Source organism: Myxine glutinosa, unplaced genomic scaffold (assembly GCF_964187855.1).
Source record: "Myxine glutinosa unplaced genomic scaffold, kmMyxGlut1.1 SCAFFOLD_479, whole genome shotgun sequence".
NCBI lineage: Eukaryota > Metazoa > Chordata > Myxini > Myxiniformes > Myxinidae > Myxine > Myxine glutinosa.
Genome location: NW_027616576.1, coordinates 637 through 71,079, shown reverse-complemented (window position 1 = coordinate 71,079; position 70,443 = coordinate 637). Strand labels below are relative to the sequence as shown.

The 70,443-nt window shown below is 46.0% G+C and overlaps 4 protein-coding genes and 1 long non-coding RNA gene across 7 annotated transcripts; 3 read left to right on the top strand and 2 right to left on the bottom strand.

The window, feature by feature from the left end:
• Positions 1 to 21,105: 21,105 nt before the first annotated feature.
• LOC144888997 (DNA repair and recombination protein RAD54-like) lies at positions 21,106 to 25,280 on the top strand. Its single transcript, XM_078768798.1, has 4 exons — positions 21,106 to 21,277; positions 21,881 to 21,959; positions 24,797 to 24,976; positions 25,071 to 25,280. Exons 1-4 carry the CDS (start codon positions 21,159 to 21,161, stop codon positions 25,278 to 25,280), a joined length of 588 nt encoding a protein of 195 aa, XP_078624924.1. The 5' UTR covers positions 21,106 to 21,158.
• Positions 25,281 to 26,586: 1,306 nt separating this feature from the next.
• LOC144888996 (uncharacterized) lies at positions 26,587 to 30,854 on the top strand. Its single transcript, XM_078768797.1, has 5 exons — positions 26,587 to 26,906; positions 27,204 to 27,579; positions 27,901 to 28,667; positions 28,887 to 29,175; positions 30,690 to 30,854. Exons 1-5 carry the CDS (start codon positions 26,587 to 26,589, stop codon positions 30,852 to 30,854), a joined length of 1,917 nt encoding a protein of 638 aa, XP_078624923.1.
• A 541-nt stretch (positions 30,855 to 31,395) lies between these two features.
• Positions 31,396 to 38,633, bottom strand: LOC144888991 (alpha-ketoglutarate-dependent dioxygenase alkB homolog 7, mitochondrial-like). 2 transcript variants are annotated; one of them, XM_078768794.1, is made up of 5 exons: positions 38,049 to 38,633; positions 34,608 to 34,781; positions 33,894 to 34,015; positions 31,868 to 31,970; positions 31,396 to 31,636 (listed from the first exon to the last, which is right to left on the bottom strand). In XM_078768794.1, exons 1-5 carry the CDS (start codon positions 38,289 to 38,291, stop codon positions 31,631 to 31,633), a joined length of 648 nt encoding a protein of 215 aa, XP_078624920.1. In that variant the 5' UTR covers positions 38,292 to 38,633; the 3' UTR covers positions 31,396 to 31,630. The 2 variants fall into 2 exon arrangements, with proteins under 2 accessions (XP_078624920.1, XP_078624919.1); XM_078768793.1 differs by lacking the exon at positions 31,868 to 31,970.
• A 6,057-nt stretch (positions 38,634 to 44,690) lies between these two features.
• On the top strand, positions 44,691 to 66,907 carry LOC137434393 (DNA repair and recombination protein RAD54-like). Of its 2 annotated transcripts, XM_068127341.2 has the most exons (6): positions 44,691 to 44,830; positions 60,184 to 60,307; positions 60,911 to 60,989; positions 63,821 to 64,000; positions 64,097 to 64,260; positions 65,859 to 66,907. In XM_068127341.2, the coding sequence occupies exons 2-6, from the start codon at positions 60,189 to 60,191 to the stop codon at positions 66,055 to 66,057; spliced, it is 741 nt and encodes a 246-aa protein (XP_067983442.2). In that variant the 5' UTR covers positions 44,691 to 44,830; positions 60,184 to 60,188; the 3' UTR covers positions 66,058 to 66,907. The 2 variants fall into 2 exon arrangements, with proteins under 2 accessions (XP_067983442.2, XP_067983444.2); XM_068127343.2 differs by lacking the exon at positions 44,691 to 44,830 and having other exon boundaries at positions 59,388 to 60,307.
• LOC144888993 (uncharacterized) lies at positions 66,691 to 68,551 on the bottom strand. Its single transcript, XR_013621519.1, has 2 exons — positions 68,105 to 68,551; positions 66,691 to 67,206 (listed from the first exon to the last, which is right to left on the bottom strand). It is a non-coding gene; the product is annotated as an uncharacterized LOC144888993 (long non-coding RNA).
• Between the last annotated feature and the right edge of the window lie 1,892 nt (positions 68,552 to 70,443).

Below are 70,443 nucleotides of genomic sequence, written 5' to 3'. Positions count from 1 at the left end.
ATCCAGAATTCTTGCAATATTTAAGAAATATAATTTTCTATAATTTATTGAATTGGTGTGGTTGTGTTTCTAATAATCATTGCTTCTGTCTGTTTCAGATTGTTGTGAGTGTTAATCTAATCTACTGCTCATCATCATGAAGAAAGTCTTCAAACTAGTTCAAGCTAGCAGTGATATCACCATGTCTGTGAATGAGGAGGATACACCGATGGACTGGAATAAGTGTCTCATCTGCCAGGAAAGCACCAGTGAGAAACTCACGTGCCCAGCAGACTTTGCAGAAAGGTTCCAAGGAGCTGGGTATACGTCTATTGTTCAAACTTTATCAGCATTCAACGAACTCGGTTGCTTGCCACCAAAGCTTAAGTTGACTCGAATGGACGATGGTAATGGACTGGAGAAAACATTTTCAAGTAGGAAAGCAAAATTTCATAAAACATGCAGACTTAAATTCAACCAAAATGAACTCAAACGTGCAGCTAAGCGGAAGATATGTGTAACGGACAAGAGTTCCTCTTCTGGTGAAAAGGAAAAATTCAAACGTCAAAAGGTCTCCAGGACTGGTGATGCTGTTAGCCATTGTTTCATCTGTGAGAAGCCCGCATGTGATGCCCTACCTCTCCATAGAGCCTCAACGTTTGGCCTTGACACTCGAGTGCGACAGTGTGCAATTAATCTACAAGATGAGCGTCTGTTGGCAAAGCTCAGTGAAGGAGACTTAATCGCTACAGAGGCTGAGTACCACAGCCAATGCTTAGTGTCATTGTATAACAGAGATCGAGATAGACCAACAACATCACATGACGAATGCAACACAAATATTGCTCATAACACTGCATTTACTGAACTTATTTCATACATGCAAACTACTCTTGAGGATGACAACATTGCCCCTGTTTTCAAAATATCTGTATTGAAAAAACTATATACTGATAGAGTTAACCAGCTGGGAGAGGGCTCCTCTGTAATTCACTCTACACGATTCAAAAATAAAGTTCTAAGCTACTTTCCTGAGTTAGAAGCGCACAATGAAGGTCGCGATGTGCTTCTTGTCGCCAATGCAAATATTGGTAAATCGCTAAGAAGTTCGTGCCAGCTCGACGGTGACAGTGAAGCAGTGTTCATCTCTCGTGCTGCAAACATTGTTCGTAGAGACATGTTAAGAATGAAATGCTTACCATTCAGTGGTTCATTCAAAGAGGATTGTCAAGAAAATTCTGTGCCTCACTCACTGCTGATGCTGGTCACAATGATCATGTATGGGACAGATATCCAAAACCAAGAAAACTACTTGTCACAGCCAGCTTTGTCTGTGACATATAACAGCTGTGTGCGTCGACGACAACAACCATCATTGGAAACAAGACATACTGAACAGCGTGAGACACCACTTCCACTATTTCTCGGATCATTGATCCACTCAAGGATAAGATCTCGAGATCTAGTTGATACACTTTATAGGCTTGGATTGTCAGTTTCATACGACCGTGTTCTAGGCATGTCTGCAGATCTAGGAAACTCTGCCATTAGCCACTTTGAAAGTATTGGAACAGTGTGCCCACCTGCACTCCAAATTGGAGTATTCACAACATCAGCAGTCGACAACATTGACCATGACCCGACAGCAACAAGTGCGCATGGATCTTTCCATGGAACGGGCATCTCCTTGTTTCAGCACCCTGACACTGAAAATTGTGGGACTGAGCAAATGCGCATACCTTTAACAAAATCTGGCAAGAAGGTCCGAAAACTACCAGAAAGCTACACACTGGTACCTGCTGTCTCTGCACTGAAGAACGGGCCGCCAGTTCCAGAAGTATGTGGCCTCATGCAATCAGACTGCAGTCTAATGACTGCAGCAGTGGCAGAAGAGCAAAGGTGGTGTGATCATATTAGCAACGTTGTTGATGATAGAAATGCAGATAAGGATATACATGTGTCATGGGGTGCATATCACGCTACAAGAATAGAATCATCAGAGACCACTGATAATGGCCCCACAGCAGTCAGTGCTCTTCTCCCTCTATTCCCTGATGACTCAAAGTCAATCGCAATGATAAGACATTCAATGGAGGATTGGAGGTGGTGAAAAAAGCTGTAGCCATACTCAATCCGGGACAAATTCCAGTCATAGCGTGTGATCAGCCATTGTTCAAACTTGCCAAAAACATTCAGTGGATGTGGCCAGAAACATATGGCGAAGGCTCATTTCTGGTAATGTTGGGTGGTCTGCACATCAAGATGACTCTGCTTAAGGCACTTGGTGATCTGTTAGGTGGCAGCGGTTGGACATCGGCAATAGTGCAAGCTGACATAGCTACACCAGGAACTGCAGACTCATTTTTGAAAGCGACTCATGTCAAGAGAACTGCTCGTGCACATCAAGTGACTGCATGCACACTGCACAAGCTTCTCCATGAATCTTATACCAACTACCAAGTATCCCAGGCAGACACTGATGCTGTATCATTTGAAGAGTGGTGCAAATGCAGAGCAGAAGCAAGTCCACAATTCTATTTCTGGCAGCTTGTGCTGGAAACGCAGTTGAATATACTGGTCTGGGACAGATCTATTCATGAAGGCAATTTCCTTTTGTATGTGGATGCCTTGACACAGCTGGAATGGCTCTTCTATGCTCTTGACCACTACAACTATGCAAGAGCTGTGTCCATTCACTTGCGGGACATGGTGGTGCTTAGCGACAAACAACCAGGTGTGTTTGCAGCTTTTTGCAAGGGAAAGTTCACCGTCAACAAGACATGCCGACCATTCTCAAGGATGTCTTTGGACGAAAGCCATGAACAGAACAATGCCTGTGTGAAAGGTGATGGGGGAGCAGTTGGTCTCACCGAAAATCCAGCAGCACTATTGAGGTGGATGGTGGCTGGACCAGAGATTTCCCGGGTGGTTGGTGAGTTTCAAAGTGAACTGGACAGGAAGGAAGCAGCATCACACCCACACCATCACGTGGACAAGCCAGGTAGGTCTTATAAGTATCTCCATGAAATTTGGCTAGTTTTTGTATTGCATTACTTGTTTTGTAAAACTAAATATTTTGACAGTTGTGTAATCCCCAATTACTATATATTTTCAGGAACACAAGTGGCATTCCTCAAGAATGTGAAGTCTCTGATTTTAACAATGAAAACTATGGGCAACCCCTTCTCTGACACCAGTGGAGATCTCTTGGTCCTCGACACGCGAGAGGTGGTCGATTCATCTGTTGTTGATTCTGTTCGCAAAATGAAACTACTTGGTGAAAATCAACACAACGAGTTCTTTAAGAGTCGGCTGGTGGAGCGCACAACTGCACTCAATGATAGAATAACAAAGAACAATTTGCCTTTGTTCAGATGGTGTCCTGAGAAAGAAAAGTCTCGCACCCAGGAGCAGCTGCTGTCCATGAAACGTGACCGCAATTTGTTTTCAACATTGTACATTGCCAGTCAAATACGTGGAGCTGACCTGGAAGATTTTTTCCAGCATGAAAATCAGTCATTTCCACCTTCAATATCAGACTATGGGAAAATGAGACTTGGCAAAAAGTCAGACTTGCTCCAGTGCCTGGAAGATCTGGTGCCACATAGTGATGATGCCGACCACACTACATCTGAAGTAGACATGGTCATCATTGATGGTGCAGCTATTGCCAACGTGATTACGCCTGGTACATCAGAGACATTCAATGGGTATTCTAAAGAGTTCATGAACTATGTACGGAGGCAATTCACAGGCTCTGTTTGCCGTGTTGATGTGGTATTTGATGTATACAGAGAAGATAGTCTGAAGGCCGCCACAAGAAAGAAGAGAGGGAAGGGCATACGGATAAGAGTGGAAGGAAACAAGAAGCTGCCTGGAAACTGGTTACAATTCCTACGGGAAGACGGTAACAAGACAGAACTTTTTAATCTCCTGAGTGAACGAGTGACAAATGAAACATTTCCTGGTATAGTGGTCATGACTCACGGAGAAGAGCTGCGTTGTTCAGAGACAATTGACTCAGACTGGTTGTCCCCTTCTACACAGGAGGAAGCAGACACAAGAATGCTGCTGCATGCAGCAGATGGGGCCAGGCAAGGTTGCAAGAACATCTTGCTTAGAACTGTTGACAAAGATGTAGTCGTACTAGCAGTCAGTCTTGCTCACAAGCTTGACAGTGCACAGCTCACTGTAGCATTTGGAATGGGAAAATCGTTCCGTTACCTAGACGCAACTCACATGGCACAGACGCTGGGAAATAAGTGCAATGCAATACTTGCTTTTCATGCACTGACTACATCTACTGACCATGCTATTCTTGACTAGAATCCTTCCCTCATACATGGTGTGACACCACATCCAGTTTCACCGGCATAGGAAAAAGAACAGCATGGTCATCATGGAATGCGTTTGTTGATGTCACGCCAGACTTGTGCAGACTTGCACAGACTCCAACAACAGCTAGCATAACCCAGCTTCTCCCAAACATCGAGAGGTACATTGTGCTTATGTACGACCGTGGAAGCTCTGATGATAATGTGAACATGGCATGGAAGACTCTGTTCACACAGAAAGGCAGGAGCATTGAAAACATACCTCCAACTCAAGATGTTCTCTATCAGCATCTACTTCGAGTTGGTTATCAGGCTGGCCATGTATGGGGTCAAGCCCTGCTAAAAGCACCTCACCTGCCCAGCCCAGCAGAGTTTGGATGGACGCGAAAGAACAATTTGGCCGAATGGGAAGTGATGTGGAGGAACCTGCCCCCTGCTGGTGCAGCATGCCGTGCTGTTATTAAGTGTGGCTGTATTAAAGGCTGCAGAGGAAGATGTAAATGTGCGGAAGAAAATCTACCCTGTACATTACTCTGCAAGTGCGGTGGTTGTGAGCGAGAAGGGTGACAAGAGAACGGTTGACATTGAAACATGAGTGTTCTTGGACGTTATTGTTCTATCTCATGCACACCAAAAAACTTTTGTACTACTACAGTGTAATTTTCTGAAGTGTTTTCCTAAATGAAAGGAAGATAACACTTTGTACAAATAAACTAGTTTATCGAAACCAGTTTGTGTTACTTTATTCCTGGAATTTTGCATTTTTCCCCTCCAAATGCCCTTAAAGTGACACATAGAGGTCCCCAAAACAATCAAAAATGAATATTTATGTTATCATATATAATCCTTGGTGATACTTTAGTGTCCAGATGATATTAAAATAACAATTTGATATTTTCTGATGTAATATACATTTATTCTAGCTAAATAATGATTCTGACTCTAATTCGCCACGGGTGACACGGGACAGATCCAGAATGCCTCCAATCTTTAAAATGTTCCCCATAATGTCTAGTATTAGTGTACCAAGTTTCATGCTTTAATCATAAAATGCACGATTATTCACCTATCCGCTGGACTATACTCTACTATCCTGAACTTTAACTCTTAACAGAATACTTGCACACTATGTTTTGGTCACTTGGTCCTAAATGCTCCCCTATCTACGCCTCCTCCACCATCTTAGGATCATTACTTAAAAGGAGGCCTGACCTCGTGGGCCTATCTACAAACTGGGTTACAAAGCAATCCTGGAATATATATCGGAAATCCTCATCTGCGCTGCCCTTTCCCTCTTCCTGGACCCAATCTATCCCAGGAAAGTTTAAATCCCCCATAATCAATACCTTACCACATGCCCTTCTGAATTATGCATGTACTCGTTCCTCCTCTTCCCTCATACCAGGAACCCTATAAAAGGATCCTACTTACAATCCTACAATCTTATTGTTTTTACAATCTCTAATCTCTCCCCAAACAGAATCCCTACATTAATTCTCTCCTATGGCACCTCTTTTTCTCATGCAATGCTCTCATGCAATGTATTTTATCCACATTGCTTCACCTCCTCCTATTTTCTCCTTCCTATCACACCGATACATCTTGTATCCCCTAATCCTGTCCTCCAGTTACTCTCCTCATTAAACCTCGTCTCACTTACCGGAACTAAATCATACTACTCGCTATCTACTTTAGCCTCAAGCTCTTCCACTTTATTATTTAAACTCCTGACATTGGTATGGAATATGTTTAATTTTCCTTTCCTAAAACTATATTTTCTTGTGTGGCTTTATCAATCACAATTACATCAGTTCCTTCCTTTGTAGCTTCCTCACCCTCCATTGACCTAAAACAACGAAACTGAATTCCTTCCTCAATTCCGAATGCAAACCTTGCTGCCCCCTTTCTATCAGCATATGTCCATCATTCTGTAAGCACCTGTTTTGCCACCCCCCAAATGATTCCCCACTACCTCTTAAATGAAAAACCTTCCTCCCGACACCATTCTTCCAGCCATTGGTTCACATCTATCGCTCTGCTCATAATTTATATTCCATTTTGTAATCTTGGGAGAATACCAGAAAACATTACCTCACAACCCTTTGTAATATCCTGCATCTATTTTTCAAAACCTCTGAGTAAACTTTCCCTACATGATTTTCTCCAAGGTGTACCACAACCAACTTCTTCCTGCCGACTTGATGTCATGATTTCATGATGTCTTGATGTCACGACTTCAGCCTTCTTTCAATGTCCCTAATAGGGCTGCAGATTGAGCATGAAAATGAGGGTGAAGTGGCAACTAGCTTCCTACCAGCTAATTTTTATATTTTTTTAAAATAAAGTATGGGCCCTGACTAGTTCACACACCAAAAATACCCAGAATCCCCTGGGGGGAACATGTTCAAGTGACGTCATCAAGATGGCCTCCATTTTTATTAAGTTTTTGTATTTTATTTTTACATTGAGGGTCCCTGTGTCTTGATCTGTAATAAAATGATACTAGCATCTGATTTAAATATTCTATTTAATAATATTAATATTTAACAATACTTAAAAATAATATTATTAATTATATTTAATAATATTGTTGCGGTTTTGAGAACCCACACTTGTAAATATAACATCATTAAAGGTTAAAAGGTAGCACCCCATAGATAGGCCACAAGCAACACGTAGGCCACCTTAGGACGTCAGTTATTTCTTAGTATGTGTTAGATAAGGCCCTGTCCAGTAGTTGCATCTGCGTTGTGTCAAACAAATAAGAGTAGGTCCCCATCCGTTCAGTTTGGCAGCCTCCCCTCCAAGCGACGCCATTAGGCGCTAGCCATCGCCCTCGCCCTTTAGGGCCAGCGGCGTTTGCAACCTCGCTGGGCTTCTGCTCAAACCAGCCCAGAAACCCACGAGGTAAGGCCCGAAAAGAGGGCGGAGCGGCAGGATGGAGGTGTGGCCACGTCAACCAGCCATCAAGGCGGAGCCGGTAAGCCAACACCAGCCAACCAGGGCTGAGGTGAGGTCGCCTGACAGGGCGTGGTTTTGGGCTCCGAGAGCATTCGCTGGCTTGGTTATAAAAGCATGCATGCAAAGCCCTCGAAAGGACTTGTTGGAGAGGACTCGTTGGAAGGTAGGCTTATGATCAGGACTTACGGAGCAGCGCTCATTGCGAAAGGACTGAAGCCAAAGATTGGTATTGAAAGGGAATTGCGCTTTACGAGAGAGAGAGACGCGCTGTGGTAACCAGCTTTACAACGGGCGAGCGTGCGGCACGCATTGCCGAGAACTGCAGCGTGCCGAAAGACATTGGGGAAGGGGCGCTTGAGGCGAGTAAGACCGGTAGCGCGTGTCAAAGCGCCGGTCCACATATTACGAAGTCGCGCTAGGCCAGCTTACCCTTCCCTCGTCACTATAATTGTCCGTCCGCGCCTGCACTACGTGGAGAGCTGCCTGCTGGGTTTCGTCTGCTGGTACAGGTCGAGGACCGGAGCCGGACTGGAGCCTGAACACCATCGCCGGACCTTCCACCCTACCTTCTACATCCCCGCGTGAGTCTGCGTCTCAGACTGAATCTGAGAGCAATCGAGCCCGTGTCCAGGGAATATAATAAGACTGTCGAAGGCTGCCCTGTGTACTTTTCCTTCCTCTTTCTTTCTTGTACATTCTTTCGTTTCCTCTTCTTATTTGTACATAATTAATAAACCAATCTGTTCTTCCTATTTTCCTGGTTTCCTCTCAATTCGATCGTCCTAGTCTTTTCTCCATTGGGTAAACATGGCACGATTCGGAACTGCTATAATCCGGTCTAGTCACTGGTTAACAGCTCGGATCGCGGATTGCTATCCGCTCGGCATATCCCATCAATATCTATGGTTCGAGCAGGAGTTATTTCCTTGCTTCCTGGGCGGCGTTAATAAGTAGGTAAAAAGAAGTCGGCTTACAACCCTAGTTAACGTCGTCCGGAAGGAACGTGATAACCCCCAGGATCGCGTCGGCCAGATAAGAGACAAGGGGATTAAACCCCTCTTCCTAAGGGGAGAGCCGATGTAGGAGATCCGCAACAATATTTAAAATAATATTTAAATAATATTTAAATTAAACGCAGCTGATGCATTAAGATCAATTTCTTGGGTATTAGGGTATTCAGTTGTTGGTTGTAATTGTTGGGGTGCCTTTTTGAATAGCGCATGCGCATACATTTTAATATGCATATTGCAACGGATATCCTCATGATTCTACACGTCGCAGCTGGTGACCACACTGTGGTCATTTTTCTCTTGTTTTTCTATGTCTCTGCGAATAATACTAACTGCACGGTGAAGTATTTGGGAATCATTTTTGTAATCAGAACCATTGTTGTAACTTGTAAGCACATTCTCACGAACTTCTGCTGGCTTCATATTCACTGCTGTAAGTTTTATTCCTTTCTTTTTATTCTGTGGTTCTCCACAAATTAAACAGTGTTCATCCCAGGAAAAGGCTGATGCTTTTTCTCTTGACAGTAAAACTTCTATATAAACGGTTAGGTACAACGTCAGCACCTGTACACAATGCCAAACTTTACAATTTTTGCATCTCGGCATTTTCCCGTCTGTTATTTCAGGCGGTGTATGACTGACCATGCCGCGATGTAAAAAAAATATATCTCGGCAATTTCCCGTATGTGGCGACACGTGAACGAAGCTATGCTCCTCTCTCCACATTATTGTGACGACGTATAAATTAAATATTTCATCGTGACGATTGTCATTAAATGGACGAATTTTTAATATATCTCGGCATTTTCCCGTCTGTTATTTCGGGCGGTGTATGACTGACCATGCCGCGATTTAAACAAAATATATATATCTCGGCATTTTCCCGTCTGTTATTTCGGGCGGTGTATGACTGACCATGCCGCGATTAAAAAAAAAAAAATCTCAATGGACTTGAAGTTACAGGCCTTTGAGAATTCATTTCGTTCTATAAAGGGCAACTTTCATCGGATTTTCTTCCCGTTTTTTTTCAACCGAGTCTAAAACTATGTTAGCGACTGTGAAAAATGAAATGATATATCGAATTTGATTTGAAATAAAACTGTGTGAGAGAGGAAGACACCACGGGCCTACAAAACAGGCCTCAAAGCTATGCGAGTTAATAAAATGGTGGATATTTGTTTATATGAAGCCTCTCCCAAAATGGGTGGAGCTATGGTTCCCAGAATGGGTGGAGCTTTGAGGTTTTTTCTTCTCTGCAAGAACAAGAAGAAGAACAACAAGAAGAACAACAACAACAGCAGAGGGCACTCTATTAGCAGCGTCTGCGACGCGGCTAAAAAGAAGAGATGTGACGACTTTGGACGTACCGTATCAGGAAGAGAAAATATCCCTTCGATCTGAATCCCCTGCGTTGTGTAGGAGAATTCTCCATGGTGTTGGATGTCCTTTTCGTGGCTGCCGTTTTGTTCGTGCAAGACATTTTTTCTGCAAGAAATTGATTGTAGTGGAGAGGTGACACCCTGGAAAAGCCGACCCGAGAACATGGTATGTGCATGAGACAAGAGAAAATTCAACAGTAACCTGTGTCCCCACCCATTGGTGAAAAGGGCTTATCAACCAAGTACCAAACCTTATAGGCCTTCCAATATGCGTCTGTTTCGGAAGAGAATGCAGCAAAGGTACCTCACACTTGTTTTTCACATTGCGTGAATTTCTTAAATTGATGTCAGGAATAACCAAAATTCGCTATTTCACTCTTCTTCCTCACTTTTTAGTGTTTTATCTTCTTCATTCAATTTCTACATTCGCCATGTGCTCAATCATGGTGTTTTTACATTCTTATTTTTACATCGCACATCTGCACAAAGTTGTGATTGAAGAGGACTTTTCTTTTTCAGGGAAGCAAAGCTTTATGAGTCTCCCCGTTCACGAAGGATTGGTGCGAATGATTCTTCCGATTGTCAAGATGGTGGTATGAAGGTGTCTTATCGTTCACAAGACGTTGTTGTGGAGGAGTATTCCGGTTCACAAGACGTTGTTGTGGAGGAGTCTTCTGGTTCACAAGACGTTGTTGTGGAGGAGTCTTCCGGGTCACAAGACGTTGTTGTGGAGGAGTCTTCCGGTTCACAAGATGTTGTTGTGGAGGAGTCTTCCGGTTCACAAGACGTTGTTGTGGAGGAGTCTTCCGGTTCACAAGACGTTGTTGTGGAGGAGTCTTCTGGTTCACAAGACGTTGTTGTGGAGGAGTCTTCTGGTTCACAAGACGTTGTTGTGGAGGAGAATTCTCCATGGTGTTGGATGTGCTTTTCGTGGCTGCCGTTTTGTTCGTGCAAGACATTTTTTCTGCAAGAAATTGATTGTAGTGGAGAGGTGACACCCTGGAAAAGCCGACCAGAGAATATGGTATGTGCATGAGACAAGAGAAAATTCAACAGTAACCTGTGTCCCTACCCATTGGTGAAAAGGGCTTATCAACCAAGTACCAAACCTTATAGGCCTTCCAATATGCGTCTGTTTCGGAAGAGAATGCAACAAAGGTACCTCACACTTGTTTTTCACATTGCGTGAATTTCTTAAATTGATGTCAGGAATAACCAAAATTCGCTATTTCACTCTTCTTCCTAACTTTTTAGTGTTTTATCTTCTTCATTCAATTTCTACATTCGCCATGTGCTCAATCATGGTGTTTTTACATTCTTATTTTTACATTTTACATCGCACATCTGCACAAAGTTGTGATTGAAGAGGACTTTTCTTTTTCAGGGAAGCAAAGCTTTTTGAGTCTCCCCGTTCACGATGGATTGGTGTGAATGATTCTTCCGATTGTCAAGATGGTGGTATGAAGGTGTCTTATCGTTCACAAGACGTTGTGGAGGAGTCTTCCGGTTCACAAGACGTTGTTGTGGAGGAGTCTTCCGGTTCACAAGACGTTGTTGTGGAGGAGTCTTCCGGGTTCACAAGACGTTGTTGTGGAGGAAACTTATGTTTCACAAGACGTTATTGTAGAGGAGTCGAGCAGTCATCAAGATATAAAACACCAAAGTGAATTCATCTGATTGAAAGCATCTGAAGTAAATAATTTATTTGCCTCTTCACTTTTTTATCTTGAATCTGGAAATATAAACCTCAGAAAATGAACAAGAAATTGACTTTTCAACCTTTTTAAACTTAGGAATACGTTTAGGAGATGTAAGAAGACCAAGTACAAAAAGTTTTAATTAAAACAAAAGCCGCGTCGATGTTACACAATGCCTAGATGCAGCTGTGCCTATAACGTCGATGTTATAGGCACAGGACATTCCTATTGATTCGATTACTTGATGTTATTTTTGTGCAAAGTGAAAATATATCTCGGCAATTTCCCGTGTGTGGCGACGAATTTTTAATATATCTCGGCATTTTCCCGTCTGTTATTTCAGGCGGTGAATGACTAACCATGCCGTGATTGTAAAAAAAATATATCTCGGCAATTTCCCGTGTGTGGCGACGAATTTTTAATATATCTCGGCATTTTCCCGTCTGTTATTTCAGGCGGTGTATGACTAACCATGCCGCGATTTAAAAATATATATATCTCGGCAATTTCCCGTGTGTGGCGACACGTGAACGAAGCTATGCTCCTCTCTCCACATTATTGTGACGACGTATAAATTAAATATTTCATCGTGACGATTGTCATCAAATGGACGAATTTTTAATATATCTCGGCATTTTCCCGTGTCATTTCAGGCGGTGTATGACTGACCATGCCGCGATTTAAAAATATATATATCTCAATGGACTTGAAGTTACAGGCCTTTGAGAATTCATTTCGTTCTATAAAGGGCAACTTTCATCGGATTTTCTTCCCGTTTTTTTTCAACCGAGTCTAAAACTATGTTAGCGACTGTGAAAAATGAAATGATATATCGAATTTGATTTGAAATAAAACTGTGTGAGAGAGGAAGACACCACGGGCCTACAAAACAGGCCTCAAAGCTATGCGAGTTAATAAAATGGTGGATATTTGTTTATATGAAGCCTCTCCCAAAATGGGTGGAGCTATGGTTCCCAGAATTGGTGGAGCTTTGAGGTTTTGTCTTCTCTGCAAGAACAAGAACAAGAAGAAGAAGAACAAGAAGAACAACAACAACAGCAGAGGGCACTCTATTAGCAGCGTCTGCGACACGGCTAAAAAGAAGAGATGTGACGACTTTGGACGTACCGTATCAGGAAGAGAAAATATCCCTTCGATCTGAATCCCTGGCGTTGTTGTGGAGGAGAATTCTCCATGGTGTTGGATGTGCTTTTCGTGGCTGCCGTTTTGTTCGTGCAAGACATTTTTTCTGAAAGAAATTGATTGTAGTGGAGAGGTGACACCCTGGAAAAGCCGACCAGAGAAAATGGTATGTGCATGAGACAAGAGAAAATTCAACAGTAACCTGTGTCCCTACCCATTGGTGAAAAGGGCTTATCAACCAAGTACCAAACCTTATAGGCCTTCCAATATGCGCCTGTTTCGGAAGAGAATGCAACAAAGGTACCTCACACTTGTTTTTCACATTGCGTGAATTTCTTAAATTCATGTCAGGAATAACCAAAATTCGCTATTTCACTCTTCTTCCTCACCTTTTAGTGTTTTATCTTCTTCATTCAATTTCTACATTCGCCATGTGCTCAATCATGGTATTTTTACATTCTTATTTTCACATTTTACATCGCACATCTGCACAAAGTTGTGATTGAAGAGGACTTTTCTTTTTCAGGGAAGCAAAGCTTTATGAGTCTCCCCGTTCACGATGGATTGGTGTGAATGATTCTTCCGATTGTCAAGATGGTGGTATGATGGTGTCTTATCGTTCACAAGACGTTGTGGAGGAGTCTTCCGGTTCACAAGACGTTGTTGTGGAGGAGTCTTCCGGTTCACAAGACGTTGTTGTGGAGGGGTCTTCCGGTTCACAAGACGTTGTTGTGGAGGAGTCTTCCGGTTCACAAGACGTTGTTGTGGAGGAGTCTTCCGGTTCACAAGACGTTGTTGTGGAGGGGTCTTCCGGTTCACAAGACGTTGTTGTGGAGGGGTCTTCCGGTTCACAAGACGTTGTTGTGGAGGGGTCTTCCGGTTCACAAGACGTTGTTGTGGAGGAGTCTTCCGGTTCACAAGACGTTGTTGTGGAGGAGTCTTCCGGTTCACAAGACGTTGTTGTGGAGGAGCATTCGGGTTCACAAGACGTTGTTGTGGAGGAGTCTTCCGGTTCACAAGACGTTGTTGTGGAGGAGTATTCGGGTTCACAAGACGTTGTTGTGGAGGAGTCTTCCGGTTCACAAGACGTTGTTGTGGAGGAGTATTCGGGTTCACAACACGATGTTGTGGAGGAGTCTTCCGGGTTCACAAGACGTTGTTGTGGAGGAAACTTATGTTTCACAAGACGTTATTGTGGAGGAGTCGAGCAGTCATCAAGATATAAAACACCAAAGTGAATTCATCTGATTGAAAGCATCTGAAGTAAATAATTTATTTTCCTCTTCACTTTTTAATCTTGAATTTGGAAATATAAACCTCAGAAAATGAACAAGAAATTGACTTTTCAACCTTTTTAAACTTCGGAATACGTTTCGGAGAAGTAATAAGAAAAAGAAGAGATGTGACGACTTTGGACGTACCTTATCAGGAAGAGAAAATATCCCTTCGATCTGAATCCCTGGCGTTGTTGTGGAGGAGAATTCTCCATGGTGTTGGATGTGCTTTTCATGGCTGCCGTTTTGTTCGTGCAAGACATTTTTTCTGCAAGAAATTGATTGTAGTGGAGAGGTGACACCCTGGAAAAGCCGACCAGAGAATATGGTATGTGCATGAGACAAGAGAAAATTCAACAGTAACCTGTGTCCCGACCCATTGGTGAAAAGGGCTTATCAACCAAGTACCAAACCTTATAGGCCTTCCAATATGCGTCTGTTTCGGAAGAGAATGCAACAAAGGTACCTCACACTTGTTTTTCACATTGCGTGAATTTCTTAAATTCATGTCAGGAATAACCAAAATTCGCTATTTCACTCTTCTTCCTCACCTTTTAGTGTTTTATCTTCTTCATTCAATTTCTACATTCGCCATGTGCTCAATCATGGTGTTTTTACATTCTTATTTTTACATTTTACATCGCACATCTGCACAAAGTTGTGATTGAAGAGGACTTTTCTTTTTCAGGGAAGCAAAGCTTTATGAGTCTCCCCGTTCACGATGGATTGGTGTGAATGATTCTTCCGATTGTCAAGATGGTGGTATGAAGGTGTCTTATTGTTCACAAGACATTGTGGAGGAGTCTTCCGGGTCACAAGACGTTGTTGTGGAGGAGTCTTCCGGTTCACAAGACGTTGTTGTGGAGGAGTCTTCCGGTTCACAAGACGTTGTTGTGGAGGAGTCTTCCGGTTCACAAGACGTTGTTGTGGAGGAGTCTTCTGGTTCACAAGACGTTGTTGTGGAGGAGTCTTCCGGTTCACAAGACGTTGTTGTGGAGGAGTCTTCTGGTTCACAAGACGTTGTTGTGGAGGAGTCTTCTGGTTCACAAGACGTTGTTGAGGAGGAGTCTTCCGGTTCACAAGACGCTGTTGTGGAGGAGTCTTCCGGTTCACAAGACGTTGTTGTGGAGGAGTTCCGGTTCACAAGACGTTGTTGTGGAGGAGTCTTCCGGTTCACAAGACTTTGTTGTGGAGGAGTCTTCCGGTTCACAAGACTTTGTTGTGGAGGAGTCTTCCGGTTCACAAGACGTTGTTGTGGAGGGGTCTTCCGGTTCACAAGACGTTGTTGTGGAGGAGTCTTCCGGTTCACAAGACGTTGTTGTGGAGTCTTCTTCCGGTTCACAAGACGTTGTGGAGGAGTTTTCCGGTTCACAAGACGTTGTTGTGGAGGAGTCTTCCGGTTCACAAGACGTTGTTGTGGAGGAGTCTTCCGGTTCACAAGACGTTGTTGTGGAGGAGTCTTCCGGTTCACAAGACGTTGTGGAGGAGTCTTCCGGTTCACAAGACATTGTTGTGGAGATGTATTCTGGTTCACAAGACGTTGTTGTGGAGGAGTCTTCCGGTTCACAAGACGTTGTTGTGGAGGAGTCTTCCGGTTCACAAGATGTTGTTGTGGAGGAGTCTTCCGGTTCACAAGACGTTGTTGTGGAGGAGTCTTCCGGTTCACAAGACGTTGTTGTGGAGGAGTCTTCCGGTTCACAAGACGTTGTTGTGGAGGAGTCTTCCGGTTCACAAGACGTTGTTGTGGAGGAGTCGTCCGGTTCACAAGACGTTGTTGTGGAGGAGTCTTCCGGTTCACAAGACGTTGTTGTGGAGGAGTCTTCCGGTTCACAAGACGTTGTTGTGGAGGAGTCTTCCGGTTCACAAGACGTTGTTGTGGAGGAGTCTTCCGGTTCACAAGACGTTGTTGTGGAGGAGTCTTCCGGTTCACAAGACGTTGTTGTGGAGGAGTCTTCCGGTTCACAAGACGTTGTTGTGGAGGAGTCTTCCGGTTCACAAGACGTTGTTGTGAAGGAGTCTTCCGGTTCACAAGACGTTGTTGTGGAGGAGTCTTCCGGTTCACAAGACGTTGTTGTGGAGGAGTCTTCCGGTTCACAAGACGTTGTTGTGGAGGAGTCTTCCGGTTCACAAGACGTTGTTGTGGAGGAGTCTTCCGGTTCATAAGACGTTGTTGTGGAGGAGTCTTCCGGTTCACAAGACGTTGTTGTGGAGGAGTCTTCCGGTTCACAAGACGTTGTTGTTGTGGAGGAGTCTTCCGGTTCACAAGACGTTGTTGTTGTGGAGGAGTCTTCCGGTTCACAAGACGTTGTTGTGGAGGAGTCTTCCGGTTCACAAGACGTTGTTGTGGAGGAGTCTTCCGGTTCACAAGACGTTGTTGTGGAGGAGTCGTCCAGTTCACAAGACGTTGTTGTGGAGGAGTCTTCCGGTTCACAAGACGTTGTTGTGGAGGAGTCTTCCGGTTCACAAGACGTTGTTGTGGAGGAATCTTCCGGTTCACAAGACGTTGTTGTGGAGGAGTCTTCCGGTTCACAAGACGTTGTTGTGGAGGAGTCTTCCGGTTCACAAGACGTTGTTGTGGAGGAGTCTTCCGGTTCACAAGACGTTGTTGTGGAGGAGTCTTCCGGTTCACAAGACGTTGTTGTGGAGGAGTCTTCCGGTTCACAAGACGTTGTTGTGGAGGAGTCTTCCGGTTCACAAGACGTTGTTGTGGAGGAGTCTTCCGGTTCACAAGACGTTGTTGTGGAGGAGTCTTCCGGTTCACAAGACGTTGTTGTGGAGGAGTCTTCCGGTTCACAAGACGTTGTTGTGGAGGAGTCTTCTGGTTCACAAGACGTTGTTGTGGAGGAGTCTTCCGGTTCACAAGACGTTGTTGTGAAGGAGTCTTCCGGTTCACAAGACGTTGTTGTGGAGGAGTCTTCTGGTTCACAAGACGTTGTTGTGGAGGAGTCTTCCGGTTCATAAGACGTTGTTGTGGAGGAGTCTTCCGGTTCACAAGACGTTGTTGTGGAGGAGTCTTCCGGTTCACAAGACGTTGTTGTTGTGGAGGAGTTTTCCGGTTCACAAGACGTTGTTGTGGAGGAGTCTTCCGGTTCACAAGACGTTGTTGTGGAGGAGTCTTCCGGTTCACAAGACGTTGTTGGGGAGGCGTCTTCCGGTTCACAAGACGTTGTTGTGGAGGAGTCTTCCGGTTCACAAGACGTTGTTGTGGAGGCGTCTTCCGGTTCACAAGACGTTGTTGTGGAGGAGTCTTCCGGTTCACAAGACGTTGTTGTGGATGAGTCTTCCGGGTTCACAAGACGTTGTTGTGGAGGAGTCTTCCGGGTTCACAAGACGTTGTTGTGGAGGAAACCTATGTTTCACAAGACGTTATTGTCGAGGAGTCGAGCAGTCATCAAGATATAAAACACCAAAGTGAATTCATCTGATTGAAAGCATCTGAAGTAAATAATTTATTTTCCTCTTCACTTTTTTATCTTGAATTTGGAAATATAAACCTCAGAAAATGAACAAGAAATTGACTTTCAACCTTTTTAAACTTAGGAATACGTTTCGGAGATGTAAGAAGAAAAAGAAGAGATGTGACGACTTTGGACGTACCGTATCAGGAAGAGAAAATATCCCTTCGATCTGAATCCCTGGCGTTGTTGTGGAGGAGAATTCTCCATGGTGTTGGATGTGCTTTTCGTGGCTGCCGTTTTGTTCGTGCAAGACATTTTTTCTGCAAGAAATTGATTGTAGTGGAGAGGTGACACCCTGGAAAAGCCGACCAGAGAATATGGTATGTGCATGAGACAAGAGAAAATTCAACAGTAACCTGTGTCGCTACCCATTGGTGAAAAGGGCTTATCAACCAAGTACCAAACCTTATAGGCCTTCCAATATGCGTCTGTTTCGGAAGAGAATGCAACAAAGGTACCTCACACTTGTTTTTCACATTGCGTGAATTTCTTATATTCATGTCAAGAATGAAAATGAATGAATGAATGAATCATCATTTTAAGGCCATTTTCCCCTGCGAGAGCAGGGGTTAGCCTTGCGGGCCCCATGACAATCGTCTCCATTTTGCCCTATTTTCTGCATCTCTCCTTGTATAACCACATTGCCCGCATTTCTTCTTCCACCATCTTCAGGCAAGTCTGTCTCGGTCTTCCCCGTCCTCCACTTCCTTCTACATTTATTTCCATCACTCTTCTCAACGTATCACTTTCATCCTTCCTCAACACATGACCAAACATCTCAACGTGTTCCTCTTCACAGCATCAATCACAGGCTCTATTCCCATTATCTTTCGCAATTCATCATTTGTCTTCCTCTCTCTCAATGATACTCCACATATCCACCGAACCATTCGCATTTCCACCCTTTCCAGCCTTCGTTGCTGCTCTACGTTCATTACCCATGTCTCGCTCCCATAAATCATAACACTTCTCACACATGCAGCATACACCTTTCCCTTCAGCTTCAACGACACTCCCCTCCTCATCAGCACGCCACTCAGTTCCCAAAACTTCTTCCATGCACATCTCACTCCAGCAACCATTGCCGAGTCTGATCCACCTTCTCCATTCAGCATGTCTCCGAGACAGCAAAATGTTTTCACACCTTCCAGCTTCATGCCGTCTCCAAGATCCAACTCAACATTTCCTCCATCTGCAGCTCCCTCTGTGCACACCTTACATTTGAATGTAGCTGCCACACTGGTTAATGACCCTCTCAGACCACGACATTTTTGATGAACCCTACTCAGAGCACATTGTACATTGAATGGAGTTCACTCCGCCACCCTTCCTGCACACAGCACACGGCCACTTCCCAGTTCTTTCCACCTCACCACATGCTTTACCAATTGCCATCACTTTCGTCTTTCAGATATTCACCTTCAGACCTTTTGTCTCCATACATTCCTTCCACTTGTTCATCTTTTCCTTCAGTCCATCCATACTTTCCGCAATCAACACCAGATCATCTGCATGCAACAACTCCCACGGTAAACCCCCTTTACGTTCTGAGCCAGCACCTCCATCACAGCTACAAATAGTAGTGGACTTGGTACCAACCCCTAATACACTCCCACCTTCACCTCAAACTCACCACTGTTCCCGTCGTTCGTCCTTACAGCTGTGCGCGCTCTTTTGTGCATTGCCATCACTACTCTGATCAACCATTCCTCCACTCCTAACTTCCTCAATGCCCATGTCAATACTTCGTGTGGAACCCTATCGAATGCTTTCTCCAGATGAACAAACCCAAGAAACAACTTCTTCCTCTTCTCCATGTACTTCTCCTGCAACTGCCTCAATAAAAGCACGTCTGTCGTTCCTCTTCCTGGCATAAATCCAAACTGCATTTCGTCGATCTTCACTTTCTTCCTTATCCTCCTCTCCAACACCCTTTCCAATACCTTCATTCCATGTTCCAATAACTTTATCGCTCGATACGGGCCACAGTCCAGAGGGTCACCTTTCCCCTTGTATAGAGGGACGAGGGTACTCAGTTCCCACTCCACTGGAATGCGGCCTTCTTTCACCACCAGATTACAGATCTCTGTCATTTTCTTCACGTCCCAACTTCCTGCTGCCTTCAACATATCTCCCACAACTCCCGTCGGCCTTCCCGCTTTTCTACTCTTCATTGCTTTTATCGCTTCCTCAACTTCCTTTCCAGTTATCTTCTCTGCCGGTCCTAAAACTGAGTTACTCTCGATGTTGCCATCCCATTCATTCCCTGCATTCAACAGCATTTCCATATATCTTTTAATTCAAATGCAACAATAAAAGGGTTTAATAAAAATAATGCAGGGAACAGGAAATGCACGGTAAAACTAAATTCCTAATTGAGGGACCCTCCAGACGGACTCATATACAAACAAGGGGGAAAAAAACAACAAAAAAAACACCTTTAGAGGCCATTTTTCCCCGCAAAGCGGGGGTTGGCCTTTTTCGGGGACCGTGGTTGTTGTTGTTTTTCGGTCCCCTTTTTGAAGCAATGTTTTACGGCCGGATGCCCTTCCTGCCGCCAACCCTTTTTGTCGCCTTTTACAACAAACAGGGAATTACCAGTGAACTGGTACTCAATTAGCCGACCTCGGAAGGATGACAGGCTGAGTCAACCAAAATAAAAAATAAATAATATTTCTGCCGGCACTCAGCTCTGGTCTCGACGAGCACTTTGGGAGCTTGGTGGTCGTTGAAGCTACTGCATGGGAAGCGCACAAGATGGCGGTGGCACGGCGCCCTTAGTATCCACTGGCATAAGGCAAGCAGATAGGACGACCTCCTTCAGCTCGCTCGCGACCTCCTTCGCCTCCGAAGAACAACACAGCCGCCAAAACCTCCTCCTTTCCACTTGCAAAGCTCCCAAAAGCTTTCACCGATCTCCTCACAGGCGCCCACACAGGCAAAACGTGACCGCCCATGACCAAACCCAGGACCGAGAGAGAGAGAGAGAGAGAGAGAGAGAGAGAGAGAGAGAGAGAGAGAGAGAGAAAGAGAAAGAGAAAGAGAAAGAGAGAAAGAAAGAGAAAGAAACGCACCCTCCCCTCTTTTCGCTGATGTCACACTCAAACCAATCCCCGTGCCCCACCACTTCAGTCCATGGCCATGACCAATCATTCCCTTTGGGGCGGGTCCTCGCGGCCCTTCTGGACGCCCATCGAGAACATTCGGGGGCGGGGATCCCTTGCCGATCGGCAAATGTGATGGGTATCTGCCGGGCATGTCGGTGTTGTAATATGCCCGAGTTCGTTTCCTGACAGCCCTCGACTTATCGCAGGTCGATTTATTATAACCACAAAGGTCAGATCACAAGAGGTAGGGCGGACAGGGGGATTTATTCTTATTCCCTAAGTTACCCAGCACAAGAGCCATCGTCCGTATGGCCACACGTCACACTTAATCCGAACACACAGAGGTGACTTATTTTCACCAAGGTGTTCTTACACGACACTCAGATCATGGTAATCTGTACACTTCTACCTGGACTAAGGTATTTCATTGCCTTCCCCCTATAAACATTACAATATTTATTATATTGTATTAGCTAGTTGCCTGTGCCCACACGGGATTCTGAATGGGGTAGGAATGGAGGCGGAAAAAATGCAAATGGCGTCTTCTGTCATTGGGCCAGCAAGCTGGGAGCAAAAATTCGTATTTATTGCCACATCTGATGCAATACAATTGCCCTATTGGTGGTGAGGTGCTTAATTTGAAACTGTTTGTTCGATTACAGGTAGCTTTTTGATGCCTAGGGTCCGTAATAAAAAAATTTTGCATTGGCGTCAAACCAATGACCAATGGAAAATTAATAGTAGGATGATTATATTGTGTTATTTGTTTGTTTATTCATTCTTTGCTGTTTTCATGATGCTTCCTCCTCAGCAAAAATGTCAGTCTTGGATTACATCCTGGCAGTTACTTGCTCCTCAACCAGTGACAAGGTTATCTTGGTCTCAAACTACACACAAACTCTGGACCTGTTTGAAAGATTATGTACTGCTCGGAAGTGAGTACACATTCAGAGATCTATTTTCAACACCTTTTAATTGTGTTCCAGTTTCTAAGCTTGTTAGAATTGAGTAAATGCTGTAATGAAAATTGCCAAGGAAGAGCTCAAGTTATTTAGACGTCAATGAGCTCGTGTTTTTTGCTTCCGCAGTGTTACGCTCACAAATGGTGTGAAAATCAATAATCAAAGAAGATATATTGGAGAAGTAGGATGGATAAAAAACATGCAGAGCGAATCATCGATGTGTGTCCCTTCCCTCGGATTGCCGTTAAACTGGGAGTCCCGTCTGCTAGCATTAGTTGGTGGACATAGAAGATTGCACGTTTTCTTTTTCAAAGAGTAGGTGAGATATCACCTATATCGTGAACCAATTCCACATTCCTGCAAACTTGGTTGAATGTTAGGCCTAGCCAGCCAGTTCGTAAGACTTGAAAAGGGGATCGGCAATTCTGCCTTAAAATCGCACAAATTCTGCTGTCAACTTCAACATCGGTTTAAATGCTATATGGTCGGGAAAATAAATTGTATAGCAGGAAGTATAAATTAATGAAATTATTGCTTGTGATTAAGTCAGCACTAACTTTCTGCTGAACCTCATAGGTATCTGTACGTACGACTCGATGGGAGCATGTCCATCAAAAAGCGAGCCAAGGTGGTGGAGCGTTTCAACAATCCCTCGGTACGCCACCTCACTAAAATGATTCACTTCCTTCATTCGTGAAAATGTCCACTTCTGATAAGAATTTTAACTTGGGAGAAAAAAAGGAGAATTTGAGTCTCTTTAATCCTATGATTTCAGATTGGAAGTTTGGGCCCAAAGCTTCATATTTCCCACCAAGTTGGAGGCCAAGCTGGGTGCAGATTAAGTGGTCCGAATGAGGCATTGATGTTAAATTGTTCGCTTCCTCTTCAATTTAAAACAGCAAGCTAATGCAGCTTCCATGATGATGATATATCAGGAAGGGTCACACTGAGTTAGTGTGATCAATCCTAAGTTTCACCCATCCAATAAATTTGGTCCAAGGACATGTTGTTTAAGGAAAATACTAAGATTTTTTTTAACAGCCACACTACAGACGAGGCAAGGACAGCTGACCAAACATCCCATCTGAAGGATGGTGTGCTCAGCCTTGTGTTTTGTTCACAGTCAATTATGTTTATCATTGAGTTGCCAGCAGGCTGTCCTGTTGCCTTTTAACCATATGCAGAATCGAAAATGTTACAAAGAAGCCTTAATGAGGCTGGGCCATGTGAAGCAGTGAAATGTGAGCTGATGGACATGGTGGGTGAAGAGAGCCTATATAGTCTGTGGGGTATGGTTTATGTTGCATAAATGTCTCCTTTTTAATGACACTGGTCCATTTTAATAAAAGAAAATTATTGCATGGTAAAGCTGCATATTTATGCATGAGGTTCCACATAATAATGCACGACTTCTCTGATGCTCTGCACAACCCTCTCTTCCATTTTACAGATGACTGCATTGTGCCATAAAGTACCGCCATCCCACTGGCAGGCAGACAGGAGCTGTCTGACTCTCTGTTGATCTGGAATTGTTTTATACTGGTCTGACAAATGGAATGAGTCTTTGAAACCTCATTCTTCTTTCATATGGCTCAGGCGTGGGATAGATGAAATAAAAGTTGCTGTACTCTGCCAATCGTGGGCACGTGACATTATGCTTTGTAGCTCCTGGCACATATCCCCTTTTACAGGTTGTGAGTTTGGCAGTCCTGCACTAGATTGTCTGTAATCTGGAGGTTACCACACTCGCATGAAGGCGATTCCGCAGGTCCCCAGGTGAACTTGTTGCTGCTAAACTGGTCAACGCCAGTTCGAAGCTGGTTCAAGCGGCACCATTCCTTCAGGGACATGTCACATCCTGGAGGTTTAGTGGAGGTGGAGAGATATTGTAGATGGCCTTCAGGTTGGTTCGGTCACCACTAGTTAATGTGCCATGTGTGCCTGCCAGACCCATCATCTGAAGTGATGTGGGGTTGGCCTCTCTCATAAAGGTCTTCCTGCTTTTCAATTGTTTGGCAAGAGGGAGGGGGGGGGGGGGGGGAATTCTTCAAAGACTTATTGACGTGGGTGTCCTGAGATGTTAGAAGCTTTGGGTGCTGCATGTCTTTTAGTAGCTAGATGCTTGACGTGATGGTGGTGAATGCCAGCAAGTACTGGGAGGGAGTGGGCTGTTGACTGACTGTTAGCCCTCAGATATGTTGAGCTGCACGTCAGCCTTTTTTGTGTGAAGGCTTTTGTCCGAAGCAGAGACAGTATTCTGCAGGGGCATATATTAATGTGAGTGTTGAGGCTTGGAGGGTAGAGAAGTCATTGCCACAGAGTTTGTGGATCAATTTGAGTCTTGCAGCTACTTTTACTGCTACCTTTTCTGTATGCTGCCAGAGGGTCACAGCCCAATAGAGTTGCACACAAAGGTAAGTAAGTATCTGAGGGAAGGAGAGAGGGATGTTGTTCAGCTTGACTTTCAGCTGTCTCCTTGCTTTGCTATCCTGCAGATGGAAGACGGAGTATGCTGTTTTCTGAACATTGAGACAGTCGCACCGTTGGTGGTAGTAGAGGCTCATTGTTGCAACATCTTTGCTTAGTGTCTTCAACTTTCTCAAATGTCTTGCCTGCATGTGATCCCAAAATGGCAAGATCATCAGCTTAGGCCTACATGTTAACCAGGAGTCAGAGCCTCCATTATTGTGATTGTTTAACCGACTCGACTGTCCATTCAGGAGAACCCAGAAGCAATGATTGCAAGTAATCATTTGGATGTTGTGGACAATTTCTTGAAGAGAAAATCAGTCTACAAGGGCTTGGTCTGTAGCTCCTGGTGTACTGCTCTTCCCTGTGACCCACAAAATAATCTACGGGATCAGCAGAGAGTCACACAGCTGTAGTCTGTCTGTCAGTAGGATAGGGGTATTTTACGGTACAATACGGTGTTAAGACTCTCAAAATGCACTTTCACCGCACACCTCCAATCCTTTGGTTTACTTTTCTGTGATTTGTGGAAACACCTTCCTGAGGTTTTTTACCTCACTCTTCCTTTGAGAGCTTCAAACAGGCTGGTCACCACCTTCTCATGCCATTCTCTCTGTCCCCTACCCATTATCTTTTCTACCTCCATGAATCATACCTATCTCAACCCTATTACTTGCAGGTTATCATTTTTCCTCCTCTTTGCCCATTTCTTCATTTCCTTGTTTTTTGTAAAACTATGGCTCCTTGTCACCACTGTCAGTTTGTTACCTCACTTTTCCATGGGCCACCATCATGTATTAAATAAAATCAAGTTGCACTGCAGTCCATTTAATGAATATTGGTAGTATAAGTTAAAAAGAAAGAGTACCACTTTATGAAAGTATGTCTTGGCTGTCCAAATTTTGACCACTAATGCTTCATAAATCGCTCGGTGATCTAGGTGAACAAGACGATGATGGCACTGTATTGTTTCTATGTAAAGACTGACTTGTTGGGGTTTATACTGTCACACTGCCCAAGCAGAGTCCAGAATTTATATTCATGTTGAGCAGCAAAGCTGGCGGTTGTGGTTTGAACCTAATTGGAGCAAACCGCCTGATCATGTTTGATCCCGACTGGAATCCAGCAAACGACGAGCAGGCCATGGCGCGGGTGTGGCATGACGGACAGAAGAAAACGTGCTTCGTGTACCGCCTCGTATCGGTAAGGATTCGTGCACGTCAATGGAATAAAAGTATTTTCAATGTGGCAATGGCATTATTGGATGACTTGTGTTGGTCACTTCCTGATACTGCAGACTGGGACCATAGAGGAAAAGGTTTTGCAACGTCAGACTCACAAGAAGGCTCTGAGTAGTTGCGTGGTGGATAAGGAGATGGATGTTGAGCGGCACTTTACACAGGGTGAACTTCGCGACCTATTTGTACTCGATGAAGAAACCACGAGCGACACTCACGACAAGTTCGTTCCTCATTCCACTCCTTTCCCATCTGCACACTTGGCTTAAGATACTGGGACCCTGGAGTTGAATGCCATATACAACAACAACACAACAGGCATTTTAAGGCCATTTTCCCTGCTGGAGCAGGGGTTAGCCTTGTGGTCCCCATGACAATCCTCTCCATTTTGCCCTATTTTCTGCATCTCCCCTTGTTAACCCCCTTGCCCGCATTTCTTCTTCCACCATCTTCAGCCAAGTCTTTCTCGGTCTTCCCCGTCCTCTACTTCCTTCTACATTCATTTCCATCACTCTCCTCAACCAGTCACTTTCATCCATCCTCAACGCATGACCAAACCATCTGAACCTCTTTCTCTTCACAGCATCCATCACAGGCTCTATTCCCATCATCTTTCGCAATTCATCATTTGTCTTCCTTTCTCTCAACGATACTCCACACATCCACCGAACCATTCGCATTTCCACCCATTCCAGCCTTCGTTGTTGCTCTACGTTCATTACCCATGTCTCGCTCCCATAAATCATAACACTTCTCACACATGCAGCATACACCTTTCCCTTCAGCTTCAACGACACTCCCCTCCTCATCAGCACGCCACTCAGTTCTCGAAACTTCTTCCATGCACATCTCACTCCAGCATCCATTGCCGAGTCTGATCCACCTTCTCCATTCTGCATGTCTCTGAGGTAGCAAAATGTTTTCACACCTTCCAGCTTCACGCCATCTCCAAGATCCAACTCAACATTTCCTCCATCTGCAGCTCCCTCTGTGCACACCTTACACTTGAATGTAATTGCCACACTGGTTAATGACCCTCTCAGACCACTACATTTTTGATGAACCCACTCAGCGCACATTGTACAAAAGTGGGTGGTCCGCTTCGAAAGTCCGCTTATCCGCTTATCCGCTGCAGCGGACTAACGTTTTCGAAGCGGATAAGCGAATCGGAACAACCCCCGGAAACCGAAGCGGATAAGCGTAAGCGGACTACCGAAAAATTAAAGCGCATCGCAATTCGCCAAATCAGCTGTTAGCCTGAGCCGTTACTCTAGAATTGTGAATATTTATTTAAGTGAATAATAAGTGAAAACTGAATATTTTATTGGACGCTAGAGCGGCAATAACGTCAAGATGGAGAGATTTCTGACTCTCCAGCCCAGCGGCAGTGCCAGGGACAGGCACACGAGCGACGCAAACCAGCAGTCCCAGCACAGCGACATCCACAACTCGGCGGTCAACATGATGGGGGACGTGGAGGACAGTCAGGAGATCTGCGCCCTGACCCCTCAGCTCACGCGCAGCGAGAGCAGGATGTCGCTGGACTCAATCGAGTCGGCTGAGATCAACGTGACAATGGACACAGACAATTCCAGCCTCAGCCAGAAGTGGAGGCACATCGCCCCCTTCTTCAAGGTCGTGGACAGCAAGGCCACGTGCACCAAGTGCTCAAAGACACTCAAAGCCCAGCCCGGATCAAGTTCAAACTTGAAGGTGCACTACCAGAGGTACCACAATGCCCAGCACAACGACCTCAAGGCGGCCCTCGACGGCGGCAGCAGACCCGGCCGCCACAAGTCCTTCCAGGACATGGCCGGCGCCAGGAGGCAGGCCAGCATCGAGGAGACCTTCAAGGAGAAGTTCAGCCAGAAGAGGTGTCTCGACCTTTACTATAGGTAGGTAATTTTATATTTTAATTAAACTCATTTTCATTTGTCAACTTAAAGTAAGAATATATTAATAACTTCGGAATAAATCGGTCCGTTCTATTCCGATTTAATCGGAATTTATCGGATTCAATCGGAGGCACGTTAATAATTATAAATTCAATGTTAAAGTTTTTTTGACTGTTCAAAAATATCTTTCAACAATTTATATGTCTCATATAAATAATTTATATGAGACATATAAATTGTTAAGAGTTTTCATTCATTATATCAATTTATAATAAATTGATATAATATATAATTCAGGTCCTTCATTGGCTGCATGAAGCCCGCCTCGGAGACAGACAACGAGCACAACAGGGCCCTGTGGGCGTACGCCTGCCCACAGTTCAAGGTCCCCTCCCGGCGGAAGCTCACTCGGGACATCAGGGCGATGGGGGACCAGGCCAAGGCCGACCTGACGGACCTCCTCGCCAAACAGGAGTTCGTCGCCACCACGGCCGACAGCTGGTCGGCAAGCAACAGGGCCTTCCTGGGGATGACGGTGACCTGGCTGGAGAGGGTCACCTTCGAGGGGCAGTCCGCCGTCCTCGGGATTAAGGAGATCACCGTCAGCCAGACGGGCCAGTACCTGGCAGAGGCAATCTCCGAGCTGCACGATGACTTCGGCATCAAAAGAAAGGTGTGTAAACTCTGTAGTTTTAGAATTTAAAATTGTTTACAAAATTTATTTTCAATAGATTACAATTAACAATAAAAGTATGCGTTTTTTATGACAGTGTTTAAATATAATAGTCAAGATTAATTAGATTATTCAGGCAACTTAAAATGAATTGTTTTAGCAAAGTATAATGTGTATTAAGTGACGTATTACAGTAATACGTCACCTAATACACATTATATTTTGCTAAAACAATTCATTTTAAGTTTTAAAACTTTTAATATTAACTGTAAGTGAAAAATGAAAATAAACTTTGTTTTAAAACAGTATTTTGCTTTTCAGGTTGTCAGCACCACCACTGACAACGACGCCAACTACATCAGCGCCTTGAATCACTACGGGGCCCTCGGGCGCGATGACGAGCAGCTAGACGTGGTGGAGGTGGACCCAGAGGTGGTGCAGACCAACACCATCCTCGTGGTGGACGCCCTGGAGGAGGTGGACCAGCAGGAAGAGGTGGTGCACGTCCCCAAGCATCGCCGCTGTGCGGCACACACAGTGAACCTGCTGGCCTCCAGGGACGTCGAGAAGGTGCCCGGCTGGAGCGCCCAGCCCAGGCCGGCCTTCACCAAGCCGGCCGCCAAGGCCCAGGGCCTGTGGAACGCCCAGAACAGGAAGACAGTGACCGCCAATGACATTAAGACGGCCCTGGGCAAGAAGCTTGTGACCCCCGGCGTCACCAGGTGGAACTCTAGCCACGACGCCTACAAGTGCCTGCTGACCGAGGTGCTTGACATGGACAAGAGGAACAACCTGAACCAGATCTGTCAGCGGCAGCACCCCCACCCCCTGCCGCACATCACGGAGGATGACGTGCAGATCTGGTCGGAGTACGTCAAGGTGACCGCCCCCCTCGCCGCCTGCCTAGACGTACTCCAGGGCGAGGAGAAGGCCTACATGGGGTGCCTTCTCCCCCACCTCCAGGTGCTCAAGGACTCCCTGGAGGCGCTGTCCATCGACGGCAGCATCGTCCACGCCCAGAACCTGGTGGCCAGCCTCCTCCAGCAGCCGTCCTGCGCCAGGAAGGGAACAAAGGGCTTTGACGGCAGGTTAGTTCTTATATTATTATTATATTTTATCACAACGAGTTGAAAATTAATAAGTGCTTCTTTCTTCTTATATTATATTATTATTAAATGATTAAAAAATCCTTGCCGGTCTAATGATTCATTTGAAATGAATTAAAATCAGTTGAATGACATTTAATTTTTCAATTTACAAATCTGAAATTATTTGACATTTGTTTTATAACTTTTCTTTTACTTCAGGTTCAGCCACCTCTTCGTGGACATGGACCTTTTGATGGCCACGGCGCTGCACCCCCAGCACAAGCTCGCCACGGTCAGGGCCATCTGCAGGAGGCAGAACAACGACGCCATCTGCGACCTGGTGAGGGACAAGCTCATCAGGGACCTGCTCGCCCTCGTCCTGCCTGACGAGCACCTGGACCCTGCCCCCCAGCAGGGACCCCAGCCTGGCTCGAGCAGTACGGATTACCTGTTCGCCATGGAGGAGGGGCAGCAGGAGGAGAACCTCGAGGAGAAGATCAGGGAAGAGGTCAACAACTGGTCGAGGAAGCCGCTGAGGGGGAACCCGGGGCTCTCGCCCAATCTCTTCCCGCTCGAGTTCCATGATGCTTGGGTAACTCTATTTCTCAGGCATAACACGCCGCTCCCGAGCTTTGCCTCGGTCGAGCGCGTGTTCAGCTACGGGTCGGACATCCTCAGGCCTAAGAGGTCGGCCCTGGCTGCACCGAACTTCGAGGCCCTCGTCTTCATGAAGGGCAACCTCCAAATCCTCAAGAAGGCCCACAAGGTGGAGGAGGAAGACGAGGACTAGTCAACAGACTGCTAGTCTGTTGACTAGTAGACTCTCTTGTCAAAGAAAGGACGGGCAAATTGATTTTTCTTCAATGTAACTTGCATATATTAAAATTATATTTAAATTAACTGTAGAGTAGAGTAGAGTCGAGTGGAAAACTTTATTTCAATAAATTTTGAATAAATTTTATTTAATTAAAAATGTATATTTTTGATCTTAAAAGCTTTGTTTGTCTTTGTAGTAGTTAGAAATGGCTATTTAGGCTTAAAAAGCATTAAATTCCCTTTAGAAACGTCAAAAATCGCTTTAAAAACGTCGAAGCGCTTTTAAAAAATCGAATCGAAGCGGATAAGCGGATAACCGGTAAGCGGGCTAAGATTTTCGGCCGCTGAAGCGGATAAGCGAATCGGACTACACGGGCTGGCGGAGCGGATAAGCGGTAAGCGGACTTAAAATTTTCCGAATCGCGCCCACCTTTAACATTGTACATTGAATGGAGTTCACTCCGACACCCTTCCTGCACAAAGCACACTTCCCAGTTCTTTACACCTCACCACATGCTTTACCACTTGCCATCACCTTCGTCTTTCCCATATTCACCTTCAGACCTTTTGTCTCCATACATTCCTTCCACTTGTTCATCTTCTCCTTCAGTCCATCCATACTTTATGCAATCAACACCAGATCATCTGCATACAACACCTCCCATGGCAAACCCTCCTTTACGTTCCGAGCCAGCACCTCCATCACAGCTACAAATAGTAGTGGACTTCGTACCAACCCCTGATGCACTCCCACCTTCACCTCAAACTCACCACTGTTCCCGTCATTCGTCCTTACAGCTGTGCGCGCTCTTTTGTACATTGCCATCACTACTCTGATCAACCATTCCTCCACTCCTAACTTACTCAATGCCCATGTCACTACTTTGCGTGGAACCGTATCGAATGCTTTCTCCAGATCAACAAACCCAAGAAACAACTTCTTCCTCTTCCTCCATGTACTTCTGCATCTGCCTTCCAATAAAAAGCATGTCTGTCGTTCCTCCTCTGCATATACTGCATTGATTTATGCTAGCAAATTAATGATTATGTATAGTGTCTTCTAATATCCCTGCCTTATATATGAAAGGTGTACAAGATCATATGAAAGAATGTAATTCTTCATTTCCTTCCCCAACTCCACCACACCCCTCCTCCTTTCCCCTTGCCCATAGATTTCGCTGCCGTCGTTGTGTGAACGGCATCCAGGTGCGCGCACCTCCAACGGAAGCAGACTGTACGTCAGCCCTATCGCAATGGCAGCACAGTGCTGAGAGGCGCCACCTGCCAGACACTGCACTCCGTGCCGCTTGGGATGCCGGCATTTCCTTTGTGTTCCATCAACGCTCTCACGACACTCGCACTCTCGTGTGAACCCATGTGTACTTTATCCTAAAGGCATTACATTTTTAGCAAGCGCTTGCATTCCTTCCTGTGGAACCACTCCCGCAGGCCTCAGGAACCGAGTGAGAACTTTGGGTGGAAACTTGTTTTATAAACTCAGAAATGCAGCATGCCACCAGGCAAAGGATTGACGAATGGTATCACAAACCTCCACCATTGTTGGAATGGTGAAAGTGATCTACTGTGTCACAGTTGCCATAACGATGGCTTGGTTGAGAGTTCGCCGTCACGCTGCACTTGCAAGTCTGCTCCATACTGTAAAGCAAATGAAGTGCTGTTTTGAGTTGGCCGTTTAAATTTCCCACTTCTCCTTGCAGACAGCTTGGAGCAATGCTGGCAGACTAAGTCGAAGAATTAAGATGTTGGTGATGAGGAATCTAGCAAATTCTGACCTTTGCTATCCACATCAAAAGGATCAAACTATATTATTGAACCTTTTGGAGAGAAAGGGCTATGAGGAGGACAGGGGTAGGTAAACTTGATGATGTCGACTAATGTGTAAAACGACTGAAACGGTTTGTCATTTATTTGTTCAATGTAACATACTTCCCAAAACGATGGGGGAATAAAATTTCTTTTTGCATCTTTTATTTTTACTTTTTTTTTCACACAATTCATAGATTCACGTTTTCTCTTCTGGAAAGTTCCGGCAAATGATGGCGATCCGTCTGCTTCTCGGGATGTGTTTTCCTTCGTAATAGGATTCTTCGTTCTTTAGAATTTCGTGAGTGAACTTGTATCGCACTTTATCCCTGAGGAAGGGAGATTAAAAACTGACATGATCTTTTGCACAGTGTACACATATCTCCAATCATGGAGAGGTGAATAATGTTTGCATAATGCAAGGGTCTAGGTCGAGCCCAGTGGTTTCCAACCTTTTTAAACATAAGATCACTTTTAGAATCGAAATGCAACCCAAGATCTCCCCTTAAAAAATTCTACTTTACTATATATATATATATATATGCTTATGCATAACACACCTTGTTCTTAGTGTGACACCTGTGCTTGCACACTATCTGAGTGCTTTGAAGTCTGGGTCCTCGTTTGAGATGGCCAGTCTCATACAATCCATCAGATGGACATCTGTGAGATAAGGACGATACTTTGTGAGATGGATTTTTCCCAGATGAAATCATCGTCTGAGATATGTGGAATTAGAGTAGGCCTTCACCTTGAGTGCACAGGAAGTAAGAAGAGGGTACTTCTCTCTGTTTGAAATTCCCCAAAACTCTTTCTCCCTTGACCTAGCTTTCAGCTCTGTCATCTTGCATGGTGATTATCTCCATGTCACGTCCACTGCTCTGGTCAAACACCTGCTGAAATTTTGCTCAGTTCTCCAATGTCCACTTCAAGAAAATTATTTGAGACAAAACGATTTCTTCCATCTCGTCTCCCTCCTGAAATTGTCTGTTGAATTCCTTTTCCAATCGTCAGGTGGTCATGCAATTTTATTTTTATGGAACACTTCTTTGGTGTTTTGTAGGATTTTCTCCAGATTTGGGAAGTGTCCTGTCACCTTGTTCTTTAACTGTGAGGACCACAGGCCTTGTTTCAACTTGAATGCATTCACTGCACTGATCATGTGTGACAAGTCCCTGTCCCTCCCCTGCAGTTCGTGATTCAGATCGTTAAGTTTTGCCTATATTTGATTTAGGAAAGGTGACATTTTCAGGAATCAGATCTAAAAATCTCTGGAGGACTTTTCCTCGACTTAACCACTTCACATCTTCATGAAGGATGAGCTCACTGCAGGTGGCATCGAGCTCATCGAGTAACAATTTGAACGAGCAATGGTGCAAGCTCTAGCAATAATTGAGTTGACGATCTTGATAACTGTCATAACATGAGAAACGTTGATATCCTTGCTCGCTAGCACTTGTTGGTGGATAACACGGTGCTAATTGACAAAGGAGGCAAATGCATGATCATTTCAGCAAAGTGCAATAAGGCCTGCATTGGCACCCAGCAATGTCGGTGCACCTTTAAAATTCGTTGTAGACATCCTCGCCTCTTGTCCTCTAAGTGGCAAAAGAGAGAAAGTCGTCCGTTGTTGCTGAGTCTTGAATGCTATGCAAATTAAAACAATCAGCTGGGCCGTATCCATTGTGTATACCGATGCATCAAACTGCAATGAGAAACATTCACAATCTGATGTCTTTAAAGATAAATTCACAGTATTTGATGAGACATGTCCTCGGACAGCGATTCCACCCTTTTGGCTACTTTTGAAGTGGCATGCTCTTGATGGCTGTCGTAATTTCATCGTTGTTTTTCTTTCTTTAAACAAGCTGTCGGCAGTAACCGTCATAGCCTCATTGATTAACTTCATCGGTGAATGGTTTCTTATGTTTCGCCAGCAGGTGGCTAATGCGAAAAGATGCCTTCTTGGACGGGCCCGGCTTCTCGCTCGTCATTTTGGATATGAGCAACCGACAACTGTATGGCAGCCACAGCAGTACAGCAACTGCATCATTAATGGATAATCAGTTCGTTTAAACGCAAATAATTTCTGATTGACCTGTGCGCCCACATTTAGCTCTTTTAAAAACTCTCCAGCAGCTTGCGTGTGCGACCCACAGCCACTGCAGTTTCAAATACAACCACCATACAACCACGACCCTTCCCATACTTTTTTTTTAAATGTTCAGATCGACGAGTGAAGATTCTGGGATCGACCTGTCAATCCCGATTGCGAGGCTCCAGCTAAACGACAAGGTAGCAAGGTTAGCAAGTCCCAAAGGGTATGAGCAAAATGGGGAGTGGGGTATAAGTATATATACAAAGATCTGATGGAGCACATCAACTGGTTCTGATGGATCTTTGTTGTGACTTTTTTTTTTCTCGATGGCTCCTTGAAACATTTGCAGCTGAGTGAAGGGTAGCCCATGACCTGGAAGATTCTCTTAAAATGTCCGGTCTCGCACAGACTCATCACGCGGTAAAGCAGGGGGTTGATTTTTCTATTACTGGTAGCCTATTGCACAAAGTTGCAAACATTTTACTCACCGCATGATATAAAAGGAGCGCCGTTTGAGCAGCATATCCATTTGTTCAGCCGTTCCTTCATGTACGAAACGCATGACGCAGGTGGACAGCAAGCTGAGGCCAGCGATGGTGTTCCCACAGAACTGCATCGACACCAGAACATCTTAGCTGATACCAACATTGCTTATTAACTGGGAAAATTCCTTCCTTATGTCTAAAGCAGAGCATAATAGAGCCGATGATACAAAAGGCAGGAATGGTCTTGTACCTGTTGAAGCACCTTTTCACTCCATCTATCAGTCATCTACTACTTCTTTAACGGCCACAATTATTCCTACGTCCTTGTGGGGTTGACCGGGGGAAGCTTGTCCCAAATCTTCAACGAACCAGTCCTGACGACGTTCAATTAAGGTTATGCCAGAAATATTGAATTTTGGCCATGGTGCTTGCGATAGCTCATCTGCTCTTCATGAAGGACACCATGACATGTTTAACGTCCACCAAATAATGCCAGCACATGGGACGCCCATTTAACGTCAGAGGGACGGCACACCCATTGACGAATCGCCCTGCCTGTGAACCACCAGGATGACAGTTTATCGCTGGGATGAGATTCAAACCCAAGCCAGACAGCTTAGAGGTGAGTGTGCATACCTCTCGGTCTAGGCCATCCTGTCGGGCCCCCCTTTAGTCATTTACTTACAAAGAAGAAATGGGTGAATGAATGAATGTCACCTTGATGCTGTCGACATGTGGTTTGATGTACCCATGAGCATCCAAATCTAGGATGTGGATCAGAGGGCTGACTTCACTTCTTGTTCCAAATGCTGTCTCACAAACTCTATGCAACAGAGAGGCAGCCTCAGCACTCCATTTCTCCCGCTCTATCTCATGATAGCCATGGATAGCCTAAGAGAAGAAAATCCTATTAGTTTATACAGATCGGTTGCAGGGCAGTGCAAATTGGCCACAGGCTTTTACTTTCTAAACAAGGGATATCAAAGCTTATGGAACAGCAGAACAAAAGTGTCAACAGACAGTGTGGCGAAGGAAATAGGGACAAGAATGTAAGTGAGGATGAACCACAGTACGAATAGTTTCAGTTGAAAGGGGGAAGGGTCTCAATCGGTGTCGTAAAATTGGGACACCATGAGGTAGGCAGCACACGTGAAGGTCCTGGAGAGAAAAGGCAAGAGACAACAGATTCGGGAAGTTCTATATGTGAGAGAAAATGTGACTGGGGGGGGGGGGGGTGAATGGAGGTGACCAGCGAGTTTAGACTTGGTGACAGTCATAAGGCAAGTCTGATAGAATGTGTGTGACAGTTAGAAAGACAGGTGAGGACAGCAAGAGCAAGCCGAAAATAGACCTAAAGACTGCAACGCCACTAACTTGCTCATGATAAACAAAAAGCTGACCTTCACATTCAGACTTTTGGCCTAAGATGGTGATGACAAGGTGGGCCTTAAACGTCATTGCTTTAAGGGTGGCAAGATGGAAAGCAGTAGCAGTGGTCTACTATGGAGAAGCATATTCCATGAGACTTCAGAAAAGCCTTGAGGGTGGCACAGCTACTCCCTCCCTCATATTGTAGGCCTCCAACTTCAGAGGACAGCAAAGTGAGGGATCCTCCGGTAGCCTCTGAATCTCTTGACATTATTTGTCTCGTGTAAACTTTTCTTGCATGCAGAAGGTTGGAAACTCATGTATTTTCCAATGCAGCACCTGGCTTTGGAGGCTCGCTTGGCGATATGATCTGCCCAATAAAGATGAAAGCTGATGGCGAGTCCCAGGAGCTCCAGAGATGAGAGGGTAACCACAGAAATAAACTATTGTAGGGTTTGCCAGCTGCTTGTTATGGAGATACAAATTGAGGATTGTTTCTTTCCTGCATTACAGGACATTACAGGATGATGAACAGTTGCTTATTTTCACAAGATCTGCAGAGAGGGATGCTGCTGCAGTGTAATTGGCAGTGGGAGACTTTGAAGGTAGGAGGAGGGAGAGGTATGGTCAGTGAGGAACTATCCTGCACAGAGTTGACTTATATACAATGTGGCACAAAGTACAGGGTTTCCACAAATTACCATTCCAAATTCAAATCATAATAAATAAAAAAACGATGAAATGGGATATCACAATGTGGTTTGCTGCATGTGAAAGAATATTCCTCAAAGTTTTATTTACATTTTTTTTTGGTGCCAGGAGTCTCCTGATACACGGTAGATGACATTTGCTGCATATGGTGCCCCCACAAGAAACAGCGCAATGTGTTTCCTGGTTTATAAAGACAAAATCATCTAGATGGGTTCAACAACGCTTCAGGATGATCTATGGAAGAAAGCCAAGCATGAGTGGTGAGGATGTTGAACACACTTGTGAGTCGTTCGAGCGCAGTCTCTATGAGTCCTTTAGGACTGCCACCATGGAGCTGCAGCTACACTGCTCAACAGTACATGAAGTGCTGCACACGCGATTGCAGCTGTACACATGGAAAGTTCACTTAAACCGGACGACTGCATGCGATGAATCACATTTTCAGTGGATATTTTGGAATGCTGAGACGGAGATGACGGATTCCCATGACGCGTGCTCTTCTCAAATGAGTTAACCTTCCATGTTTTGGGAAAGTTAACAGACATAATATCATGATTTGGGGCTCTGAGCCTCCACATGAGGTCTGAGAACTTGAGCATGACAGCCTAAAGGTTAACGTGTTGTGCGGCCTCATGCATCACCGAGTCATTGGGCCATTCTTCTCTGCTGAAGCCACTATAAAGTCTGACAATTATTAGCTGAATATGTTGGAGAACCTTGTACTCCCGCAATTGGTGGATCTGATGGAAAGAGGTCATTTACCAACAATACAGAGCTCCCCCACACTGGAGTCTTATAGTGCACAATTTCTTCAATGAACACTTCAATGATTGATGGATTGGGTGCGACGATCCGAAACTGTGGGCACCACGTTTGCTGGACATAACGCCTCTGGATGTTTTTTCATATGGTTATGTGAAGGACCTGGTGTACCGAACGAAGCTTACCGATATTGCAAATCTGAGGAATAAGATAAGGGCTGCAATCAAGACCATAAGTGTATAAATGCTGAACATTGATGAATGTTACACACATTGACGGCTCAACCTGCCTGTGAAACACTGGGATGACAGTTTATGGCTGGATCGGGATTCAAATCCAGGCTGCACAGCTTAGAGGTGAGTGTGCCCTGTTGCAATTGTTGATTCCATGCTTTATTTTTGATTAGAAGAAAGGTGACATATAACATGGATTATCAATGATTGCCAATGTTGCTCACTCATTTACATGTTTAAAACAACAAAATAAAATTGTGAAAGGAAGCCTTTGAGAAGTTAAAGAACACAATGAATGCATGGGTTCCAAAACAACATTTCCTGGCAAAGGTGGAAGTAGCAAAGACAGGAAATAAAAGTAGAGCGGTATAGAAAACAAAGACCATTTTCCAGCTGTGAAAGGAGTACGAATGGTGCAGTACAAACAGTGGCAGAGGGAGCAGACAGACATTGTGCAAGGGGTAGAGCATGAAAAGATCATGCAGAGGGTGCACTGATCAGAGACCTGACAGAAGGTGGAGTTTGTGAAGATCAAAGGCAGGACTGTACGGAGAGGGCGGAGCGTGATAAAATACAGAGGGTGGAGCGAGAAGATTTAAAGAGGCGGGGTTTCAAAGAAAAACAGTGGGGGTGGAGATTGAAGTGCAGAGGCAGAGCGAGAAGGTTTTAAAGAGGCGGGGTTTCAAAGAAAAACAGAGGGGGTGGAGATTGAAGTGCAGAGGGCGGAGCGAGAAGGTTTTAAAGAGGCGGGGTTTCAAAGAAAAACAGTGGGGGTGGAGATTGAAGTGCAGAGGGCGGAGCGAGAAGGTTTTAAAGAGGCGGGGTTTCAAAGAAAAATAGAGGGGGCGGAGATTGAAGTGCAGAGGCAGAGCGAGAAGGTTTTAAAGAGGAGGGGTTTCAAAGAAAAATAGAGGGGGCGGAGATTGAAGTGCAGAGGGTGAGGCGGTCAAACAAGTGGCAGATTGAACAGAAATCAATAACGAATGTGACGAGGAAATGTCATTTATTCAATAACGAAATGCTCAAGGTCAGAGCGGAGCAAGAAATCGAGTAAATAACACAAATCAGAGGGAGATAAGCTCACATCGTCCCAGTGGTCGAACTGGTACTTCATTTTCCGAAACGAAGGCTCCACTTCGTCCAGTAAAATCTGCTCCTCTCGCAGACTCACGAACTCCTCACAGACACCGAACCCGTCGGGCGGTCGCGGCACGGAAGGCGCGGCAAAGCGGCGGCGCTCGAAGGGTCCGGGAGCGGTGGGTCGTGACACTTTAGCCTTCGCTAACCAAGACACGCGGCCTAACTGGGAGCAAACAGTCCACGTCATAGTACTAGTTCGTACCTTTCTTTCCACAGTTATATTGTCCGAAGTGATACACCTCTGCCATTTGGGTTAAGCGCACACAACACCAACAGGCAAGCCGCCTATCATTACAAATGGGCATTACTCTACATACAGTACGTACAGTAAGCAAAATGACGCGGGTAATGGCAATCCAGCTTCTGTAATCTACGTGACACCTATACACCGTTCAACTGGGCATGCCACGGTGACAGATTTACAATTGCGATTATAAATTGGAGTGTGTGAAACAAACATCTAAAATTCGGATTTGGACCCGAACCTCTGGAATGTCCGTCCATCGTCCTCGGTATTCGTCCTCGACCTGACACGGAAAATGGTGACGGGTGACGTGAAATTGAGGGAATGAAAACTGCACTCTGAATTTCCAAGCTGTCTCTCTGAGCCGGCTGGGACTTTCGCAATTTAATTTTGCATCAATAATGTGAATCGAAAACACGTGGGGTCGATTTTTTTGACCTTGACCTAATTTAAGGTCATGACCTAATTATGGCCATTTTAACATTTTCACCAAAACTCGACTTGTCCGATATTTTTGTCCGATCAGAACGAAAATGTCCTCTCTAGTCTCTCGATAACATAGAGCAAGGATAATTTACGTTTAATTTACATCATACCCCTCCGGGTTAAAGGTCAAGGCCTTGCGCCCCTGGGAGTACTAAACCACCATTTAGGTTTTCTCCCTACTTCTGCCAATGTATGAGCACTTTCGGAAAGAATTGTTGCATCAATAATGTGAATAGAAAGTGTGGGTTGATATGAAAAGTTGACCTTGACCTAATTTTAAGGTTAGGACCCAATTTTAGGCATATCATCATCAAATAAGGTTGTTTCAACCTCAACGAAATTGCCTTCCTTAGCCCAGAGCAAGGCACAGTTAGGCTTAATTAACATCATTCCCCTCCGGGTTAAAGGTCAATGTCAAATGGCGGTTTGAAAAAACCAGTGTTTTTTGTCATCGCTCAATTTTGTCAACGTGGAATCTCAAAGAACGCTTGGCCTTCCAAGTTGTTCTTCCATCACAATAGTGCACCTGCACTGAAGTCATGCACCTGGTATTTGATTAATGTCCTTGACCTGCCTTTTAGGGATTGTGACCTAATTAACAAAAAAACACCTTTTTGATCATAACTTGAATAATTTTCGTCTGATTTTCATGATGTTGAGTTTTTTGGAGAGACTATAGATGTGAACACTTTTTCTTAATTTACACTCTATCCCTAAATGTTGAAGGTCAAGGTCATATGGCAGTCCGAAAGAAATATGCCATAATTGTATCATGGGCCAAGGGTACGTCGCGGGCAATCGCGAAGGGTAAGCCGGGGGAGGTTTACCCTTGGGGATTGCTTTGTGATCCCAGATATCTAGCTTATAATGTTTGTTCAGGATATTTTAAAATGCAATTCCTGTTTTCACATTATTTGGTTCCTCCTAAGAACACAAGGGTAGTCCAGCATGCACACGAGATTTTTTGAATGTCCATTAATTTCTATTGTTCGACATTTTCTACAAGCTATGTTGTAGAAAACAGTCCAAGTCCAAACAAAATATATAAATACGGAAAGCCACGTCTTGTCTCCCGTCCCTTCTTTTCTATACTTTGCCACATGGCACATCTACTATAAAAGAGAGCCGTTTGTCTGTCTGTCTGTCTGTTTGTCACCATTTTTCTCAGAGATGGCTGAACGGATCTTCGTCAAACTTTCAGAAGTTCATCAGTGAGTGTCTGTGAGTGTTTTAGGCCAAAAAAACAAGACGGTTCACAAGAATTTTTTCTCCTTCTCATCCACCTCCCCCAAAACGGAGGGGCCTATCAAAGCAACCTCTCCCCTTCCCCCCCCCCCAAATATGTACATGTGGTATATCTTACCCCTCCCTCTCCCCTCACCTCTCGCACCCCTCCCCATTCCACTCCATTCCTCACCCCTCCCTCTCCTGCCTCCTCCCACCCCTCCCTCCCCCCACCTCCTCACCCCCCTCCCCCCGGCAACGCCGGGTACTCCTGCTAGTACCATATAAAGGGGACTTTTCTATGCCCCTGGCATTTCCCCCAAAAATGAAGTGGAACAAGAGAGCGGATGAGTTCGTGAATGATGTCCATTAAACATCAAAATACATGTGAAACTTAACAGTAATGATAATAATGGCTTTCCTTAAAAGGAACTTCAACCACAGGAGGCCAAAAAGCCCATCAAACCAACTTCTTTCCTGGAAGTCCTCGCAGTGTCCATGTGTTTTCTACCTCTCCCCCCCCCCCTCCCCTTTCCCATGCCTCCTCCCTCCAAGCCCTCTCCCTCCCACAGATCTCCCGATGTCCCTGTTCTCTAATGTTGTACTTGTGTGCTTCCCTCTCTCTCCTCATCTTGTCTCCCGCTCCCTTTATAATGTATTTTATGTGTCCGTTTTTTTTTTTGTGATTAATGTTAGCTCTTACACGAGCCTCGATCTTGTATACGGAAAAACCCAAATAAAACAACCTGCACAGTGGCTGCCAACCTATGGTTATTTGTCCGTGCTGTGTCCTTTTTAAATATGAAGCTTCAAGCAAAGGAGCAGCACATACCATTTTAAAAGTATTTGGTATGATTTGTTTGGGGCTATCAACCACTGACCTCCCAGACTCAGAGCAGACTCATTCTAACCATTACACCACTCAATTACCACCATTAGACAAAGTCTGATTAAATGATAATCGAAACTCGAGTCGAATCCACGCCATTTCGAATCCACACGCTTCCCAACTAAAGAAAATTTAAGAGACAGCAAAAAAATTCCACCAGGAATGACCCAATATGAGGAAAAAATTTATCTGCTTTGACCACTGTGACCCGAAGAACCCCAACCACTGGGGCATTAACCGGGGGTCAATTCAAAAAAACAAAAACATCGTTACATATTTCATGCCTTCCCCAAATGTTGATTGCATCTATAAGAAAAGTTTCATTAAAACATGTTTCATAAATAGCCCTGAGAAGGCTAACGGTCATTTCTTGAGGTTGGAGTTCAGACCTCTGAATTTTTGTGGGACCCCCCTGGCAATTCCCTGATCCTATGGGAGCCGCCCTGATACAAAATGGAAAAATCGAAGACCGAGCGATCATGCGGACCATCGAGTTGAAGGGTTGTATCTGGTTTCAGATCAATCGGTTGGAAAACAAGGGATGAGTCGGCATTCCGATGTTTCAGGGACCCTCCATTATCCGAAATCTAAAAATCTTAACCTGATGGATTGTGTGGGCTACTGTCTTGTATTAAATGTGTCAAGTTTCAGAACAATCAGCCAGGTAATAAGGAAGGAGTAGCAGAAAATAGCAAAAAAGTGCAAAGGGGCTATCTACATATTACATAAGCATAGAGTGCAACAATGGTAAAAAATAAAAAGGGTCACTTTTTGCGCATGTAATAAGTAGATGGAAAATATATATATAAATACGGCCGCGACAGATTTTGCGTATGTATTTTGTATATGGTTCCAAAGCCCATTCAGAGGTCACGATTCCAGGTGCTGTGCACAAAGGAAACTATTTACGAAACAGTCTCCTCTCAATGGACCGCAAATGTCTCCTTGTCCTCTGCAATGTAATCCAAGCATCCTCCGGCATTGCCGACGGGAAAGCCACGAGCGGACCTTGAAACATCTGGAGCCAAGTAAGGAAAATAGGCAAAGCAGCAAACGTCGCTCTCCTCATGTTTCATCCCACCACACAAACCGCAAACATGAGTCCTCGTCCTCAACCACCGCTTTAATCCAACCACATGGCCGTGGCGCACACACTCACAGATGCCTGGGCAGGACGTTATTACATTTATTGGGGGGTTCAAAGTGCAATGTCCATTTCAAAGCACCAGCCAGCTGATTGGTAAGATGAACACACCCCTGCTGTCACTCTCATACGCGGTCAGCCTTGCTACATCACCAATGACACAAATAAGAAGCCATCTTTCCCAAGTCTTTCACTCCTTACACGTTACTTTGCGAGCAGCGTGATTTGCTTGTATGCAATGAATGAAACCACAAAGTGGTTCACACACCGTGGTTCACACATAGGAGCTCACAACCACACAGTGGTTCACACACCATGGATCACACACAGGAGCTCACAACCACACAGTGGTTCACACACCCACAGGGGTTCTCAACACAAGAGCTCACAGCCACACAGTGGGTCACACGCCTACAGGGGTTCTCAATCACACAGGAGCTCACAACCACACAGTGGTTCACACACCTACGGGGGTTCTCAATCACACAGGAGCTCACAACAGCACAGTGGTTCACACACCTACAGGGATTCTCAATGGCACAGGAACTCACAACTCACAGCTCACAACTGAAATGTTAAATTAATTTTACGAGTGAGGTACCCGTGCTCTGCACGGGTGGGAGGCCATGATCAAACAGACAATACAGAAATGGCGAATGCTAAAGCATGAAACCAATAAATTCCACATTCCTGTAGCACCTTCAGTCGCATGTCAGACATGGACAGCAAGTTCGGGAAGGACTTCCTTGAAAAACGTACCCGTTCGCAAACAAATAGGTACGTGTGTTCCATACCCAGTCAATGGCGAATCTGCATATGGCGATCCGCGAATTCACGTTTAGAAAGGAGAAACCGTCACATCATTTCATCATTCACTTGAACCCGATATCTCTTTTTTCATTACAAACAGCATTACTCCAATCATAAATGAAATAACATTAATATAAAAAATGAACTTTTAACAACATTCGTGACATAAACAAATATTTAAATCCTGATGTGAAGTTCTGTATGGCTGGGTGAATACAATTACGAATTCAAAATCGTAATTGTATTCACTCAATTCCAATCATCAATTGATACTTTAACAAAACGATTAACACGATTAACATTTCACGATTTAACATTACGATTGAATGACTGTTGTATTTGGATATTATCAATCCCGCATTGCCGTCATCTGTCCACTTCCGCATTCGCGGTAGGTTCATAATTGTCATCAAAATCTAAACAGTATTTGCAGACTTTCATAAAAGCCACATCACTGTTCATATCGGTAAATATTATTCCATCGTGTTTGGAAAAACTGGAAAATTGGAAAATTGGGGAAATTAAAAAAACAATATAGCCTATTTTACTCCCAGGGGTCTCAGGAATACCCACCCAAAATATCGTTGCGATCGGTTGAGCCGTTTTTGCGGTATCTTCGAACAGACAGACGGACATTTGGTGAATTATAGTGAGATTATAAAAAAGGGACATGTTTGGTGTGTGGAACTAAATGCGTCAATTTGTTGAAAATAAAACTGGAGATGAAAAACATGAACTCCTTTTATGAGGATGTAAATTTACAACTAGGTTTCCTGGTGAATTCGATGGAACTGCATGCGTATTCTTTCTGTGGTCCTCTCTCGCGTTTCCCTTCCTTAAGACGAAATGTAAGCAGTCTATAAATATGACATCCAATCTTGTCTGTTGTCACGACTGATTCAACAAAATACAGCGCAAGACTTCGCCATTTAAAAAATAGTACAATCCACATGTAGTTTCGCTTTGTTTAAACTCCTGGCAATCCAACATGGCGGATCCCGAGTGTGGTGACGTCACAGTTATATGTCCGAAAGGAGTGTTAAAACGAGGGGGTGGTGGAGGAGAAAGGGAAACAACACCTCCTATTAAAGGCGGTAATAATAATAATAATAAATAAATAAATAAATTTTAAAAAATCCTTTATTTTAAAAGAATTACAATGTATTTATTCAAGAAAGGATTTTGAAATAGAAGATTAATATTATTATGATTAAAATATAATTCGGTTTATGTCCCTTCGACCACCCCCAACCTGCCCCTAAATCAATCCCTGGTGTGTTCAGTTACCAAGTTCAGTGGGTGCGGTGGGGGCACAGACCATGGAGTGCGCGTCCCAGCTTTCAACTGTCTACTGCTGTTGAGAGGCTACAGATTAAAAGTCACAAAAGTTAAACACTGTTCTAATCCATGACAGTGTGATCAGCAGCAGAGTCGTTAGGCACATTTATGCCGGGTTGACCCGGGGTATGCTCAGGTACCGAGCAGCTCGCTGGCGCTTCCCAAGCCAGTTGTTCCAAATCAACATTTTTGCACTGAGTGTTTAAGCTACTTGGCGAGCGCTCCACCAGAAACTTGGTAACTCAGCACACCCAGCACGGCAAATGTTCTCCACAAAAAATAAACGATTTATTTCTTTGACAATTAAAAAATAACAATCATGAAGAATGAGAAACTATGATTCGAATGGCGCTTAAACTCCTTGTTGTTGAAATACAAACGTGGCTGCGTTGAGGACAATGTGACGCATGGTAACAATGTTACGCCACAATCAGATAAAACGTTCGCAATTCGCTTAATCTCTGTCGGCGTCGGACGCAATTTTTGTGGCTCTCGGTTTTTCATGGAGTTTTATTGCTACGAATCTTTTCGGCTTTCCGAGACGCGTCTGTTTCGGAAGAAAACGTAACAAAGGTAACAAACGTAACAAAGGTACGACACAAGGGTTTTTCACAACATAAAGTGAATTTTTTCTTTTCACATCAAGAATCTTTCTTTAATTTACCAAATGTCTGTCCGTCTGTTCGAAGGTACCGCAAAAACGGCTCAACCCATCGAAACGACATTTTGTGGGTAATCCTGGGATCTCGAGGAGTAAAATAGGCCATTTGGTTTTTCCAATTTCAGCTTTGGTCTCCTGTCTCCATCGATCTTGCCAAGGCCGCAAGCGCAACAGCTGTCAGCTCAAAATCCTTTTAACTGTTGATTTGGTGCAGTTACAGTTGTCGGGACTTTGGTACACGTATCGGGAGTACGTACGACATAGCGATTGTGAACATGATTATCGATCACGATCATCGTGTATCGATCACGATTTGAAACACGATGGAATAATATTTACCGATATGAACAGTGATGTTAAAGCGCGGCGTTACGCGCGCTGCTTGCGAGCAAGGAGGAAGCGGACAAGCGGTAACTTATAAGCGTCTTTATTTCAGGAGCTCACTGTAACACTAAGCTGCTCAGGGCTGCGCACCCCGTGTATATCGTGAGGCCACGCCTCTCTCCCTGGCGTGGCCCATCCCCACTTGGTGTGCGGGGTGATGTCACCACGTCAGTGCTTTCGTGTCCGCCACACGCGCCCCCCCCGAATCCCCGCGCACCTGAAGGGTCAGTTTGCGGGGCAAACGGATGACCCGGCCGAAGCGCCCCCTGGCGACTGGCGGCGTCTGGGATGCAGGGATGCCATCTGGGATGCCTCCGGCTGCAGGACCGGGGGGCGGCGTGGCGGCGGGGCTGGGCGATGCCGGGGGTCCGCCCGCAGGGGGGCGGCCCCGACGCGGGGGTCGGGCCACTGGCGGTGGATGGTCCACGTCGAGGTGGGCCGGCTTGAGGCGGTCTACAGAAACGCGGTCAGGAGTACCGCCGATGTCCAGGGTGAAGTGCTTCGCCCCGGTCTCCAGCACGCAGAAAGGCCCGTCGTACGGGGGCCGCAGTGGTGTCCGGTGGGCATCGTAGCGGACGAAGACGTACTCCGCCGTGCGAAGCTCCGGGGCGATGTGCGTCGGTGGGTGCCCATGGCATGCCATTGGCACCGGGGCGAACCTCTGGGCGGTCTCTTGCAGAGCAGAGCGCTGCTGTGCCGCGGACCATGGTGCCGTGGAGTCGGGGAGGAACTCGCCCGGCACCCGCAGCGGTTGCCCGAAGACCAACTCCGCCGCGGATGCGCGCAGGTCCTCCTTGGGCGCCGTCCGGTGGCCCAGCAGGACCCAGGGGAGCCTGTCGACCCAGCCGCCATCGCGGAGGGTGGCCCGGAGCGCGGCCTTCAATGAGCGGTGAAATCGCTCACACAGGCCGTTAGCCTGGGGGTGGTAGGCCGTGGTTCGGTGCAGCCGGACCCCGAGCCCCTGCGCGACCGCCCCCCAGAGCTCCGAGGTGAACTGGGGGCCGCGGTCGGACGAGATGTCTGAGGGGGCGCCGAACCGGGCGACCCAGGTGGCGATGAAAGCCTGCGCGACATCGGCCGCCATCGTCGACACCAAGGGCACGGCCTCCGGCCACCGGGTGGTGCGGTCCACCATGGTGAGGACGTGGGTGAAACCCCGCGAGGGGGGCAGAGGTCCCACCAGGTCCACGTGGACGTGGTCAAACTGGCGTTCCGGCACCGTGGACGGGGCCAACGTGGCCTGGGTGTGCCGGTGCACCTTGGCGCGCTGGCACGCGAGGCACGTCCTGGCCCAGCCGCGGACGGCCTTCCGGAGGCCATGCCAGACGAACTTGTCGGCGATCAACCTTTGGGAGGCCCTCGCACCCAGGTGGGACAGGCCGTGGATGGCGTCAAACACCTGGCGCTGCCAGCCCGTGGGCACGATGGGGCGAGGACGCCCGAGGGAGACGTCGCACAAGAGGGCCGCGCCCACGCCATCAAACGGCACCTCGGTGACGCGGAGGCCCGTGACGGCGGTCCGCAAGGCCTGGACGTCAGGGTCAGCGGCCTGGTCCGCTGCCATCCGGGCATAGTCGATGCCGAGGTGGACTGCGTGGGCGACGGCCCGGGAAAGGCAATCCGCCACCGGGTTGTCCTTCCCCGCGACGTGCCGGATGTCCGTCGTGTACTCGGACACGGCCGAGAGGTGACGCTGCTGCCGGGCCGACCACGGCTCGGTGACCTTGCACATCGCGAAGATCAGCGGCTTGTGGTCGACGAAGGCCGTGAACGCACGGCCCTCGAGCAGATGGCGGAAGTGCCTGACCGCCAAGTGAAGCCCGAGCAACTCGCGGTCGAAGGTACTGTAACGGCGTTTGGGCGGGCGAAGCTGCCGGCTAAAGAACGCCAGCGGTTGCCAAGCTCCACGCACCCATTGCTCGTGCACCACGCCCACCGCGTAGTCCGAGGCGTCGGTGGTGAGGGCGATCGGTGCATCGGGCGCCGGGTGCGCGAGCATGGTGGCGTTAGCCAAGGCGAGCTTCGCGCTCGTGAACGCCGTGTCCATCTGCTCGGTCCAGGTAACGTCGCCTTTGCCCGGCTTACCTCGGAGAGCTTCGTGCAGGGGGCGCAGGCGCTGGGCGATACGGGGCAGGAACCGATGGTAAAAGTTCACCATGCCCAGGAACTCCTGCAGCCCTCTGATCGTGCGGGGGCGCGGAAACCCCTTCACCGCCTCCACCTTGGCCGGCAGGGGGACGGCTCCGTGCCTTGTGACACGGTGCCCCAGAAAATCGATTGTGGCGGCGCCGAACCGGCACTTTGCGGGGTTCACAATCAGGCCATGCTGGCCCAGGCGTTCGAAGAGCGTGCGGAGGTGGTGTAGGTGCTCTTTGTGGGACGCGCTGGCGACAAGGATATCGTCCTGGTAGACGTAGACAAAATCCAAGTCGCGCAGGACGCTGTCCATCAGTCGCTGGAACGCCTGAGCCGCATTCTTCAGACCGAAGGGCATCCGCAGGAACTCGAAGAGTCCGAATGGCGTGATGACCGCCATCTTCGGGACTTCCTCCGGCCTGACGGGGACCTGATGGTAGCCGCGTATGAGGTCCACCTTCGAGAAGAAGGACATGCCCGCCAAAGGGGCAGAAAAGTCCTGAATGTGGGGGACGGGGTAGCGGTCGGGAGTCGTGGCGTTATTGAGATGGCGATAGTCCCCGCATGGTTGCCATCCCCCGCCGGGCTTCGGCACGATGTGCAGCGGCGACGCCCAAGTGCTCTCTGAGCGCCGAACGATGCGGAGTCGCTCCAGGGTAGCGAACCCCGCTTTTGGCACCGCCAGCTTCGTCGGCTCGAGGCGGCGTGCCCGGGCGTAGACCGGTGGCTCGACGGTGGGGATGTGATGGGCCACCCCGTGCTTGACGGCTCCCGCCGAGAAGGTGGGCCGCGTAAGGGCCGGGAAGCCGGCGAGGAGGCGGGTGAATGCGTCCGCTGCCGGAAGCGTACAGACCAACGTGGCCGGAACCGAACCGTTCGGCAAGCCGCTTGGCAAGCCGCTCGTTGAGCTGCTCGATGAGCTGGGCAGCGCACAAGCGAGCGAGCTGAACGTCTCGGCCTGGACAAGACGTCTGCGCTTTACGTCGACCAGGAGCCCATTAGCGCACAGGAAGTCCGCGCCAAGCAGTGCCATGGGCACGTCGGCGGTGACGAACGTCCATCGGAAAACCTGCCCTCCGAACCGCAGAGAGAGGCAGCGTTTTCCGTATGTACGGATGGGCGTCCCGTTCGCGGCAAGCAGCGCGGGGCCCCCGCCCGCGGCGTGCTTGTCTAACGTACCGGCGGGAACGACACTCACCTGCGCTCCCGTGTCGCACAGGTAACGGCGCCCGGATAAGGTGTCCGTTATGAACAGCAGGCTGCTCGAACGGCCGGCGCTCATCGCCACTATTGAGCGCCGGCCCGGGCGTTTCCCGACCTGTTGAAGGAGCATGGCGGATGACACTGCCGAGCCTCGTGGCCGAACTTGGCGTGGAACCAGCACCAGGTGGTGGAGCTGGAGGAGCGTGGCTGGCTCCACCAGGCCGGTGGAGTTGGCGGGTTTCCCCGCGGTGGCGGTTTTCGCCGCGGCGGTGGGCGGGGCGTGGCGGCGGTCACGAGGTGCATATCAGCATGCTGCGTATGCTGTGTAAGCTGATGCTGTGGATCAGCATCATCAGCTGCATCAGCCTCGAGGTCCGTGACGGCCGCAAAGTACCTGTCCGCCTCGGCTGCCAATGCTCGGGGTTCCGTTAGCGCGGTCCCGGCCAACGCGAGGCGAACCTGCACTGGAAGTTGGCGACGGAAAAGCGCCCGGAATAGAGAACCGGGGGCTTCGTCGCCCAACAGTGACAGCATATGGTCCATTCGGACCGACGGGCGCGTGTCGCCGAGCTCGGGGAGATCCAGGAGGCGGTCGGCCCGTGCGTCATCCGTGAGGCCGAACGTGGCTAGGAGTAGCCGCTTGAGTGCCTCGTACTTGTGGCCGTCCGGTGGGTGGCGAAGGACGGACACAACTCGAGCGGCCGTGCCAGGCCCGAGGGAGGCGACGACGTGGCAGTAGCGCGTGTCGTCGCCGGTGAGGCGCCGAAGTTGAAATTGGGCTTTGGCTTGGACGAACCAGACTTCGGCCTGGGCCTCCCAAAATTCGGGAAGTTTGATGAAGTTGGCCATGGCAATGGCGTCGTGTGTGGAAGGATCGCTCTGGCAGATCCAACGTCGAGGGTCACCAGTAAAGCGCGGCGTTACGCGCGCTGCTTGCGAGCAAGGAGGAAGCGGACAAGCGGTAACTTATAAGCGTCTTTATTTCAGGAGCTCACTGTAACACTAAGCTGCTCAGGGCTGCGCGCCCCGTGTATATCGTGAGGCCACGCCTCTCTCCCTGGCGTGGCCCATCCCCACTTGGTGTGCGGGGTGATGTCACCACGTCAGTGCTTTCGTGTCTGCCACAATGTGGCTTTTATTGAAATTCGAAAGATACTGTTTGTGGAGACGTTGTTGTGGAGGAGTTTTCCGGTCCACAAGACGTTGTTGTGGAGGAGTCTTCCGGTTCACAAGACGTTGTTGTGGAGGAGTCTTCCGGTTCACAAGACGTTGTTGTGGAGGAGTCTTCCGGTTCACAAGACGTTGTTGTGGAGGAGTCTTCCGGTTCACAAGACGTTGTTGTGGAGGAGTCTTCCGGTTCACAAGACGTTGCGGTGGAGGAGTCTTCCGGTTCACAAGACGTTGTGGTGGAGGAGTCTTCCGGTTCACAAGACGTTGTTGTGGAGGAGTCTTCCGGTTCACAAGACGTTGTTGTGGAGGAGTCTTCCGGTTCACAAGACGTTGTTGTGGAGGAGTCTTCCGGTTCACAAGACATTGTTGTGGAGGAGTCTTCCGGTTCACAAGACGTTGCGGTGGAGGAGTCTTCCGGTTCACAAGACGTTGCGGTGGAGGAGTCTTCCGGTTCACAAGACGTTGTTGTGGAGGAGTCTTCCGGTTCACAATACGTTGTTGTGGAGGAGTCTTCCGGTTCACAAGACGTTGTTGTGGAGGAATCTTCCGGTTCACAAGACGTTGTTGTGGAGGAGTCTTCTGGTTCACAAGACGTTGTTGTGGAGGAGTCTTCCCGTTCGCAAGACGTTGTTGTGGAGGAGTCTTCCCGTTCGCAAGACGTTGTTGTGGAGGAGTCTTCCGGTTCACAAGATGTTGTTGTGGAGGAGTCTTCCGGTTCACAAGACGTTGTTGTGGAGGAGTCTTCCGGTTCACAAGACGTTGTTGTGGATGAGTCTTCCGGTGCACAAGACGTTGCTGTGGAGGAGTCTTCCGGTGCACAAGACGTTGTTGTGGAGGAGTCTTCCGGTTCACAAGACGTTGTTGTGGAGGAGTCTTCCGGTTCACAAGACGTTGTTGTGGAGGAGTCTTCCGGTTCACAAGACGTTGTTGTGGAGGAGTCTTCCGGTTCACAAGGCGTTGTTGTGGAGGAGTCTTCCGGTTCACAAGGCGTTGTTGTGGAGGAGTCGTCTGGTTTGCATGACGTTGTTGTGGATGAGACTTATGGTTCACAAGACGTAGTTGTGGAGGAGTCTTACGGTTCACAAGACGTTGTTGTGGAGGAGTCTTCCGGTTCACAAGACGTTGTTGTGGAGGAGTCTTCCGGTTCACAAGACGTTATTGTGGAGGAGTCTTCCGGTTCACAAGACGTTGTTGTGGAGGAGTCTTCCGGTTCACAAGACGTTGTTGTGGAGGAGTCTTCCGGTTCACAAGGCGTTGTTGTGGAGGAGTCTTCCGGTTCACAAGGCGTTGTTGTGGAGGAGTCGTCTGGTTTGCATGACGTTGTTGTGGATGAGACTTATGGTTCACAAGACGTAGTTGTGGAGGAGTCTTACGGTTCACAAGACGTTGTTGTGGAGGAGTCTTCCGGTTCACAAGACGTTGTTGTGGAGGAGTCTTCCGGTTCACAAGACGTTATTGTGGAGGAGTCTTCCGGTTCACAAGACGTTGTTGTGGAGGAGTCTTCCGGTTCACAAGACGTTGTTGTGGAGGAGTCTTCCGGTTCACAAGACGTTGTTGTGGAGGAGTCTTCCAGTTCACAAGACGTTGTTGTGGAGGAGTCTTCCCGTTCACAAGACGTTGTTGTGGAGGAGTCTTCCGGTTCACAAGACGTTGTTGTGGAGGAGTCTTCCGGTTCACAAGACGTTGTTGTGGAGGAGTCTTCCGGTTCACAAGACGTTGTTGTGGAGGAGTCTTCCGGTTCACAAGACGTTGTTGTGGAGGAGTCTTCCGGTTCACAAGACGTTGTTGTGGAGGAGTCTTCCGGTTCACAAGACGTTGCTGTGGAGGAGTCTTCCGGTGCACAAGACGTTGTGGAGGAGTCTTCCGGTTCACAAGACGTTGTTGTGAAGGAGTCTTCCGGTTCACAAGGCGTTGTTGTGGAGGAGTCTTCCGGTTCACAAGGCGTTGTTGTGGAGGAGTCTTCCGGTTCACAAGACGTTGTTGTGGAGGAGTCTTCCGGTTCACAAGACGTTGTTGTGGAGGAGTCTTCCGGTTCCCAAGACGTTGTTGTGGAGGAGTCTTCCGGTTCACAAGACGTTGTTGTGGAGGAGTCTGCGGGTTCACAAGACGTTGTTGTGGAGGAGTCTTCCGGTTCACAAGACGTTGTTGTGGAGGAGTATTCCGGTTCACAAGACGTTGTTGTGGAGGAGTCTTCCGGTTCACAAGACGTTGATGTGGAGTTTTTCGGTTCACAAGACGTTGTTGTGGAGTAGTCTTCCGGTTCACAAGACGTTGTTGTGGAGGAGTCTTCCGGTTCACAAGACGTTGATGTGGAGTTTTTCGGTTCACAAGACGTTGTTGTGGAGCAGTCTTACAGTTCACAAGACGTTGTTGTGGAGGAGTCTTCTGGTTCACAAGACGTCCTTGTGGAGGAGTCTTACGGTTCACAAGACGTTGTTGTTGAGGAGTCTTCCGGTTCACAAGACGTTGTTGTGGAGGAGTCTTCCAGTTCACAAGACGTTGTTGTGGATGAGTCTTCCGGTTCACAAAAAGTTGTTGTGGAGAAGTCTTCCGGTTCACAAGACGTTGTTGTGGAGGAGTCTTACGGTTCACAAGACGTTGCTGTGGAGGAGTCTTCCGGTGCACAGGACGTTGTTGTGGAGGAGTCTTCCGGTTCACAAGACGTTGTTGTGGAGGAGTCTTCCGGTTCACAAGACGTTGTTGTGGAGGAGTCTTCCGGTTCACAAGGCGTTGTTGTGGAGGAGTCTTCCGGTTCACAAGGCGTTGTTGTGGAGGAGTCTTCCGGTTCACAAGACGTTGTTGTGGAGGAGTCTTCCGGTTCCCAAGACGTTGTTGTGGAGGAGCCTTCCGGTTCACAAGACGTTGTTGTGGAGGAGTCTTCCGGTTCACAAGACGTTGTTGTGGATGAGTCTGCGGGTTCACAAGACGTTGTTGTGGAGGAGTATTCCGGTTCACAAGACGTTGTTGTGGAGGAGTCTTCTGGTTCACAAGACGTCCTTGTGGAGGAGTCTTACGGTTCACAAGACGTTGTTGTGGAGGAGTCTTCCGGTTCACACCCGTTGTTGTGGAGGAGTCTTCCGGTTCACAAGACGTTGTTGTGGAGGAGTATTCGGGTTCACAAGATGTTGTTGTTGAGGAGTCTTCCGGTTCACAAGACGTTGATGTGGATGAGTTCCGGTTCACAAGACGTTGTTGTGGAGGAGTCTTCAGGTTCACAAGACGTTGTTGTGGAGGAGTCTTCCGGTTCACAAGACGTTGTGGTGGAGGCTTCCGGTTCACAAGACGTTGTTGTGGAGGAGTCTTCCGGTTCACAAGACGTTGTTGTGGAGGAGTCTTCCGGTTCACAAGACGTTGTTGTGGAGGAGTCTTCCGGTTCACAAGACGTTGCTGTGGAGGAGTCTTCCGGTGCACAAGACGTTGCTGTGGAGGAGTCTTCCGGTTCACAAGACGTTGTTGTGGAGGAGAATTCTCCATGGTGTTGGATGTGCTTTTCGTGGCTGCCGTTTTGTTCGTGCAAGACATTTTTTCTGCAAAAAATTGATTGTAGTAGAGAGGTGACACCCTGGAAAAGCCGACCAGAGAACATGGTATGTGCATGAGACAAGAAAAAATTCAACAGTAACCTGTGTCCCTACCCATTGGTGAAAAGGGCTCATCAACCAAGTACCAAACCTTATAGGCCTTCCAATATGCGTCTCTTTCGGAAGAGAATGCAACAAAGGTACCTCACACTTGTTTTTCACATTGCTTGAATTTCTTATATTCATGTCAAGAATGAAAATGAATGAATGAATGCTCGTTTTAAGGCCATTTTCCCCGCGAGAGCAGGGGTTAGCCTTGCGGGCCCCATGACAATCGTCTCCATTTTGCCCTATTTTCTGCATCTCTCCTTGTTAACCACATTGCCCGTATTTCTTCTTCCACCATCTTCAGGCAAGTCTTTCTCGGTCTTCCCCGTCCTCCACTTCCTTCGACATTTATTTCCATCACTCTTCTCAACGAATCACTTTCATCCTTCCTCAACACATGACCAAACATCTCAACGTGTTCCTCTTCACAGCATCAATCACAGGCTCTATTCCCATCATCTTTCGCAATTCATCATTTGTCTTCCTCTCTTTCAATGATACTCCACATATCCACCGAACCATTCGCATTTCCACCCTTTCCAGCCTTCGTTGCTGCTCTACGTTCATTACCCATGTCTCGCTCCCATAAATCATAACACTTCTCACACATGCAGCATACACCTTTCCCTTCAGCTTCAACCTCCTCATCAGCATGCCACTCAGTTCCCAAAACTTCTTCCATGCACATCTCACTCCAGCAACCATTGCCGAGTCTGATCCACCTTCTCCATTCAGCATGTCTCCGAGGCAGCAAAATGTTTTCACACCTTCCAGCTTCACGCCGTCTCCAAGATCCAACTCAACATTTCCTACATCTGCAGCTCCCTCTGTGCACACCTTACATTTGAATGTAGCGGCCACACTGGTAAATGACCCTCTCAGACCACTACATTTTTGATGAACCCTACTCAGAGCACATTGTATATTGAATGGAGTTCACTCCGACACCCTTCCTGCACACAGCACATGGCCACTTCCCAGTTCTTTCCACCTCACCACATGCTTTACCAATTGCCATCACTTTCGTCTTTCAGATATTCACCTTCAGACCTTTTGTCTCTATACATTCCTTCCACTTGTTCATCTTTTCCTTCAGTCCATCCATACTTTCCGCAATCAACACCAGATCATCTGCATGCAGCAACTCCCACGGTAAACCCCCCTTTACGTTCTGGGCCAGCACCTCCATCACAGCTACAAATAGTAGTGGACTTGGTACCAACCCCTGATACACTCCCACCTTCACCTCAAACTCACCACTGTTCCCGTCGTTCGTCCTTACAGCTGTGCGCGCTCTTTTGTGCATTGCCATCACTACTCTGATCAACCATTCCTCCACTCCTAACTTCCTCAATGCCCATGTCAATACTTTGCGTGGAACCCTATCGAATGCTTTCTCCAGATGAACAAACCCAAGAAACAACTTCTTCCTCTTCTCCATGTACTTCTCCTGCAACTGCCTCAATAAAAGCACGTCTGTCGTTCCTCTTCCTGGCATAAATCCAATCTGCATTTCGTCGATCTTCACTTTCTTCCTTATCCTCCTCTCCAACACCCTTTCCAATACCTTCATTCCATGTTCCAATAACTTTATCGCTCGATACGAGCCATAGTCCAGAGGGTCACCTTGCTCCTTGTATTGAGGGACGAGGGTACTCAGTTCCCACTCCACTGGAATGCGGCCTTCTTTCACCACCAGATTACAGATCTGTCATTCTCTTCACGCCCCAACTTCCTGCTGCCTTCAACATATCTCCCACAACTCCCGTCGGCCCTCCCGCTTTTCTACTCTTCATTGGTTTTATCGCTTCCTCAACTTCCTTCTCAGTTATCTTCTCTGCCGGTCCTAAAACTGAGTTACTCTCGATGTTGCCATCCCATTCATTCCCTGCATTCAACAGCATTTCCATATATCTTTTAATTTAAATGCAAAAAAAACCAAAAAAAAAACCACCTTTAGAGGCCATTTTTCCCCGCAAAGCGGGGGTTGGCCTTTTTCGGGCACCGTGGTTGTTGTTGTTTTTTGGTCCCCTTTTTGAAGCAATGTTTTACGGCCCGATGCCCTTCCTGCCGCCAACCCTTTTTGTCGCCTTTTACGACAAACAGGGAATTACCAGTGAACTGGTACTCAATTAGCCGACCTCGGAAGGATGACAGGCTGAGTCAACCCCCCTGGCGTTAATTCAGCGATCGACCGGGATTCGAACCCAGGATCCTAGGATCCTAAGCTGGCACCCTAGCCGCTAGCCCAACAATAAAAGGGTTTAATAAAAATAATGCCAGGGAACAGTAAATGCACGGTAAAACTAAATTCCTAATTGAGGGACCCTTCATACGGACTCATATACAAACAAGGGGAATAATAAATAAAAAAAACACCTTTAGAGGCCATTTTTCCCCGCAAAGCGGGGGTTGGCCTTTTTCGGGGACCGTGGTTGTTGTTGTTTTTCGGTCCCCTTTTTGAAGCAATGTTTTACGGCCGGATGCCCTTCCTGCCGCCAACCCTTTTTGTCGCCTTTTACGACAAACAGGGAATTACCAGTGAACTGGTACTCAATTAGCCGACCTCGGAAGGATGACAGGCTGAGTCAACCAAAATAAAAATAAATAATATTTCTGCCGGCACTCAGCTCTGGTCTCGACGAGCACTTTGGGAGCTTGGTGGTCGTTGAAGCTTGAAGCTACTGCATGGGAAGCGCACAAGATGGCGGTGGCACGGCGCCCTTAGTATCCACTGGCATGAGGCAAGCAGATAGGACGACCTCCTTCAGCTCGCTCGCGACCTCCTTCGCCTCCGAAGAACAACACAGCCGCCAAAACCTCCTCCTTTCCACTTGCAAAGCTCCCAAAAGCTTTCACCGATCTCCTCACAGGCGCCCACACAGGCAAAACGTGATCGCGCACGACCAAAGTCAGGACCAAGAGAGAGAGAGAGAGAGAGAGAGAGAGAGAGAGAGAGAGAGAGAGAGAGAACGCACGAAAACGCACCCTCCCCTCTTTTCGCTGACGTCACACTCAAACCAATCCCCGTGCCCCACCACTTCAGTCCATGGCCATGACCAATCATTCCCTTTGGGGCGGGTCCTCGCGGCCCTTCTGGACGCCCATCGAGAACATTCGGGGGCGGGGATCCCTTGCCGATCGGCAAATGTGATGGGTATCTGCCGGGCTTGTCGGTGTTGTAATATGCCCGAGTTCGTTTCCTGACAGCCCTCGACTTATCGCAGGTCAATTTATTATAACCACAAAGGTCAGATCACAAGAGGTAGGGCGGACAGGGGGATTTATTCTTATTCCCTAAGTTACCTAGCACAAGAGCCATCGTCCGTATGGCCACACGTCACACTTAATCTGAACACACCGAGGTGACTTATTTTCATCAAGGTGTTCTTACACGACACTCAGATCATGGTAATCTGTACACTTCTACCTGGACTAAGGTATTTCATTGCCTTCCCCCTATAAACGTTACAACCTACATTATAATAGCCATAGATGATTCTGTCTGTCTGTCTGTTGGGCGTCTGTCTGGGGTGTGGCTTACTCGGTTTGCAGAGTAGCTCCACCCATAGCTCCACCCATTCTGGGAGTGGCTTCGCTTCATATAAACAAATATCCACCATTTTATTAACTCGCATAGCTTTGAGGTCTGTTTTGTAGGCCCGTGGTGTCTTGCTCTCTCTCCCAGTTTTATTTCAAATCAAATTCGATATATCGTTTCATTTTTCACAGTCGCTAACATAGTTTTAGACTCGGTTGAAAAAAAACGGGAAGAAAATCCGATGAAAGTTGCCGTTTATAGAACGAAATGAATTCTCAAACGCCTGTAACTTCAAGGCCATTGAGTCTCTCTCACGCCTTTATCTCCAATCTAACTCACCATATGATTTCATTTTTATCGATGGTTTTGGACTCGGTGTCAGCAACGCGGGAAAATGCAGAGATATATTTTTTAAAATACACCATATCACCGCCCACCGCCCAACCGCCAACAACCGCCCAATATGTATCATACACCGCCCAACATGTATCATACACCGCCCAACATGTATCATACACCGCCCAACATGACAGACGGCAACATGTCGACATTATCGCTTTTTCTTTAAACCGAGTGAACCGAGCCGAACCGAATGAATTCACTGTTTACTTTTGATGACAGTCGTCACAAAACGACATATCTTTCTTCGTTTTTATTTCATTCAACATTATTAGCCGGAAGTAAAATATGGTTCAGGAAATTACCGAGAGATATTTCTTCGTTTCTTTATTTACTAGGGCATGCCCGTACTATATATAAGCTAGGACGTGCCCGTACGTGGGTGCCCGTTCCTTGCCAAAAAAAAAAAAAAAAAAAAAATTTGTGTAGGGGTGTGTGTGTGTAAACATCCTAGGGCGTGCCCGTACGTGGGTGCAAAAAAACATGCGTGCAAACAACAACAACAAAAAAAAACTTTGAAACCACGTGGCAGTAACGACCACAGAACCCCCCCCCCTCTATTTACATGAATGGTTTGGTCCATTCGCAACGACCACAGAACCCCCCCCTCTATTTACATGCAATGGTTTGGTCCATTCGCAACGCCAAAGCGAACGGCGAACGGCTAAATCGCCATAGCTCGGTAAGTACTTGTCCGATTAATTTCAAACCTTGAAAAGGCACATCCTCGGGTCCCCAGCAATATACCTGGCAAGTTTCAAGTATATCGGACCGGTAGTTGTCGAGAAATCGTTGTCGCATACATACACACACATACACACAGAGATTACTGGAATTATAGATAGATTAGTTATTTACGCATACACTTTAAATAGGTTTATTTGAAATCTTTAATTTTCACAATGTAATATATTTGTCATTTGATGATGACGAGACACTTCCTCTTGACTTGTGACAATTCATGCGTTGCGTGGAAACTTCCATTTCCAAAATGAATGACACAGTTGATGAAGAACGACTCGGTGTCAGCAACGCGGGAAAATGCAGAGATATATTTTTAAAAAATACACCATAACACCGCCCAACAGCCAACAAGTATCATACACCGCCCAACATGACACAGACAGCAACATGTCGACATTATCGCTTTTTCTTTAAACCGAGTGAACCGAGCCGAACCGAATACACCGAGTGAATTCACCGAGCGAATTTCATCCAATTCCACCGAGTTTCATGAAATTACCGAGAGATATTTCTTCGTTTTTATTTTATTCGTTACCAGCAGAAGTACCCAGCGTTGCCGGGCGGGGGAGGGGGGAAGGGCACGTACACTTTAAACATGTATATACATGTGGGATATAAACATGTGGGACATGTGTACGTGTGTGTGTGTGTGTGTGTATATATATATATGTGTGTGTATGTGTATGTAGGCTAACCCCCGCTCTAGCAGGGAAAATGGCCTTAAAATGCATGTTGTTGTTGTATGTGTATATATATATATATGTCTGTGTGTGTGTATGTGTGTATATGTGTCTGTACGCGTGTGTGTGTGTGTGTCTGTTTTTGTGTATGTGTATGTGTATGTGTATGTGTGTGTCTGTGTAGATGTATATATGTGTATAATGTGCATATATGTGTATATGTGGATACATATGTGTATACATATTTGCATATGTGCATATGTGTATATGTGTCTGTACGTGTGTATGTGTGTCGATGTACGTGTGTGTGTATATGTGTGTGGGTGTACATGTGTGTGTGTGTGTGTGTGTGTATATGTAAACATGGGCCGGTGTGTGTGTAAAGTGTGAGGAGGTATTGGAGAGGAAAATGCAGAGATATATTTTTTAAAATCGCGCTATGATGATAAACGAAAATACACCGCCTAAAATAACAGTCGACATATATTTAAAATTCGTCACACACATCCATGCCCGTGGGATTCCCATGGGTGGGAATCCCACGGGCATGGATGTGTGTGACATTTCGACATATTGAGTTAGATGCTGCGCCTGCACATTCAGTTATATAAAATGGTTACTGCCAATTGATCACATCCACAAATGATGTAATCCACACAATTTATGTACTTTACATAACGTTAATAGGAATACATGCCCGTGTAGATGGGAATGACATATAATTCACCGAAAACGTTGAAGCAACCGCATAATATTACGGTGATGTTTAACTCTGAGTGAGAATAGTTCTAAATTTTAAAAACTTTCTTCTGATATTTGTGATTTATTTCAAACAAACTGTATTTCCCATCTACACGGACATGTATTCCTATTAACGTTATGTAAAGTACATAAATTGTGTGGATTACATCATTTGTGGATGTGATCAATTGCCAGTAACCATTTTATATAACTGAATGTGCAGGTGCAGCATCTAACTCAATATGTCGAAATGTCACACACATCCATGCCCGTGGGATTCCCACGGATGACCCCGCTAGTATTTATTATATTGTATTAGCTAGTTGCCTGTGCCCACACGGGATTCTGAATGGGGTAGGAATGGAGGCGGAAAAAATGCAAATGGCGTCTTCTGTCATTGGGCCAGCAAGCTGGGAGCAAAAATTCGCATTTATTGCCACATCTGATGCAATACAATTGCCCTATTGGCGGTGAGGTGCTTAATTTGAAACTGTTTGTTCGATTATAGGTAGCTTTTTGATGCCTAGGGTCCGTAATAAAAAAATTAGCATTGGCGTCAAACCAATGACCAATGGAAAACTAATAGTAGGATGATTATATTGTGTTATTTGTTTGTTTATTCATTCTTTGCTGTTTTCATGATGCTTCCTCCTCAGCAAAAATGTCAGTCTTGGATTACATCCTGGCAGTTACTCGCTCCTCAACCAGTGACAAGGTTATCTTGGTCTCAAACTACACACAAACTCTGGACCTGTTTGAAAGATTATGTACTGCTCGGAAGTGAGTACACATTCAGAGATCTATTTTGAACACCTTTTAATTGTGTTCCAGTTTCTAAGCTTGTTAGAATTGAGTAAATGCTGTAATGAAAATTGCCAAGGAAGAGCTCAAGTTATTTAGACGTCAATGAGCTCGTGTTTTTTGCTTCCGCAGTGTTACGCTCACAAATGGTGTGAAAATCAATAATCAAAGAAGATATATTGGAAGAGTAGGATGGATAAAAAACATGCAGAGCGAATCATCGATGTGTGTCCCTTCCCTCGGATTGCCGTTAAACTGGGAGTCCCGTCTGCTAGCATTAGTTGGTGGACATAGAAGATTGCACGTTTTCTTTTTCAAAGAGTAGGTGAGATATCACCTATATCGTGAACCAATTCCACATTCTTGCAAACTTGGTTGAATGTTAGGCCTAGCCAGCCAGTTCATAAGACTTGAAAAGGGGATCGGCAATTCTGCCTTAAAATCGCACAAATTCTGCTGTCAACCTCAACATCGGTTTAAATGCTATATGGTCGGGAAAATAAATTGTATAGCAGGAAGTATAAATTAATGAAATTATTGCTTGTGATTAAGTCAGCACTAACTTTCTGCTGAACCTCATAGGTATCTGTACGTACGACTCGATGGGAACATGTCCATCAAAAAGCGAGCCAAGGTGGTGGAGCGTTTCAACAATCCCTCGGTACGCCACCTCACTAAAATGATTCACTTCCTTCATTCGTGAAAATGTCCACTTCTGATAAGAATTTTAACTTGGGAGGAAAAAAGGAGAATTTGAGTCTCTTTAATCCTATGATTTCAGATTGGAAGTTTGGGCCCAAAGCTTCATATTTCCCACCAAGTTGGAGGCCAAGCTGGGTGCAGATTAAGTGGTCCGAATGAGGCATTGATGTTAAATTGTTCGCTTCCTCTTCAATTTAAAACAGCAAGCTAATGCAGCTTCCATGATGATGATATATCAGGAAGGGTCACACTGAGTTAGTGTGATCAATCCTAAGTTTCACCCATCCAATAAATTTGGTCCAAGGACATGTTGTTTAAGGAAAATACTAAGATTTTTTTAACAGCCACACTACAGACGAGGCAAGGACAGCTGACCAAACATCCCATCTGAAGGATGGTGTGCTCAGCCTTGTGTTTTGCTCGCAGTCAATTATGTTTATCATTGAGTTGCCAGCAGGCTGTCCTGTTGCCTTTTAACCATATGCAGAATCGAAAATGTTACAAAGAAGCCTTAATGAGGCTGGGCCATGTGAAGCAGTGAAATGTGAGCTGATGGACATGGTGGGTGAAGAGAGCCTATATAGTCTGTGGGGTATGGTTTATGTTGCATAAATGTCTCCTTTTTAATGACACTGGTCCATTTTAATAAAAGAAAATTATTGCATGGTAAAGCTGCATATTTATGCATGAGGTTCCACATAATAATGCACGACTTCTCTGATGCTCTGCACAACCCTCTCTTCCTTTTTACAGATGACTGCATTGTGCCATAAAGTACCGCCATCCCACTGGCAGGCAGACAGGAGCTGTCTGACTCTCTGTTGATCTGGAATTGTTTTATACTGGTCTGACAAATGCAATGATTCTTTGAAACCTCATTCTTCTTTCATATGGCTCAAGCGTGGGATAGATGAAATAAAAGCTGCTGTACTCTGCCAATCGTGGGCACGTGACATTATGCTTTGTAGCTCCTGGCACATATCCCCTTTTACAGGTTGTGAGTTTGGCAGTCCTGCACTAGATTGTCTGTAATCTGGAGGTTACCACACTCGCATGAAGGCGATTCCGCAGGTCCCCAAGTAAACTTGTTGCCGCTAAACTGGTCAACGCCAGTTCGAAGCTGGTTCAAGCGGCACCATTCCTTCAGGGACATGTCACATCCTGGAGGTTTAGTGGAGATGGAGAGATATTGTAGATGGCCTTCAGGTTGGTTAGGTCACCACTAGTTAATGTGCCACGTATGCCTGCCAGACCCATCATCTGAAGTGATGTGCGGTTGGCCTCTCTCATAAAGGTCTTCCTGCTTTTCAATTGTTTGGCAAGAGGGAGGGGGGGGGGGGGGAATTCTTCAAAGACTTTTTGTCGTGGGTGTCCTGAGATGTTAGAAGCTTTGGGTGCTGCATGTCTTTTAGTAGCTAGACGCTTGATGTGATGGTGGTGAATGCCAGCAAGTACTGGGAGGGAGTGGGCTGTTGACTGACTGATAGCCCTCAGATATGTTGAGCTGCACGTCAACCTTCTTTGTGTGAAGGCTTTTGTCCGAAGCAGAGACAGTATTCTGCAGGGGCATATATTAATGTGAGTGTTGAGGCTTGGCGGGTAGAGAAGTCATTGCCACAGAGTTTGTGGATCAATTTGAGTCTTGCAGCTACTTTTACTGCTACCTTTTCTGTATGCTGCCGGAGGGTCACAGCCCAATAGAGTTGCACGCAAAGGTAAGTAAGTATCTGAGGGAAGGAGAGAGGGATGTTGTTGAGCTTGACTTTCAGCTGTCTCCTTGCTTTGCTATCCTGCAGATGGAAGACGGAGTATGCTGTTTTCTGAACATTGAGACAGTCGCACCGTTGGTGGTAGTAGAGGCTCATTGTTGCAACATCTCTGCTTAGTGTCTTCAACTTTCTCAAATGTCTTGCCTGCATGTGATCTCAAAATGGCATCATCAACTTCGGCCTACATGTTGACCATGAGTCAGAGCCTCCATTATTGTGATTGTTTAACTGACTCGACTGTCCATTCAGGAGAACCCAGAAGCAATGATTGCAAGTCATCATTTGGATGTTGTGGACAATTTCTTGAAGAGAAAATCAGTCTACAAGGGCTTGGTCTGTAGCTCATGGTGTACTGCTCTTCCCTGTGACCCACAAAATAATCTTAGGGATCAGCAGAGAGTCACACAGCTGTAGTCTGTCTGTCAGTAGGATAGGGGTATTTTACGGTACAATACGGTGTTAAGACTCTCAAAATGCACTTTCACCGCACACCTCCAAACCTTTGGTTTACTTTTCTGTGATTTGTGGAAACACCTTCCTGAGGTTTTTTACCTCACTCTTCCTTTGAGAGCTTCAAACAGGCTGGTCACCACCTTCTCATGCCATTCTCTCTGTCCCCTACCCATTATCTTTTCTACCCCCATGAATCATACCTATCTCAACCCTATTACTTGCAGGTTATCATTTTTCCTCCTCTTTGCCCATTTCTTCATTTCCTTGTTTTTTGGAAAACTATGGCCCCTTGTCACCACTGTCAGTTTGTTGCCTCACTTTTCCATGGGCCGCCATCATGTATTAAATAAAATCAAGTTGTACTGCAGTCCATTTCATGAATATTGGTCGTATACGTTAAAAAGAAAGAGTACCACTTTATGAAAGTATGTCTTGGCTGTCCAAATTTTGACCACTAATGCTTCATAAATCGCTCGGTGATCTAGGTGAACAAGACGATGATGGCACTGTTTTGTTTCTATGTAAAGACTGACTTGTTGGGGTTTATACTGTCACACTGCCCAAGCAGAGTCCAGAATTTATATTCATGTTGAGCAGCAAAGCTGGCGGTTGTGGTTTGAACCTAATTGGAGCAAACCGCCTGATCATGTTTGATCCCGACTGGAATCCAGCAAACGACGAGCAGGCCATGGTGCGGGTGTGGCGTGACGGACAGAAGAAAACGTGCTTCGTGTACCGCCTCGTATCGGTAAGGATTCGTGCACGTCAATGGAATAAAACAGTGTTTTTAATATGGCAATGGCATTATTGGATGACTTGTGTTGGTCACTTCCTGATACTGCAGACTGGGACCATAGAGGAAAAGGTTTTGCAACGTCAGACTCACAAGAAGGCTCTGAGTAGCTGCGTGGTGGATAAGGAGACGGATGTTGAGCGGCACTTTACACGGGGTGAACTTCGCGACCTATTTGTACTCAATGAAGAAACCACGAGCGACACTCACGACAAGTTCGTTCCTCATTCCACTCCTTTCCCATCTGCACACTTGGCTTAAGATACTGGGACCCTGGAGTTGAATGCCATATACAACAACAACACAACTGGCATTTTAAGGCCATTTTCCCTGCTGGAGCAGGGGTTAGCCTTGCGGTCCCCATGACAATCTTCTCCATTTTGCCCTATTTTCTGCATCTCCCCTTGTCAACCCCCTTGCCTGCATTTCTTCTTCCACCATCTTCAGCCAAGTCTTTCTCGGTCTTCCCCGTCCTCTACTTCCTTCTACAGTCATTTCCATCACTCTTCTCAACCAGTCACTTTCATCCTTCCTCAACGCATGACCAAACCATCTGAACCTCTTTCTCTTCACAGCATCGATCACAGGCTCTATTCCCATCATCTTTCGCAATTCATCATTTGTCTTCCTCTCTCTCAACGATACTCCACACATCCACCGAACCATTCACATTTCCACCCTTTCCAGCCTTCGTTGCTGCTCTACATTCATTACCCATGTCTCGCTCCCATAAATCATAACACTTCTCACACATGCAGCATACACCTTTCCCTTCAGCTTCAACGACACTCCCCCCCTCATCAGCATGCCACTCAGTTCTCGAAACTTCTTCCATGCACATCTCACTCTAGCATCCATTGCCGAGTCTGATCCACCATCTCCATTCAGCATGTCTCCGAGGTAGCAAAATGTTTTCACACCTTCCAGCTTCACGCCGTCTCCAAGATCCAACTCAACATTTCCTCCATCTGCAGCTCCCTCTGTGCACACCTTACACTTGAATGTAGTTGCCACACTGGTTAATGACCCTCTCAGACCACTACATTTTTGATGAACCCACTCAGCGCACATTGTACATTGAATGGAGTTCACTCCGACACCCTTCCTGCACAAAGCACACGGCCACTTCCCAGTTCTTTCCACCTCACCACATGCTTTACCACCTGCCATCACCTTCGTCTTTCCCATATTCACCTTCAGACCTTTTGTCTCCATACATTCCTTCCACTTGTTCATCTTCTCCTTCAGTCCATCCATACTTTCTGCAATCAACACCAGATTATCTGCATACAACAACTCCCACGGCAAACCCTCCTTTATGTTCCGAGCCAGCACCTCCATCACAGCTACAAATAGTAGTGGACTTAGTACCGACCCCTGATGCACTCCCACCTTCACCTCAAACTCACCACTGTTCCCGTCATTCGTCCTTACAGCTGTGCGCGCTCTTTCGTACATTGCCGTCACTACTCTGATCAACCATTCCTCCACTCCTAACTTCCTCAATGCCCATGTCACTACTTTGCGTGGAACCCTTTCGAATGCTTTCTCCAGATCAACAAACCCAAGAAACAACTTCTTCCTCTTCCTCCATGTACTTCTCCTGCATCTGCCTTACAATAAAAAGCATGTCTGTCGTTCCTCCTCTGCATATACTGCATTGATTTATGTTAGCAAATTAATGATTATGTATAGTGTCTTCTAATATCCCTGCTTTGTATATGAAAGGTGTGCAACATCATATGAAAGAATGTAATTCTTCATTTCCTTCCCCACATCCACCACACCCCTCCTCCTTTCCCCTTGCCCAAAGATTTCGCTGCCGTCGTTGTGTGAACGGCATCCAGGTGCGCGCACCTCCAACGGAAGCAGACTGTACGTCAGCCTTATCGCAATGGCAGCACAGTGCTGAGAGGCGCCACCTGCCAGACACTGCACTCCGTGCCGCTTGGGATGCCGGCATTTCCTTTGTGTTCCATCAACGCTCTCACGAGACTCGCGCTCTCGTGTGAACCCATGTGTACTTTATCCTGAAGGCATTACATTTTTAGCAAGCGCTTGCATTCCTTCCTGTGGAACCACTCCCGCAGGCCTCAGGAACCGAGTGAGAACTTTGGGTGGAAACTTGTTTTATAAACTCAGAAATGCAGCATGCCACTAGGCAAAGGATTGACGAATGGTATCACAAACCTCCACTATTGTTGGAATGGTGAAAGTGATCCACTGTGTCACAGTTGCCATAACGATGGCTCGGTTGAGAGTTCGCCGTCACGCTGCACTTGCAAGTCTGCTCCATACTGTAAAGCAAATGAAGTGCTGTTTTGAGTTGGCCGTTTAAATTTCCCACTTCTCCTTGCAGACAGCTTGGAGCAATGCTGGCAGACTAAGTCGAAGAATTAAGATGCTTGCGATGAGGAATCTAGCAAATTCTGACCTTTGCTATCCACATCAAAAGGATCAAACTTTATTGTTTAACCTTTTGGAGAGAAAGGGCTATGAGGAGGACAGGGGTAGGTAAACTTGATGATGTCGACTAATGTGTAAAACGACTGAAACGGTTTGTCATTTATTTGTTCAATGTAACATTGTCTAACATCCCCCAAAACATGTAACATAATATCCCCCAAAACGATGGGGGAATAAAATTTATTTTTGAATCTCTTTTATTTTTACTTTTTTTTCACACAATTCATAGATTCACGTTTTCTCTTCTGGAAAGTTCCGGAAAATGATGGCGATCCGTCTGCTTCTCGGGATGTGTTTTCCTTCGTAATAGGATTCTTCGTTCTTTAGAATTTCGTGAGTGAACATGTATCGCACTTTATCCCTGAGGAAGGGAGATTAAAAACTGACATGATCTTTTGCACAGTGTACACATATCTCCAATCATGGAGAGGTGAATAATGTTTGCATAATGCAAGGGTCTAGGTCGAGCCCAGTGGTTTCCAACCTTTTTAAACATAAGATCACTTTTAGAATCGAAATGCAACCCAAGATCTCCCCTTAAAAAATTCTACTTTACTAAAAAGATGTATTTTTGCTGATGCATAACACACCTTGTTCTTAGTGTGACACCTGTGCTTGCACACTATCTGTGAGTGCTTTGAAGTCTGGGTCCTCGTTTGAGATGGCCAGTCTCATACAATCCATCAGATGGACATCTGTGAGATAAGTACGATACTTTGTGAGATGGATTTTTCCCAGATGAAATCATCGTCTGAGATATGTGGAATTAGAGTAGGCCTTCACCTCGAGTGCACAGGAAGTAAGAAGAGGGTACTTCTCTCTGTTTGAAATTCCCCAAAACTCTTTCTCCCTTGACCTAGCTTTCAGCTCTGTCATCTTGCATGGTGATTATCTCCATGTCACGTCCACTGCTCTGGTCAAACACCTGCTGAAATTTTGCTGTTCTCCAATGTCCACTTCAAGAAAATTATTTGAGACAAAACGATTTCTTCCATCTTGTCTACCTCCTGAAATTGTCTGTTGAATTCCTTTTCCAATCGTCAGGTGGTCATGCAATTTTTTTGTTTATGGAACACTTCTTTGGTGTTTTGTAGGATTTTCTCCAGATTTGGGAAGTGTCCTGTCACCTTGTTCTTTAACTGGGAGGACCACAGGCCTTGTTTCAACTTGAATGCATTCACTGCACTGATCATGTGTGACAAGTCCCTGTCCCTCCCCTGCAGTTCGTGATTCAGCTCGTTAAATTTTGCCTATATTTGATTTAGGAAAGGTGACATTTTCAGGAATCAGATTTTAAAATCTCTGGAGGACTTTTCCTCGAGTTAACCACTTCACATCTTCATGAAGGATGAGCTCACCGCAGGTGGCATCGAGCTCATCGAGTAACAATTTGAACGAGCAATGGTGCAGAGCTCTTAGCAATAATTGAGTTGACGATCTTGATAACTGTCATTACATGAAAAACGTTGATATCCTTGCTCGCTAGCGCTTGTTGGTGGATAACACGGTGGTAATTGACAAAGGAGGCAAATGCAGGATCATTTCAGCAAAGTGCAATAAGGCCTGCATTGGCACCCAGCAATGTCGGTGCACCTTTAAAATTCGTTGTAGACATCCTCGCCTCTTGTCCTCTAAGTGGCAAAAGAGTGAGAAAGTCGTCCGTTGTTGCTGAGTCTTGAATGCCATGCAAATTAAAACAATCAGCTGGGCCGTATCCATCGTGTATACCGATGCATCAAACTGCAATGAGAAACATTCACAATCTGATGTCTTTAAAGATAAATTCACAGTCTATTTGATGAGACACATCCTCGGACAGCGATTCCACCCTTTTGGCTACTTTTGAAGCGGCATGCTCTTGATGGCTGTCGTAATTTCACGTTGTTTTTCTTTCTTTAAACAAGCTGTCGGCAGTAACTGTCATAGCCTCATTGATTAACTTCATCGGTGAATGGTTTCTTATGTTTCGCCAGCAGATGGCTAATGCGAAAAGATGCCTTCTTGGACGGGCCCGGCTTCTCACTCGTCATTTTGGCTTTAGGAAATTAATCTTTAAAAAACACACACACATACATATATATATATACATATATATATACAGTGAACCCTCGTTTATCGCGGGGGTTACGTTCCAGAACCCCCCGCGATAAACGAAAATCCGCGAAGTAGCGACCATATATATATATTTTTTTAATATATATTTTAAAGCATTATGAACTCCCCACACTCTTATTAACCTTTCCCATACTCTTATAAACACTTCCTATACTCTTAAACACTTTTTACACTCTTAAACATACGTAATTTTAACAACATATAAAATTCTAATGGGTACTCACCATTGAAGATACTGTAGCTACCTATGGGTTCCCCAAGCAAGACCAGCATCAGAATCTCCTTGCTCCAGCCGGTGACGTCACCGGCGGGGATTCCCGGCGCGAGAGTGGCTGGTCACGTGACCGCTAAAGCGTGCCGCGCTTTGCGGGTATAATCAGCTACACCTGTTGATCACGTGACCACCGATTCACCGAAGCACGCCACGCTTGAGAGGCTTGGCTTTCGGTTTCTGGTTGTGCTTTATAATGCAGCCCGATAAATGGGCTTTTCAGTGTTCCCGAGTTGGTTTTGAGAATAAATATCTTCTCGGACGAGTTTGTGTCTTGCCCGTCATTTCGTCCGTATCAAGCAAGAGCCCCGGCTCTTCAATACTACAACTTGCGTGATGAAGATGATGATGAATTAGCTGTGCAGTACTGATGACTATGAAGGTGATGACGATGATGAATGTACTGGCGTTTTCCATACGCACGACTCTTTGTCTACCCTTCTACTGTACACTATGTACAGTATTTTATTTCTTGTAATATGTTTTAAATACTGTATTTTTCTTATTTCTTTACGTTTTTTAATTTTTTAGGCTAGAAAATGCTTATTTTACCACAAAAATATTTAAAATAATAGTATATAAAAATACATTTATACTGCAAAATCCCACGATATAGCGAAAAATCAGCGATATAATTTTACATATACTAGCGAGAAAAAACCGCGATGTACCGAATCCGCGAAAAGTGAACCGCGATATAGCGAGGGATGACTGTATATATATATATATATATATATATATATATATATATATATATATATATATATATATATATATATATATATATATATACACATATATATATATATATATATATATACACATATATATATATATATATATATATATACACATATATATATATACATACACACACACACACACACAAGTATATATATATGAGCAACCGACAACTGTATGGTAACCGCAGCAGTACAGCAACTGCATCATTAATGGATAATCAGTTCGTTTAAACGCAAATAATTTCTGATTGACCTGTGCACCCACATTTAGCTCTTTTAAAAACTCTCCAGCAGCTTGCGTATGCGACCCACAGCCACTGCAGTTTCAAATACAACCACCATACTGAACCACGACCCTTCCCAAACTTTTTTTTCAATGTTAAGATCGACGAGTGAAGATTCTGGGATCGACCTGTCAATCCCGATTGCGAGGCTCTCGCTAAACGACAAGGTAGCAAGGTTAGCAAGTCCCAAAGGGTATGTGCAAAACGGGGAGTGGGGTATAAGTATATACAAAGATCTGATGGAGCACATCAACACGACACGAGCACGAGTGATTTAAACTAAATGACTCAATTGATCATAACATCTGAAATTATATATCGTGCTTCTGAAAACTGATTTGAACTCAACTGCAGACAGAGGTGAGTGGACAAAATGTGGTTTCGAGGCTCAACGTGCAGGGTGGATCCTTAGCCTAGTAAATTAGTCCTTGAATGAATGTGCCAAACAGTAGATAAAATGCTCTCGACCCACGTACAGGAAAAACATGTCATCCAAACGCCTCCTTCACAAAGGGAATA

What these genes read in the sequence shown, in the direction of transcription:
- LOC144888997 (XM_078768798.1), top strand. Translation starts at nt 21,159, where the DNA reads ATGTCAGTCTTGGATTACATCCTGGCAGTTACTTGCTCCTCAACCAGT. An exon ending in AGATTATGTACTGCTCGGAA is followed by an intron (nt 21,278 to 21,880) that starts GTGAGTACACAT and finishes TGAACCTCATAG; the next exon opens with GTATCTGTACGTACGACTCG. An exon ending in AGCGTTTCAACAATCCCTCG is followed by an intron (nt 21,960 to 24,796) that starts GTACGCCACCTC and finishes CTGCCCAAGCAG; the next exon opens with AGTCCAGAATTTATATTCAT.
- LOC144888996 (XM_078768797.1), top strand. Translation starts at nt 26,587, where the DNA reads ATGGACACAGACAATTCCAGCCTCAGCCAGAAGTGGAGGCACATCGCC. An exon ending in ACAAAGGGCTTTGACGGCAG is followed by an intron (nt 28,668 to 28,886) that starts GTTAGTTCTTAT and finishes CTTTTACTTCAG; the next exon opens with GTTCAGCCACCTCTTCGTGG. An exon ending in AGGAGAAGATCAGGGAAGAG is followed by an intron (nt 29,176 to 30,689) that starts GTCAACAACTGG and finishes AACGGCATCCAG; the next exon opens with GTGCGCGCACCTCCAACGGA.
- LOC144888991 (XM_078768793.1), bottom strand. Translation starts at nt 38,291, where the DNA reads ATGACGTGGACTGTTTGCTCCCAGTTAGGCCGCGTGTCTTGGTTAGCG. An exon ending in CACATGTCGACAGCATCAAG is followed by an intron (nt 34,016 to 34,607) that starts GTGACATTCATT and finishes GTGTCGATGCAG; the next exon opens with TTCTGTGGGAACACCATCGC. An exon ending in CGCTCCTTTTATATCATGCG is followed by an intron (nt 31,637 to 33,893) that starts GTGAGTAAAATG and finishes TCCCTTCCTCAG; the next exon opens with GGATAAAGTGCGATACAAGT.
- LOC137434393 (XM_068127341.2), top strand. Translation starts at nt 60,189, where the DNA reads ATGTCAGTCTTGGATTACATCCTGGCAGTTACTCGCTCCTCAACCAGT. An exon ending in TCGTGTACCGCCTCGTATCG is followed by an intron (nt 64,001 to 64,096) that starts GTAAGGATTCGT and finishes CTGATACTGCAG; the next exon opens with ACTGGGACCATAGAGGAAAA. An exon ending in ACGAGCGACACTCACGACAA is followed by an intron (nt 64,261 to 65,858) that starts GTTCGTTCCTCA and finishes CCTTGCCCAAAG; the next exon opens with ATTTCGCTGCCGTCGTTGTG.